The following is a 68693-nucleotide window of genomic DNA, read 5'->3' as shown; positions in this document are numbered from 1 at the left end:
AAGGAAACAAACACAAGTTCAGCTCATTAGTTCCCATCAGTCTCGGTCAAAGGTCACAGGAGTTCAGGCTCGAGCAGCGAATAACAAGGGGAAATAGAACACTATCGTAAAGCTAATTTTCAGCAGTGATCACGTCTTTTTACTGGTTTTAACTTTTAAATCAAATCCAAACCTTCAATGACACAGTGTGAACTCACTGTTTTCAAAGTGACTGTGGTGGATCCAGAAGTGAAATTCACACACGTCTCTTCACCGTGACCGTTGAGTTCAAGTTTAAAGCTCAATAAAAACTCTTCTTCTCTTTTGTTAAAGTCCGGACGAACAGAGCAGAAGTAGAAATAACTCACTGAACTGGTTTCACACTTGATTCATGCCGGAGCTCCGTGAACAGCCACAAATATTGAGACACACTTCCTGCTTACACTGAAGTGTGCGTTTCACAATAAAAGCATCAAAATCCATTTGAGATTATAACTGAATAATTCCTTGAACACAAGTAATCCTCAGATTGCAGTTTACAAACAAAAGTGACAAGACAGGGAAAAATATGCCCCAGCTTTGTTAACCTTATAATGATAACATATAACTAGGGTTAAGTTGTAGCACTAACCGGACCGATGTTACAACAACTTAATTATCACGCCAAATTGACCACTAAATCCAAAATGGTCGACTTGCTGTTGCCTTTTTCATTTGTAAATCTGGTTTTGGATACACAACTGTCCTCATTTTCGTGAGGATCAGTGAAAGCTAACTGGGGTGATTTTCTATAGGTGGCGCTGTTGAGCCATTTTCCCACGCCCATTTCAAATTAATCCAGAATACAATTACTTTTTGATGCTTTGAATTTCATGCAAACTTTGGTCGAAATTTGAGTATGTCTAGGCCATGAAAAACCACCGTAGGTGCTCGGGCCTTAATTATTAGCATAACAGTCTGGTACTATTTAATGACTCCTTTTACTTTAAATATTTTAGCAACAATTTACTGTTCATACTTTTGCCAGTTTTGATTAATTTAAGACTATGGTGTTTCCATTTTACAGGATATTAATATTTCTTCCACTACTGTTTAATGATTATAACCCTTTATAAATATCCCCTTTATATCAAGATCTCGTTGGACTTATTTTGAAGCCCGACTAACCAAACCGGAAATAAAAAAAATCTCCCTGAAACCGGTTGCGGAAGTAAAGCGGAAATGACGCCATCATCTCGCATCATGAAGCATGCTTGAATGGAGGTGACCTTAGTTATTATCACACAGTAACGTGGAGTATTAGCGGCTTCCGGCGGGTAGATCTCGGTAGTTTGGTGTAGATGCTGCAAGAGCTGAAGTTTCCCGGAAGCAGGACGAGCAAACATGGCGGAAGGGCATCAGGCACGCGTTCAGAATGTGGTGGAGGAGATGGTGCAAAGCCTGGAGAGAGACAACATCCGGAAAATGCAGGTCGGTGTGTGTCTCAAGCATGAAGAAGTGTGTGCGTGCGTTTGTGCGTGCGTGCGTGCGTGCGTGCGTGCGTGAGTGAGTGTGTGTGTGTGTGCGATTGTGTGAGTCCTCCGTGTCCCTCACCTGTCACCTCTCCCCCCCCTGCAGGGTCGCATGTTCCTGTGCAGCGCAGACTGCTGTGACCGACCCACCGACTCCATGTCCCAGGTGCATCAGTGCATCGACAAGTGTCACACGCCGCTGGCCAGAGCTCAGGGTCTGGTCACCTCCGAGCTGGAGAAGTTCCAGGTGAGAAGAACCCCCCCCACACACACACACACACTGCACAGTCAGGTCACAAGTGAGAGAGACCAGAAACAGTCTCTGACTAGTTGTTATAATGAAAACACTAAGAGTGATAACTATGGACGTAAAGATGTTATTAATGATGGCAGCAACAGTTCATATCAGTGTTGTCTGAATCCTGCAGCTCTGGAGTCAGAGATGCCCACAAAGAGAAAACACAAAGGCATAGCTACATTACACACGGGAGATCATGTCTGAGAACAGAGGCTGAAACTGTGCGACGAATAAGAATAAGAGCTCTTCTTTACTGTTCTCTCTAATATGTTGGGTTTTACTCTGAAACCTTTCTTTACTTGCAGATATTTATTATTCCTACATGTTGTAGTCATAGAGAAAAATGAGGGGGTGAGTTTCCGTAGATACCAAGAGAGAAACAGAAAGAAACCAACCCAACAATAACGTTTTTCGAAACTGTACAAATGTACAACTCCCACATAAAAATCCATATCATCACCTTTTTCATTATGCATTTATAAAAATAAATGAATATACAGGCCTCACTTGGAGAAATCATTTTCCATCATGTCATGTCAGGTTATGGAGTGAATAACAATAAGTTTTAGCCTCTTAAACGTGCTCACTAGCAGTTTAAACTCATTCTTTACCATGTTTTATCTCGTCTTCGCCCCCCTCCCCCCCCAGGATCGACTGACCAGGTGCACGATGCACTGTAACGATAAGGCCAAGGATCTGTTCGACTCCGGCGCCAAGGACACGGCGGTTCGAGCTCTGATGGACCGCTGCGTGGGCACATGTGTGGACGACCATCTTAGCCTGATCCCCAGCATGACCCGAAGAATCAAAGAGAATCTGGACTCTTTAGAGCAGTGATGAGGGCGAAGGATGGCGGAGGTCACATCCTGGAGACAGACACACACACACACTCAGCCAGTTCGAGTTGTGTGAGTTTTGGTCATGTGCAGATTTAAAACAGAGGTTTATAATTGTGCTCTGTGGGGTTTAACAACAGAAGCCCCCCCCCCCCCCCCGGAGACTGGGCGCTGAACATTTCTATCATGTTAGAACTTAAAAGAAATAAAACCTGTGATAAATGTGTGTTATATCACAAATGCTTGAAGTGTGTTCTTTTAAGAATTGTTTAACAGCCATATTTAACCTCTGAAGTTACGACCATGAGCCTCCTCATCCTCTGCTCATTTTGTTTTATTGTGACATGTTCTGTGATTGCCTCATCTCCCCTGGTGAGATGTGTTCATATGACTTCAAAGTTCTGTAGATGTCCCTGTTTTATGATTGCATTACTTCCAGATCAGCAACACAAGCTCTAGCAATGAATAACACCAGTTTTACGTTTGTAATGTGTATTTTAACGACAGCAAAATGTTAGCACAGGAAAGGCCACACAAGTCTCAAAGTGACTGCAGGAGGAAGCTGAGAGCATCGTCATCCCACTACCTGTCGAGTTGATAAAAATCCAAACCACTGCCAATGTTCATTTAGAAAAAGTTTATACTTCACATTAATTGATGCAGGGTCGGCTGAATGGAAGAGGACAACAGCAACACACAACATGATACATCAAGCCTGTGAGTGAGTCAGCAGATGATAGAAATGAAATTCTACACTTCAGTAATGAGGGAACGATGGCATAGTTTTATTACCGGTTAAAAAGAACAGGTAACATGTGAATTTGAACATCTCTGATAGAAAATTGATATTATAGGTCCCAGATTAACAAGTGAGAGACTTCAGAGGCTCAAGTCTTAGATAACAGTCCTCTGCAATACCACATGAAAGTTATAAAGTCTTTAGCAGCCAGAAACTGTTTAACATATCATTTAGTGAAGGAAATGACAGGAGCTCTGAATTCTGGAGAGGAGCCAACTGAAAACAGCATTGGTGCCACCTACACACTGATCTTTGAGCCACGCTGACAGGAGGGTGCTGTAAAACAGAGTAATCAGATTCTTTTAACAGCTCTTATCAAAAACTAAAAAAAAGGATAAATAATTTATGTTTGGGCTTCTTGCATAACTGACAGGAAAAAAGATTTGATTGCTAATCATTAAATCGACACTTATAAAAAAATAATCGAAATCAAGGGAATTAACTTTAGTTGCAGATGAGAAAGGTCAAGTTCATCAGCTAAAATAATCATAAATGCAAACTTAACTTTGTAAAAAAACACGTGATAGCACCACAGCCCATGTCAACGGGCAGTTTTTTTGGAAGTTCAATATTGTGTACATTTTTTACTTTGAAAAAATACAAATGAAGTAAAAAATAAATAAATGCCAAATAAAAACAGTTTAACCTGATGACAGTTGAAGCTATACAGGTGAGTTACATGACAGTGTATTGGCTGTACATAATTTACACATCTGAAAAATCCCCACATGTATTTGTTCTCAAAGCAACATGAGGTAAAAGATTTCCAAAATCGCCAACAGTGAAGTTAATCATTTTTCAACAACTTAACTGCAGAGATTCTTAGTGTGGTGAGGGCAGCAGCAGAAGTAGACTGCTCACACGTTCCTGTACACGACGATACAGAGTTTCTCCCATGAAATGAAGAGCCAGTGCCCTGCAGAGGTTGATACTGCAGAAAGTCTGAAGTGAATATCTAAGCAGCAGGACATCAGGGAGCTGGTGTTCTAACTGTAAACTGTGACAACGATACGTGAAGACTCCTGAAGCCTCTTGTCTCATGATGAAAGATTATTGAAATCTCGACTTTGAGAAGCTTAACTGTAAAGTCAGGTCCTTCAGGGGTCAGCGATGCCACTTCCTCCACTTGACTGAGGAGGTAGTGAACTTTCTGACCTGAAAGAGCTTGAACAGAAGCTGTTGTTGTTGGTGAAGAATGATAACATTAGCAGACAAACCCACATTAAGACTAGGAGCGTGCTCACATCGGGTAAATCCGTCCTGAGAGATCCAATCATAAGTTGGACAGCGTTGGGTTCGTCTGTCCACATCTGACATTAAAATGTGACCTGGATGTGTCTCCATCCTGTTACCACTTGTGATTGGATCACTCTGGAGGGATAATACCAGACCTTAACCAATGAAAACAGTGGAGTTAACAAGTGGAAACAGGCTGATTCTGTGCTTCTTCCACATAAAGCAGTAGGATATCTGTTTTTTGTCATCAGCTGCTGGTGTGAAACGTTTAATCTAACAGCAAAGGTGCTAAAATGAAGAGTCTGCAATATGTGACGCTGCAGGTCTGACTGAAAAAATTCAGGTCAATACAAGAATCAAATAAGGAAAATAATTGAAATACGTGTCGACCCATTTCAAAACAGTGCTGGTGGAGTTTCTAACACACCCATAAGTGGACCACACCTCAGTGCTCACCCCGAGTTAAATTTACATAAGATCAGAGGAACAATAGCCTGACATCTTCCCATATAAGTGAGTGCAGCAACTGCTCTTCTAAATCGATTATACATTTTTAAAGCTCATATTGATCTTACTGATACAGTTATCAGGTTTTCTGAGGTATTGACCTCTGAGCGATGGACAATTTATGACAATCTGTTGTGTTTTCTTTCACCCGTGAGTCACATGTGTGTTTACATTAGGAGATTTTCTTTTTCCCATTAGTGGACCTGTATTCCAGTTGACCTGATGCACGTCTCTAAGTCTGAGGTTTGCTCTGCAGCGTGATGAGGCTTTTATAAATGCTCAGCTTCAGCCTCTGTTGATGTTCATACGTCCGAGACTGATAATTTTCCCACAATTATCGATTAAAAACCAATTCCACGCTGGTTTCAATAATACTGTGAGGTGAGACTCTTCCAGGGTTGTCACAAACACCAGATCTAAACAACCTGAAGTCCAAAGCATCTCATGATAAATGGAGGTTTTCCATTCTGATGAAAGGCCCGACCTCTCCATTCAGACAGTTCGTGACAAACATTCGAGGAGAAGTGAAGCTGCCCTGAAGGCGGAGTGTGGCCTGATCCCTCCTGGCCACTGTGATGTGTCTCTGTCACACAGTAAACTCAGAATGTGCCAAAACACTAAATACATAGACACAGAACATTTTCCAATCACACCTCACTGAGGTACAGAGCATGCAGACGATATGTCCCATGTAGACAATGGTGTTGAAGATGGTGGTGGATTGTACATACAAGCTTGTGTCAGTGTCTCGGCTTCACCGTGAAGAGTGGCAGTGGGAGGACTGGCATCAAGACAGACAGCGTGTAGTGCTGTCTGGCTCTGAGGAATCTAGACGGTTGTCCAAGTGTGGCGACGTATACAGGAAGTTGCAGCACACGTAGAGGGGGAATGATAACAAGCGGCTGTCCAGGTTCATCACCACGTACTCCTAAAGGGATCGAAGGGAACAGGAGAATATTAAGAACGCCTCCAACATAAGGCTGTGACAGCTGAGCCATTTACATCTGCAGCCGTGTATTCACTGACCTGGTCTTTCTCCAGGGTGAGGAGCTGGTAACCCGTCGAGCGACTGCAGACCAGCTTCCCTCGGCTGTCAAAGGAGGCGAGACGCAACCTGCACACATAGAAATGATATAGTAGGAATCGTTGGACATTTTAGTTTGATGTCAGTTTTTAAAGGCTTTGGAATCAGAGAATGTTTGAAGTTAAACTGCACAGCTGACCTGTATGCCAAATGCCTCCGAAGTTGCAGGCTCACAGCGCCCCCACAGGGCTGACTCAGGGTATTTCTTTTGAAGACTATGAAGCGGTTTGTGTAGGTCACCAACAAGTCAAAGCCAAAGTTAAAACCTGTCCACCGCCAGCAGTACTGAGGAAAAGGAAAAAACATCTCAGTAAACCTGTGACTGTAAAGGAGCCTCGGCTAGTGTAACAGTGAGAAGACTCACATCTCCATCTTTGGTCAGCTTCCTTCCACACCTCATACTGTTCAGCTCAAACTCCTCTCTATTGGCTTCCTGGGGACTAGAGACAGATGGATTCCGATGTCATCACAACTTTAACACAATATTTTATATATTTACAGTAACTGTGGTCATATTGTGATAACACTCAGTCTTAGGCACTTACCCATTGTCGTTGTCGAATTCTGTCCGGAGCATTGCAAACCACTGATTTTTGTAAACCGATGTTAGCCAATCTACAATATAAAATATGACAAGAAAAATGTCAGTGCATCAAACACATGGAGGCTCTTCCTAAAAATATAGATTAAAGTGTTTACTGCTGTTGCTTTATATCTAGTAGTTACATTTAAGTCTGTGTAGTTCTTAATGCTGCTGTTTGAGACAACTTAACCAACTACATCAAACATGGAAACAGAATATTGGCAAAATAACAGGCATATTTTCTCCATGAGTAACATGAGAGTCCATAAAAACTAAATGTAACCATTTAAAAACTTCAATAAAATATTTCTTTGTATTCAAAATTGCTTCACTGCTTTGAAACCAGGTAATGAAATTAAAGATCTAAAGAAAGCAATGTCAGAAAGAACCAAATCTTACCAGGGGGCAAAATATTATCTCTCTCCAGGATGCGTGCAGATGCCAAATCGTTGATGATGTACTGGAGACGAACGTATTTGAACACCGAACAAAAAGGTGCACCGTCGTCTGTGTTCAAGAAGGGCTCTCTCTCACACAGGTCTGTAGAGCAAGGTTAAATGAAAACAGAGTCAAACATCTGGTTGTGGTTCAATAACAGCAAAAAGGAGAATTAACATGGAGTGATATTTCATAAGGTGCAGGTTTTAAAGTACCAGTCCTGCGCTTGCACAACCAGGCATCAGCATCAGCCAGAAGCTGCTTGATGGGACCGTCCCACGATGGATTGAGTTGCAGAAACATCCACTTCAGAGAGAGAAAATGATTAAAAAACGAGTCTAATAAAATCAAAATGAAAATATGTTGATCGAAAAGTATATAATATTTCCTCCTACCTTTTTCAGAGCAGTGTAAACATCCATCTCCACCTGCATTACAAACAGATCTGAGGACTGAATGAGCTGCTCCATCACCTCAGCTCTGAAATCACAGGGCAGACACAAATGTTATAATAGTCATAGACAATGATTTTTGCACTGTGGTTTGAAATATTATTACTCAACTCTTGACATTTTATTGCGATATAAATTAGATTTCATGATCCTCAGAGGAGAAACCAAATCAGCTCAGTCATAATTATATAATTTAAGAAAGGTTCGAGACTAAACAAGGATGTAAAAGTTAAATTATTGTGAGCTGAGGACACAAACCCAAGTTCTTTCATCAGCTCCACATTTTGGTGGGTCATCAGGTTGTTCAGAAGCCACTCAAGACACCTACAGCACGAGATATAAAAACAAAAATATCAGAAATAACAAACACACCTTTTAATTAATAATCTAACTATAATTAGATGAAATCAAATCTGACTTTTTCATGACGGAATCCAAGCCGTAGATACTGGCACAAGCGTAGTAGCCACACACAGTCTTTGCACTGATGTTTTCCTTCATGGTTTCTCCACACTGCTGGATCAGACCATCCTGTGGACAACAAACCACAAGATTTGATTAAGATTGATTTCATATGACTCCATTTCTGGAAAAGCAAAACTGTGACTTTACATTTGCGAAAATAAATGATTTATTTCAATTCACTGACCAGTTGTAGCATGCAAGCAGCGGCAAGAATACTGACGACTCTGCTGGGCTTGATCAGGACATCGTCCCGGTACAGGGATCCAAACACCACCTGAAGAGCTACACGCATGCAACAGTACAGCTATCAGTATATAATAGAAATGTTCGACTGTTTGCTTTCTGTAGCTTAAGTGCTCTTACCTTCAGTGTCGATGTTCTGGTCCGGGATCTCCAAGCCAATTTCCATCATGTTTGACTCCTTCCAAGAGCCGCTGAACATACTGGAAAAATATCCCGACTGCAAAAAGCAAGAAAGACAAAGAGCTAGTACAAAAAGAAAAGGATGACCCACATGAATGGCAATATCACTGACTCTCTATGAGGTGTTTTGTGTCATCATATTTTACCTGGCACAGGTAGACTTTGTGCAAGTTCCACTCCTGCCCCAGAGCACAGATGCGAATGTCGCTGTTTTCCCCGTTCAGGAACAGGGTTTGATAAATGTACCTCGATGTGCATTTCAGTTTCTTCCTGCTCAAGTTTGGAAAAAAAACAACAAACAACAGAGGAGAGACAGAAGAGACGGTGAGACAAAACACTGATGACTGAAAGACATTTCACATCGAGCTGATCATTGGACTTGCCTGCGAGGTGTATCCAGTATGGCATCATCCTCCTCTTGTTCACTGTCACAGTCACATGGGGCATTTCTTTTCCTCTTCTTGCACTCACAGCTGCGCTTGCGGCTGCTGCTTGTGCCCTCGACAGCTTCCTCCGGCCCCCGAGAGGGCGACTGGAACCTGCTGCCCAGACTTCCCATCTCTACACGAAACAAACAATACAACAACTCAGCTGCACTGTATCGTCACATGGCAACAGGTCTGTGTTAATCAATATGGAATCAATATCAAGAGAGCATACGCTGTCAGGGACTTTGGCTTTTGGAGGATTGTAATAGCTTGTGTTGGAAGTTTCTTTTGCTCCCACTGACAATGGATTTTATTCCTGATTCTTGTTGATTTGTTTATTGATTTATTGATAAAACAACAGTAAAACATATCAATAATTGTTACAGTATAATTAGAATAAAGAGTAAATTAAAAATCGATTGTTTGTCCTTCTGTGCTCATAAAGAAGAGTTTAAACCCACAACCTTAACTTAGAAGATGAAAAATATCCATCTTTAAAAAAGAAACTTTTGGTATTTCGTGAAATACTAACTAACTATTATCAGAAAGGTTATTGAAGTAATTTATGAATGGACTAATTGATTCATCATTTCAGCTTATTGTTCTCTCTTAACACTGCATTAAGAATGTGGAGATCTACTTATATTTCCTTCTTTCACTGTATTGTGAAATTTAGAGACTTACAAGGCAGCATATTGTTCTTTAGTTGTTTGCTCAAAACGTCAATATTTAATTGAGTTATTAAAGGCTTTTCCACCACTACCGAACTCTTCCTCAAAAATAACACTGTGTAGTGGAATACTGAAGGAAAGAAGACGAAGGATCAGAACTTGTTGTTGTTGTATCATCTGCCTTCTTGACTGAAAGAGAAGTCACATGTGCTCACAGGAGACTCGACATTCGTTTTTACCTGACTGTGCGAGTTTGGGGAACGAAAAACAAAACAAAATGGACTTTGATTAGCTTCCCTTGACAATAACAAGAGTCTGATGGAAGAGCCCCCTCCTCCAGGCTCTTCTAAACACATGGACAGAGTGTCACACCGTCACGACACCCACCTGGCGATCAGCTCCGGGCAGACGGAGGCAGAGGAACCAGGTAAATTCAACGGTAAACACCGGCTGATGATCCCCGGGTCGCACCGCCTGTCAGACACCGACGAGCCAGCAGAGGAGGAGCTAGCCTCAGTTAGCCCCGGAGCTAGCCTCAGTTAGCCTCAGAGCTAGCCTCAGAGCTAAGCGCAGAGCTAGCTTAGCTTCCCCACAGAAAGACGTGAGTAAGTGTTTCTCCTGACGATCAGCTCCACCTCGGTTCAGTCACATGTTTCTGAATCGGAGGAGATGTAAACACAGAGAGAACAGATGACGTGTGGATGCCTGTCTGTGCTTCTGTTGTTGTTCTTCTTCTCGAGAGAGAGTTGTGAGTATCGTGTCTACGTCAAAGGCTGCTCTGCTCACTAACGCCCCCTGCTGCGTCACTACCGCTTAGTTCTTCTTCTTCTTCCTCTTATTTCCGGCAGACTAGGTACTATTTAGCGCATTGCTGCCTCCCACCGGTAGGGAATTATTAATGCAGTGTATGCCATCAGTTTAAATCTTGCGAGAGCATTTTGAATCTTGAATATTTTGGACAATAAAATGAATAATAGCGAAATTAATTTAAAGATATAAGACTATCAAGCACTTAGACCCTTTGTTTTGAAACTCAGAATTTAGCTCAGAAAAAAAATATTATATCAAAATGAGCATTTTGGTCGGTATCGATTAGTATCACAATAAATGTCAATTTTTGGGACTTTAATGTACAAATATGAAATTTGAAGACATAACTGTAAGATTTATATCTGCATTTACATTTTTTCCCCCCTCCATGATTCTTAAATGAAAGAAGTTTGGAACAACCAGGGCAAACTAGTCAACCAGAAGAGAAGGGCCATAGTAACAGAGGTGACCAGGAACCTAATGGTAACTCTGGCTGAGCACCAGATGTCCTGTGTGAAGACGAGAGAAACTTCCGGAGGATAATGAAAAGTAAGGAAAAGCTTGAGTGTGCACACCTGGTTGTCTCCAGGTCAACCAGTTCACAATAAATATCTATTTAAAATAAGATTAATAAAACTTAAAAGGAATCTCACTGTCATGCTTATAAGTAAATGAAACCAAAATGATCAAAGAACACCTCAATGCTAAAGTGATGCTGAAAAAAAAAAGGTGCTTGACTAATCCACAATAAAACCTTCACAATTACAATGTTCTTTTCATTGGTGGCTTAATTTGGGGACAATGGCAAAAAATAAAATCAATGGTTCCATATTATTTCAAATTGAATATCTGTGTCTTTTGGATGCCACCTTCTTAGGTTCTGCTACAAATTCTTAAATCCCTGAACGAACAGCAAAAGCAATATTTATGAAAGAATGCTTTTACTTTTAGTTCTATGTTCATCTGCTCACACACCTGCACTCCTCCTGTGTTAACAGCAGGGTGCAGTCATGCACTCGATAAAAGACAGAGGGCATCTTGATGAGGCTTTGTATGAAATTATGTATGAAACCATGTGAGCAGCTTGCTAACTGTGCTCATAGGAGACACAAGCAGATAAAGAACATATTGTAGGAAGATTGTTGGAGGCTAGATTGTGATCATATTGTGAAGCTCTGGTGATGAAGGTTGTAGGTCAATGTTATAAATATTGTCTTTGAAAGTTAAAATTGATGGATGTATGTTGACGTTTTTAAAAGGCACTGATGATAATTATTATAAAACCTCTTCACAGTTAAATCATATGCTGGTAATACTTGAGCCTTGAGCCTGGGAGTGAAATGCTCCTTCCTAATACCCACATGAAAGTGAGATTCAGAGCTGGATGGCTGCTTTGATGTTTCCTCAGACGGTGGCTCTCTGTGTGATGAATTATAGTTATTATTTGGTTCAGTATTTATAAACAGCTGGAGGCGGAAGTGACGTATGAGGTGCTCCCTGTGTTGGGTGGGACTTAAGCAGGAACCAGCCAATAAACCGCGAGCACTTCTTTCACAACATTCCAATCCCTCCCACTCCACCTTCCTCCTCCTCTTCCTCCTCTTCCTCCTCCTCCTCTGCAGTGACCAGTCTGTTTATGCGTGTACGTGCGTGTGCGTGACAGTGACACGTACCTGGGTCTCTCAGTTACGAGACCTGGCAGCAGGAGACCTCCACCTCGGGCAGGCTGAGCAGAGAGATCGCCCCTCTGCGTCCTGAGATCCGGAGCTTTGGGCAGCATGGAGACGAGGGAAGCAGCCGCAGGTGAGGCTGTAGTCTGTGGACAGAGTCTGTGTGAGTCTGTGTTGTGGTTCCGTCAATACAACAACCAGTTAGACCTGCATTTAACCCGGGATAAACTGCTGAGTAAATGGTAGCAGTGTGTGGTGTACAAACATGGCTGAATGCTGCAGTTTTCAGACCTTCTGCATAAATCACATTGGATTTAGAAAACATTTGACTCTTTGACCTTTTACTGTCTCATTCAAACTCTAGGTGCTCTTGTGAGCAGCGATGGGGAGGAACAGGCTGCACAGAATGAGGCAGCTCCTCAAAAAGACCCCGAGCCACCCACCAAAAGCAAGATGGAGCAGATCTTTGGGTTCAAGAAGGAGGACCTGAGCTCCTGGCCAAGCCTGGTGACCCTGCTGAGCCGACCCACTGACCCAGCATCCCTCGGCATCTTCCGCTGCTTGTTTGGTGAGTTCAAATCGTATTATGGCCCATATTCCCCAAATTTCGATGGCAGATTTACATAATATTCAAAAAATATACAGAGAATAGTGTGAGGTATTTCTAAAACATAATTATATGTGCATATATATATATAAAAAAAGGCCTTATTATTTCAGTCTGCAAATAAACAATAACACTGTTGAGTGATTGCATGATGGTCACATGTCTTTCATGCAGGTTTGCTGATGCTCATCGACATCACTCAGGAACGAGGCCTCAGTCACCTGGACTATAAATACCTGGACGGGGCCCCTGTGTGCCGCTTCCCCCTCTTCAACTTCCTACACCCCCTCCCACTGGACTTGATGTACCTGGTGTACGTGGTGATGTTCCTCGGTGGGTCACACACACACTCCTCCATCTTGTCTCAAATCACACGTCCAACAGATCAGACTCTGGTAGGTTGTTTACGGAGTTGTGGTGAAGGAAGCTGTCCCCCTTCTCTTGGGAGTTTTTTGCTGATGCAGTCGTTTCACAGGAGACAGTCTCTGTGGGGAGGCTGTCTATGGTGAAGATTAAAGTGCAGACTCCAGACGGGAAACTTTCCACTTTTATTTTTCCCCCAAGGCGACAACAAGATTGGGACAACAAATTGAGTAGTTTATGCAAGAAGGAAAAACTGGAACACAATGACAATCAAAGTAAATCAATGCTGATGAATCACCAGGGACAAAAATCAAATACTTTAAGAGGTGGACACACACATTTCGGAGCCAACATCCTTTGTAGAAAAACATTTATGTGGTAGCATTTAGCTTGATTTCCCCACAGGGAAGAAATCCATAAACTTTTAGAGGATTTCTCACATTCCAGACATACTACAACCTCCAATAAAACCTTGTGACTGGTACTTTAACATAGAGCTCCAATCAAATATTATTTATTAGATAATCTGTTCAGTGTTTATCCATAAAATCATTAATACACATTTTGTGGCTAACTAATTGAACATAAAAAAATGAGTTTTAAAGAACTTTGTGCAACCTTCTTGATTCTTGTTGACATTTAAAGGGCCATTTCCCACAAATCTTCCTTAAAGTTGAGAAAAGACAGTCAAATTAAAACCAGGCCTGTCAGATATCAAACTCCAAGATTTCCCATAATACAACTCAGCAGCTTTCATCAGACACTCCCTATCATCCTCTCTGAACCTCCTGATCTTCAGATTTCCATCAGAGACAAGGGGAACATTATATTTCAGTTTTCACCAACTCACAGGGACTCTTCATGGACTGGTTAACAGGCATTACTATGTAAAAAACGGTTTAATCAATATTAATATCTGTTGCTATTAGTATCGTAACTTTAGTTGTGTGTCTATGTTTCTAACAAAGGCGCCCTGGGCATCATGCTCGGCTGTCTCTACCGTCTCTCCTGCCTGATGTTCATCTCAACCTACTGGTACGTCTTCTTCCTGGACAAAACCACCTGGAACAATCACTCGTACCTTTACGGCCTCATCGGGTTTCAGCTCACGCTCATGGACGCCAACAGATACTGGTGAGATGATGTTGTGTTGTGTTGTGTTTCTGTCCCTGTTTGCGTGTGATCCTAACAGAGGGAGATGTTTAAAAAAAAGGTGTGTATTTGTAGGTCGGTCGATGGATTGCTGAGACCTTCTATAAGAAACAGGCACGTGCCTCTGTGGAATTACACTTTGTTGAGGACACAGGTTTGTACATCAGTGCATTTTTGAAATGTTTAACTTCAATAATTCATGAAAACAGTACAGGCATTAAAATGTTTTTTCTTTTTTTGAAGATATTCTTTGTTTACTTCATCGCTGGAATCAAGAAGTTGGATGCTGATTGGGTGGAGGGATACTCCATGTCCTACCTGGCTCATCACTGGCTTTTTGATCCATTCAAGTAGGTTTCATGAAGCAGCTCAGTCTGCAGTTACTTCAGCTTTTAATTGACTTGCGTTGGAACCTCAGTGCCCCGACTCAGAACTCGCTGTACCAAACATTATTTCTCCAGGGTGATTCTTCCTGTGGAGTTAGTGAGTCTGCTGGTGGTGCACGGAGGCGGCCTCTTTCTGGATCTGACCGCTGGCTACCTGCTGTTTTTTGACGCCACAAGATCTTACGCCATTTGCTTCGTCTCCTACTTCCACTGCATGAACTCTCAGCTCTTCAGCATCGGTAAGTCTGTCGCCTCACCTCAACCTAAACATGTTGAATATTTAAAATTCTGCCGGTTTTGGACGTATTGTTTTGTATCATCGTCCTCAGGGATGTTTCCCTTCACCATGCTGGCCACCAGTCCTCTCTTCTGCTATGCCGACTGGCCCAGAAGATTCTTCTCCCACTTCCCGGCGTTCCTCAGGGGGGTGTTGCCGCTCACCTCGCCGGATCCTCAGCCCAGCCCCTCCTGCGTTTACCATGAGATCCAGAGCACCAGTGCTGACCGCCAGGAGACCCCACCTGTTGCCAAATCTTCCAAACTGAGATTCAAGCACAAGCTGGGAGCCATTTTTACAATTATCTACATCCTTGAACAGTTATTCCTGCCTTACTCCCACTTCATCACAAAGGTATATTAGCCTCTTATGTTTTCTTTAGCCTAAGGGAGCCTGTTACTGTTTCATGAATTGCATTACAGTACATTTAGCTATTGCCTAATTTACCTTCTGCCTAAAAGGACCGAACTTTCTTATCAGCTAAAGCCTCCTGATCACTGTGAGTCACCAGACTGAGAGTTGCTCAATCAGAGTAAACAGTCTTTGGTCTACAGCAACCAGCAGTTCAGCTGATGTGCTCAGTAGAAAAGTGAAAGCACTAAAAAAGCACTTATTGGTCATTTTTATCTTTGTTTTTAGTTTTTTAAATCGTCAGAATTAATTAAGAAACAGGTGAAACTTTTCAAAATCGTTCTTATTAATATGGAATTATCCCAAATCATTCATTCTTCCAGGGTTACAACAACTGGACCAATGGCTTGTACGGCTACTCGTGGGACATGATGGTTCACTCCCGCAGTCACCAGCACGTTAAGATCACATACAGAGATGCTTCGACTGGAGACGTCGGATATCTGAACCCAGGGGTGAGTTTCAGAGGAAAACACCTGCAGAGAAGATGTTATAGAGGATTCCATTAACTCATTCATCCTTATAAATGACTTGACAAAATATACAAGTCATTAACATCTAAAAACCTTATCAGTTTAAAATGATTTAGCAGCAGACCACTCAAAGTGCTTTACAGTACAAGTCACTTTCACCCATTCACACATGTTCTCACAGCACTTCTATATGCTTTTACTATTACACCATACACTCTCGGCACAGGGGCAATTTGGAGTACAGAATCTTGCACAAGGACATCTCAGAATATAGGCTGGAGGAGCCGGGGATAGAACCACCCTCCTTCTCGGTAGTGGCCCCAGTAACAGTAACATTGTCTGTGTTCTCCAGGTTTTCACACAGAGCCGGCGGTGGAAAGACCATGGAGACATGCTGAAGCAGTACGCCACCTGCCTCAAGCACAATCTGCCTCGCTACAACATCTCTGATCCAGAAATCTACTTTGACATCTGGGTGTCCATCAACGAACGCTTCCAGCAAAGGTAGAGGAGCTGTTCTGCTGGAGAGAAAAATATGAGTATTGAGAAATTAACTACTTGTGTGTGTGATACCAACGAGCTCTGGACTCTTCTCTCAGGATCTTTGATCCCCGTGTGGACATTGTGAAGGCTGATTGGTCTCCTTTCCAGCCAAACCCGTGGCTGATGCCTCTGCTGGTGGATCTGTCTCCCTGGAGGACCAAGTTCCAGGAGATCGAGGGCAGTCTGGACAATCAGACTGAGATCGTCTTCATAGCCGATTTCCCAGGTAAGGAATTTGCCTCCTTGTTCTTTCTATTCATAAAGATGGAAAAGTGGAATTTGGCTTTTAGCTTGGTTTGAGTAGATGTACTTATTCTTGTTTGTGCTCACTGACATTACAATATCGTGCAGGTCTCCACTTGGAAAACTTTGTGAGTGAAGATCTGGGAAACACCAGCATCCACGTGTTGCAGGGCACGGTGAACGTTGAGATGGTGGAGGAGAAAAGGAACGTCACTCTGCAGCCTGGCGAGCAGACAAAGGTACATCCACACAAACGCCATCATCACCATTAACATTACACCGTGTGACGTAAGCACTTAAAAGGTTTTACAGTCATGTGAATGTGTGTAGGTTCCTGCTGGAGCGTATCACAAGGTGCACACAGTGTCTGAAGACCCTTCCTGCTTCATGTACGTCTACGTCAACACTACAGAGGCGGCGCTGCAGGAAAACTTCACCAAGCTGTTTGAGCTGCAGGAGCGTATTCGCAACGGGACAGGTGAAAACATCCGCAGGCAGTCAAAACCATGGGGGGATGGTCTAATAAAAGATTAGGATCCATTGAAAATTTGGAAATGTTTCTATTTTTCTAGTTAACCTACATAATATAACTCTAAAAGATTTTGTTCAGGTCTGTCAACTTGCTCAGATACTCACTGGATCTTCATTCCACAGAAACCGAGCCTATTCCTCCCGAGCTGCAGCCTCTTATCGCTGCCGACGACCACGATACGTCGGAGGTCAACGTCACCGACCCGATCGTGCGGCTGTTCCTGAAAAGGCAGCGTCGCATGAAGGAGGTGAAGAAGCGCAGGGAAGCCGGCATGCTGGAGCGGCTGGAACGTTTTTGTGTGAAAAAGTACTACACCATACGAAGGGGGTGAGTGAGACGACGTCCGACCGCTAAATGAATCCCTGAATGAACTGCATCTCATTCACTGGGTCCTCTTCTCTCTAAGATTCTTGATGACGGCCATCGCTATGAGGAACCTGGCGGTGGGCCTGCCTCCTCTGGAACAGCTGACGAGAGAAGTTGACTACGCCAACATGAAAGAACCTCAGGCCGACTCCAACCAGGACGAACGACTCAAGGACGAAGTTGGTCACGGAGAACTTTAAAGCTGCCGCTGGCACCACGGCTCCTCTGATGGATTGCGTGCAGGTGATCACACATTCCAAAGAAATGTGTGTGTTATTACTACTGGACTGTTACTATTTTGAGACTCTGCTGCCCAGGACTCAAAAGATTTTCCAATTTGATAGGCTTCTGGAATATTTGGAATTCCAGTTAGTTTCCATTATTTTGTAAAAAAGCATTTGTCTACGAAACTTTAGTTTTGCTAAGGACCCATTTCTTTAAAAGCTGTCATAAAACCAGTACACTGTACATGGTAACAGATATGCACCGCTTTGCCTTGCAGGATTACATTTAGTTTTCTTGGTTTTGTTTTATATGAATGCATAATGGCTGAATGAGATGACCAAAAAGAGATTTGACAGTTTGTTGAGAATTATTTAAAATCAGAACTCTATGTCAACTACAGTCTTGCGTTGCATGATCTGCAGGGAGATCATATTTTTACTACATTTATGCTGCTTTGCTTGGAATGAAGATGAAGAGCAGAGGAGGGAACCTGAAGGATGAATGGCTGTACACTTCAAAATGGACGAATTTTAAAGGACACGGAAATGAACAGGAATCCGGTTGTTCAACTCCTTGGTACGAATTTACATTTCAGCTCTAATTAAAAGAAAATTCAGGCCAAATTATTTACACACTACATGTAAAGGTTCCACTTCTCGGCACGTTTAACCCTAGAATGTGATTAAAAACAGAATCCAATTGTAAGCTTGTCAGTTGGTTGCCTTTTTATTCCCTTTTGTAATGAAAATCTTATCCTTATGTTATTTTCAATAAAAAAAATCTGTTGACAAATGGTGTTTTGTGGAAATAATGAATTTTATTGATGTCAGTCTTTTTAACATGTCGCCCATTTTAAAGTGCTACAGTTCAGTGTTCACTGTACGTCGTCACTATGGCACATTAATAATACTTTTCACAGAATCAGAGCAAACTTTACACAATATAAATACATATATAAGTCCACAACATGGATGTCTAGGAAACTGTTAAATTTGCTTAAACATAAAATCATGATGGGTTTAGTTGAGGTTAATAGTTCAAGATTCATTTCAGTTAAATATGCAGCTATCATTGTGCTGTAGTGGAGGTCCAGTCACATAAGAAAACACTGAAGGCTGGTTGGACAAGTGCTCAGTCTGTGAAGTGACAACATGCGACATGCTTCACCACACGCGTGTTCACAACAGGAGATGATCTGTAGGTTCATCATTTACAGGGAACAACATCAACTCTCAAGTGTATTGTTAGTTCATATTGCACAGTTTCTACTGGTTTCATTTTAAATCATCACACAAATCCCTTTACACAACGGGTGACTAATCACCACACTGAAAAACTGACCTTATATATATATTATGTATAAATTCCACATTCAATGCAAAATGACTGGTATTAGTGTTTGACACTGGCCTTTAGGAACTGTTTTCAGGAGACTTTTCCCTAATTGAAGCTGGTTTTCATGAAAATGTTCACATCTGCCAAATGTTTCATCGCCATTTTTGATCTTTCTGCCACTCTACTAAACCTACTGACTCAATTTCCATTGAACCCGGTTCCCCCCCCCCCCCCCACTGTCTTTAACATGGCGAGCTAGGTATGCACTCTCACGAGCGCCCGTCCAGTTCTTCATAGTCCAAGTAGTAGAGAGGTTGTGTGTGGTGTACAGCAGCAGTTCAAACCCTGTGATTAGTTCTTAAAGGCTGTTCTTAAAGGCTCATATCTCACTGCTTCTCTTCCTCGTGTTTCATATACGTGGGCAGAGCCACAGCGGCAGAAAGATAAGCAAGCGAAGGAAGCACGGAGGCGTAACAAAGACATGGACTCCACCCTAATCCTCTCATGAGTGTTTTGTCAACATCCACTTTCTGCAACTCCAAAGACGCCCGTCTGGAGCTCAACGTGTCTTTCCTCACTCGCAGGTTGTGCCACATACTTCTAATACATTTTACAGAGACTGGCTCTGAGGCCTGAACCTGAAGATGGTCACCAGATCAAAGTGAGCAACATCGTCCAGCAGCTCCACAGAGTTCACCAGCAACAGCTCTGTCAACACAGGCAATCTGAAGGTACATTAAGGACGCCCGTTTATCTGCCACAGCCTCCAACTAAAGCTTGAATCCTTCCCACACTGCTGTCTCCCTGCACGACCTCAGCTGGCCCCGTTTGGCAGCTAAAAACAGATTGAAAGGTGACATCACTGGCAGAGATGAGGAGGAACCTCCCTGTGTGCGGGCCGTGATCCAGCTCCACTCTACGGCCCTGTGCTTTAAACTGACCAGACAAAAACGCTCCTGTGTCTGTGGTAAATCTTCAGTTCGTCTGGTTCCACAGAGACGGAGCTTAGTAACTTAACTCTCTCTAAAAAAAAAAACAATTCTCCCTTACTTCAATCAACCTTTAAGTTATATTTCCATTTGTATCCTACATTTTCTTTCAGGAAAAAGATAATCAATATTAATGTATTAGTCTTAATCATTTCCTCTACTAATCTTCTTGATTATACCATATGCAAGCTTTTCCTAGTTATTTTGATTGTTAAGTCTCAAAAGATACAAATTAATCTGCCTTACTGACTTACACTTCTTTTTATAGCTGAAATAAATTGTTAACTTAAACAATTTTTCTAGGAAGAATCAGTCAAATTCATTGAAATACGGGTCAGTACTAGGATAACATAATTTTTCTGTGTTGAAATGTGGTGCCAGTGATTTATTGACAGGTTAGGCCCCTTTTTAACATCTGGATTTTTTTGTGACATGCTTTGGGAAATACAGATGAGGCTCAGTGCACCTTCCCATGTTTCATCGTCGATGATACACACCGAAAATGGTGTGATAATGTGGAGCACCCTTTTGGGGGGATGCGTCGTCAGACTCGGTTCTGCAACTCTACCTCGGCTGGAGATCTGGGTAGAAAACTCCATGGATCACACCTTCAATCACAACATTCGCAAACGCATCTGAGAGGGAGGAAGAAAAGAACGGTTTAGATTTGTAGTTAATTTAGGATAAGATATTAGAATTTTGAAAGAACCCAATTTTATTACAGTGCACAGACTAGGCTTGAGCTCACCGTGTGCAGATGGTAGCAGGTAGGGGTCTCTCAGAAACAACATGACCGGCTGATGGGACAGTTTACTGAAAAGAGTAAATGGGATGTGACCCAGTTGGTGAGCAGTTTCATGCAGCGTATAAATAAACAGTATGAAAGCACAGGGGCTGTCACTGTCATGCAGGCTGAAGGCCACAGGCAGAGCAAATAATGACTGAGGTTTGCACCTGGTCAAAGTGCAAAACGAGAACCTCTCATACAATAGTTCAGTTGATTAAAGAGTAAAACAAAGTGACTCACCTTGATTCGTCTGATTCCGTATCGAATGACCTTAAAGAAGGATAATAAAGGTTTAGACGTTCCGCCTTTCAGCAGCCTGGGAACAAATCAGTCCTTTACTTTATAGAAAAGCTACAGTTTCAACTCACCCGCAGCTCTCTGTTTTTGGCACTGAGGGATAGTGGCGGATATTCAGGAAATCCAGGAATATCTTTGGAATAACCTCATTTTCCATGATTATAGTCTGAAAAACAGAGAAAACTAAAGCAAATTGCAACGTTTGGTGCACAACTGCACGTCTGTTTCTTTGTTGGTTTGAACTCTTCGACAATATGTTTATACAGTTACTCTGGTTTAGACATAACTTGTATTTGGAAAGACTGCATGCATGACTATTTTCTTCTTCCTGTGGGGAAACAGTCCCAGCAGGCGGAGTGAAGGTATCACTGTACCTGCAGGTAGAGCTCCAGACCATGTCTCCTCTGCTCCACCACTTTGGGAACCCAGTTTCTAACATGTTTCGAAGGAATCTCAGGGGGTTTGATGCTCTTCTTCAGCTGGAGGAATAACAAGGCATCATTAAAACATGTAAATGTCACAGCAGATAGTAAGTTAGCAGCTCCACAAAGCATCACGGAGTTACTGAAGTTAGTTGGTGAGAAACTTTGGAGTCAAATTGTCTTTGGCTTCGCTAGAAAGCTTTAAAACAGTTAATGACAACTGAAAATACAAGACGCTGATGAAAACAGCAAGTTTCAAACAAACAACATGGTTTGAAATGAATAAATACAATAAAACTGACTAAATTAATTAAAAAAAAGGCACATAGGTGCTTTGAGTAATATAAGTGAATAGTCAAACATACACATATAAAACTAATAACAATTAAAGAAAAAAGAAAAAATTAACTGGAAAAAAAGGACGTATTATTTTTTATTTTTTTTCACAATAGGCTTAGCAAATAGTAGAAATAATAGATAAAAGTCAAACTGATGATGCTAGAACCAAAACAGCTAAATGAAATTCCACTGTGATTCATCTTAGTATTCACCATTGTGCCCTTTTTCTACGGTGATATGTCAAACTCTGAAAACAAAACGTGGGTGACTGAGCGGTTAGAGGAAGAGGAACTCCTCTCTGAAGCTGCAGAACTACCGACTTATTTAAATTGTTCACATGGTTAACCACCGCCACCACATCTGCTATTTATTGGTTGATGAGATTTATTGTGCAATCATTTATATAACTAGTGCTTGGTTAATTCCTGTTTTAACTACTAATTAATGTATGTGTTAGTTTTTTTTACCACTAAATCAATTGTTTAGTCTCTGAAATATCCAACATTGAGGAGGAAACTCAAAGAGCCAAAGGTTTCATCTTCAAACTGAACAACAGCCAAAAGTCCAAACAGGTTGTTTTAAAATAATATGAGAAAAAGCATCATATTGAAGATGATGGAATCTGCAAGTGTTCATTTTCATTTGATAAACCATTTTATATTATAATTGACCTTTAATATTTCTAGTGGTTTGACCAGTTAGTATTTCCCCCTATTTAAAGGCTATAGACTTGAACTACTGAACAAAAGGAGCGATGCCCCACCACACGATTGCTGAACCGAATCTCACCAGTTTATGCAAAGCGTGGAATTCGCTGTAGCGTTTCTCCACAGAGTGTTGTCTGCCGTTCATCAGCACGTCAATTCTAAAGACCTGAAAGACAGAAGCAAATGAGTGAGTGCTACGTGTTCAGCGTCAGTTGGATTTATCTCCAGAGTTCCCCCGGCCAGAAACGTCCCTCCCTGTCCACACAGCCAGTGTGTGAGTGAGTGATCAGCTGACTGTGGAGCCGTCAGTTACTGTTGGTGTCAGCTAGTTACCGAGAGGAAGCATCTGGCTGCTACAGTGGAAAAAAAAGAAAGATCTGTGAGAGTTCCTGCTGACATCCCGAAACAGATCGTCTTCTACTTCCCTCACTTTACCGGACTGTTCCGTGAACACGTTGTTTCTTACTTCACTCACGTTTGCCTGCGTTGTGTAAAGAGGGAAACCGACTCTTGAATGACGGCAGTGATGTTCATGTAACTCTGTGCTGGTTGTGTAAACACAGAGGACTGCGCCTTCCGAGACAGACAACAAGTCATAGTTATTAACAAATCCTGAAACGACTCAAGAGCTGGAAATGAGATGACAGCACGTCATGAACATGACGACGATTGGGATGTGACTAATGTCCAAAAGAGAACAAACAATCAAAATATTTCATTTGATCAAGATGTTTGCTTCTTATCATGTATGTATTTTATGAGCTTTTATATAATTTTATAGAAGTTCTTCCCCAAAACTAAGCCACAGTAATACACTGGTTTCTAATCCACGGGTCCCATTATAATTCTGAGGGTCACACGATAAATAAAATGCTAAAAATAAGTCTGTTCAATTATTCGACCTTTTCTTTCTTGTCGGGCCTAAATCTGATACACAGACAAACCTTCCTTATACTTAAAAACTCCATATTTTCAGTCACAGCAGGCGGTAGAATCAGTTCTTAGGAAGACAATGAAGTACAGGAAATGTATTTATGATCATAGATGTTACTGTCATGTCTGTATGGAAAATATGAAGCTAAGACTAGCAGCTGGTTAGCTTATGAAGGGGAAAACAGCTGGCTTGAATTCAAATAACAAAATTAGGCCACTGGGATGGAGTCAGTGCTCAGTATCAGCAGGTTTAATGAGTGGAAGAATAAAAAACTTGGACTGGTTGATGACAGAATGAAGCTTTAACAGCAATGCGTGTTCAAAGCATCAAAACAAATGAAACTGACCTGATTTCTACTTTTGATATGTCTTTAACGGTTTTATAGAAGCTCATACTAAATCGATTGGTTTAAACCTATAAGGTGACATTTAAAGGTTCACTAACAGCTAAAGGAGAAGTTTCGAAGTTTCACAGTTTCGGTCATTCAATATAAACACAGACACACTGAAAACCTTCCTCCATGTCAGATACTAGTTTATTTCCCCCATGTAAAGTAATAGAGGATAACTTCTCTTATTTTGTGAAAATAAATGTAATGCAGTTTACATGTTATGAGGTAACAAGAGGTTTCAAAATAAGTCAGTCAAATAAAGTGGATTTCCACCATTGGAAAAGTCTCTTCAGTATAAAACTCCCTCTGTGTGTTTCCATGCAGAGCTGCAGTGATGGAGGTAAAAACAGAGAAATGTTCTCTTATAAAACTGCTGCAGCTTCAGATTCACTTTCTACTTTATCTGCTGCACTGCTGCCACCAACACGTACTATAAAAAACCATAGGGAACCTTTAGGTGACGGAGGAAATGATCACAGCAAGAAAAGCCTGTTTCAATGATCATAAACAGAGAGGACATGCGACCACCTTTCTTTAGATGGGCTTTTTAAAAAGTGTGAACCTCTGCTTTAATACGAGCTGACTCTTTCAAAGTTCTTCAAGCATGTTGTGTTCATGTCAGAGGAATCCTCTCATCTGGATCCATAGAAAACAATGTAAACACAACTTTACAGTCAAGAATCTCTGGTATAGAATGTTTGACCAGTAGATCTGAGCAGATTCATATTTAAGAGGATGAATTCAGATGATCTGAAGCTTTAAATCCCAAGACACATGTTGTTGTTATATCACACACACACCCACACACACACACAGACAACACACAAACCGACCGACACACACTCAGACACACACACAGACAGACACAGACACACGCTGAGCTTATTGTGATGATCGCAGCTCACCGTGTATCCTTTCTCGATCGAGTTGTTTTCCGATCGAAACGAGGGGATCGATACGTTCACCGGATGCATCTCGACTTGAAAACGCGTTTAATCTACTGAATAATGTTTAATCCTGTGTCACACACTCTCTCTCTCTCTCTCTCTCTCTCTCTCTCACACACACACGGATACAGACACACACCAACACACACACTCGCTGCTGCTGCTGGTGGGCTTCTCCAGTTTCTCTGACAGCCCGATCAAAATCACTGGATTTAAATAGGAGGAGAAAGTGTCAGTGCTGCCCCCTGGTGCAGAGGAGGACACAGTTACAGACAGGGTGGTGACACTGCGGCTTATTTTAATCTTGTAGAGAAAAAAAAAGTCTCCAAATTTCTGTTTGGAGTTAAAATGTTTAATGTTCAGTTGTTATTTAGTTGAAATAAAGGAAAACTCACACAGATCAATAATTTTCTCATTAATATTCATATTTTTTCTTTATAATTTAACTGCCATTAGAGCTAAAATGACACATATCTCCTATGATGAACATTGATGAACACATTATATAATCAATTATTAATCTGTTAATCTTAATGTGGTAACACTTAAAACCCACCCATTTTTATTCATAAACCATATGTAGACATTATATATTTATTATAAAATATTTATAAGCTAAGAGTGTATATTGATGTAAAGTAGTTGGCAATAATTATAAAAAATTATGACGATTTATATATGTATTATTACATATGACTACAACTGTAATTTACTATATTCTCAGCCATTTAATTACATGTATACACCTGCTTCCACTACAGGAGAGCAATAAAGTTGCTGATAAAAACATTATTTAACAGTTAAATCTACTTACAACTACATTATAATGTGTTTAATACCATTTATTAATGGCTAAACATGATAAATATGCTACTTTAAATGTAAAGTGTGTCCAACTATTTGAAGTTCCTGTCTTAAGTTATTTAACAAAAGGGCATCTCGTCCATATTTAGATATGAGGATCATTTCCTGATGGCACTGAGTTTGCCTGTGAAAACACTAACACGAGTATTATTAATCAAAAGTCAGGAAATCCAGCCACACCAGTCTCACAAGTTGTACATCTTCATCACAGTAAACTGCTCAGTTACAGGAGAACTTCTTCAGCCAAAAAGGAAGAAAGGAGAAAAACATCTGGCTCCTGCTTTTCTACTCTGACGACTGCTTTTTAGCTTTTTCTCTGTTTTAAATCATTATCAGATGAATATTTTGGGTTTTGGTAAAGAAACCAACATAAATATTTTACTTTGGGATTCGGGGCCTTAATGAAAATAATCACCACTTCATCGTCACCAATCCCAATCAGTCACTCTACAGTCTCCAATTATAATAATCTAATTGTGACTCTTAATGTCAATCAAACTGAAAAGGTTAAGAACCAAATGAGAGAGAGGTCACTGCAAACTGATCAGTCCATCAAAAATGATACAATATCACAAAGTTTTATTCAAGTTTCATCAAAAGCTTTGGATTAAAGAGAAAGAGTTTCTTCCATTGCATATAAATACAACACATACATTTAGCTTTAAACAAGTGGTTCATTCAAAAATTGTGATATAAACTGGCTTATGTGTGTGTTTGTCTATTTCGGCCTCTAAATTTCATGGATTTTATTCTAGAGGGGATACGAGAAGCAAGCATAAAGTAAAACGCAATACAGGTAAGAAAAATTAAAAAAGAATAAAGGTGAGAAATCATTATATTTTTCAGTAGCAGGAAAAAAAAAACTACACAAGCAGAGAGGGATTTAACATTATCTGCCACTATGACATCAGATGACTTATTTTTTTCTAAATTGAGATTATTAAATTATAAAATTAAATGAATTTTTTGTTTTTATATGCAGTCCTCTTCATTTTCATTTCTGTCTCAGCTGAGGTGCTGTGAATGACTGGCGATTTTTAATACCTGGAAGAAAAAAAAAACAACAATAAGAATAAAAACACAATAAGGACATATATAAAAATATTTGAGACGTGATACTTACCCTGACATCTGACAACCTGACACGTAGGCGTAGTTGCCAGTGTAGCGGACATCACAGCGCACAATGTTGTTGCTGTAATCTGATTCTGGGACGTGATAGGAGGGATTTACACTGACCTGTGGAGAAGAACAACAAAATACATAATATTTAATAATCAGTAGCACAATGGAGACTTAAATCAAATGAGCATGACTGCAACCTGGCACCAGAAAAAGTTTAACGGCAGAGTTTTAAGGTGTCCATGGAGGACGCTAAACGTCATCTGGTATTTCTAACAAACCTTGAGGATGTAGTTCCCAGGTTTCGCATCTGTGATGTCGATCCACTGACAGTCGATGTCTGCGTTGTAGGTGTCATAACATCCTGGGCTCAGGCCCTGCACATTAGATAGCATCAATATAAACATTATACAAACTGGTTCATATAGAAAAGTTCAATGTAATTGTTGTAAGGTGGAAAAATTCAAATAAAAAGACAAATAATGATTGTGTTTTGGATGTAAATAAAAAAATAAGGAGGTAAGGGAACATTTTTGCCGACCAAAACAATGAAAAAAAAAGAGCGGGATGGAAAAAGAGAACATGTGCAACACATTTGATCTCAGACGTTCAGGAAGTGCACTAAAAGACAGCTGCCTCAGGAAAAGAACACGTTCTTTTTTTTGGGCTGAAATTTATGAACCACAAATCCTGTGACAAAGCCATTAAGTGAAAAACAAGTCAAGTGAAACTAAATTTACAGCTCTCTTTATGGTCTCAAGTGAACTGGACTTTGTTTTGCAACAGTTATGATTCACACTGGAATTTTGTTATTATTAAAAAAATATATTATTATGTCACAGTAGGAAAAGCACAGATGTGAAGATAAAAATGAATAATGGCTGAATTCTGTTCAGCCGCTTAAATTGTCAAGCTGCACAATATTGGATATTTGAACATATATGAGCAGGTAAGCCTTTTGTGCCTTTGTGGTCATCTTCAAAACAGAAGGCTGTTCTTTTTGAAAATAAACATGCAGGCCTAAAATGCAGGAATGAAATTTGTGCTGCGGGAGTTATCTTGGACACCTGGGTATGTGCGGTGCAGGCATATCGCCTGTAGTATCCGTAGTCGCAGGACGTGTCCTCCAAGCAGAAGCTGGCCTTGTGGCCCTCAGCCACCGAGTGATGAGTGCTGGCGTCCAGCAGTTCATAGTGGCTGAACTCATCCATGCTGTGGTAGTGCCTGTGGATCAGCAGCACAGTGTTTAACTCTTCTATTCATTGTCACCGTTGCACCTTTTTAAAACAGCCAGACACTGTTTGTCACCTCGAGACACCCGACAGGGATTGTTGGCTTTGAGTTATCACGACTAGAACAAAGACTGTGGATAAAGATGGACAGCACTTCTTTCCGCTGTCAGGAAATTAAGCCAAAATGTCTGGGATTCGGACGCTGCCATCTGGTGCATTTGGAGTCAAGGTCTGCAGATCAGAGGAATGAGCCGTGGTACTTTTTTGTTGGGTCCATGCCCCATACACTAACATGGAGGAAGCAGGATTTATGACCTTTAGCCACCAGGGGGCGATTGAGATTCTTTGGGTTCCCTTTTGGGGAGCTGTCATGTCGTCCAGCTGTATATACAGTCAATGGACTAGAGACATCACAGGCGTTTCTTTTATTTATCATTTACATGACTGCATATGGACCTAAATCTGGTTTCACAACATTATCTAAAAGAAAGCGTTTTTTTAAATGAGCCTTAACAGTCTGGTTTTTAACTTCAGTTGACTTTGAAAACACTGAGAGAATATCTATACTGCCTACATCAACAGTTTACGGGACTGCTGCCAAACACGATCCATCTCAGGGATTAGAACAGTCGGCCGCTTGTTTCACAACATAACTATGGACTGAGGTCGTCTCTGTGGAACCAAAGAAAAACTGGAGGCTTTTCCAGAAGCAACGAAAATATCTCCGGTTTCTATTTTCGACCTGTTCTCCTCGTCACCCGATTTTGTTTCACAACGTCTGGTTTTGCAGTTGTTATAGAGCTGAATCCAAAGGTCGTGTGAAGGTCAGTGGAAACCCAAAGAAGGTTTTACTGCGTTTGTGAAGGTTGAAAAGGACATCTTTCAAAGTTTATCGACACAAATAAAACTTGTTGTTAAAATGTCTGTTCTGATATCAAAGATCTCCACAGCACAATAAAAACAGCCAAAGGTAACACAGCTGTGGCTCAACAGGGGGTGCCATTCCACAACTATACTGGAAGAGACCAATAGTGATGATGATGATCACATAACTGTTCAGGGATTTATATTTGTAATGAAATTAACTGATGAATGAAACAATTACAAATGCTTCAATCACCAGTCCATACTCTTATTAAAGATGTTAATTTAAATACACATATATAGAGCCATCGGATTGAGGACTGGTTTATATATTCATTCAACTTTTTTAACATATCATGTAGTGGCGAGCTGAGGAAACACAATCTATAACCTATTATCTCATTTATGTCTAAAAGACAAATTAAAGAACATTTTTTGAATCACAAGTTATCAAAATGTTCTGTGGTTTGCAGACATACACAGATCTTATGTGAGAATGACCCAAAAATAAATTAACTTTGCATGTAAATAGTCTGAATCGTAGTTTTATTTTATATTTTTTCACTTAAACAATAAAACAATATGTTTTATAACCTCATACCTGTTTTTTGATATTATTGTGAGTGATTATCACTAAAGGCACCATTCTATAGGCACCATGTGTCATTCTCTTGTGTTCGCTTTCCTGGCGGCATCGGTCAAACTGAAATCAGAGTTATTTCTGAGTTTGTGCTGAAAAAGGAAACATGTTCATTGACAGTTAAAGGTGTTAAAAAAACAATATAATACAGATAGGTGAGTGATGGGACTTCACACTCACTGGTGACAGCTGTGCCACTCCCAGGAGTAGCGAGGCCTGCTGGGGAGGAAGTCGGCCGTGCCCTGGTTCTTGACTCTCTGAGGGAACCTCAGCAGCATGCGGGTGTCGTAGTCTCTGACATCGCCTCTGTAGGCCGAGCTGTAGGAACACACCAGGGAAAGATCACATTTGGACACAATGACATCACCAAGATTGTTTTTTTTTTCATGGTGCATCTCCTCCCCTGCAGTGAAGCAGGCTCCTGTCTGTGTGTAAATAAATGATGGGTGGAAAAAAAAAGAAAAGTTTGGGTGCAGATGGTTGTTTGGGTTTAGATTTCAATGTGTTTACTCTTCAGGCTTTCTCTTCCCCCGGCAGACTATCATTAAGCTTTTACACAAATCCACCACTCCACCCCTCTGCACCATCAGTGGCAGGACTCGGTTAATTCCACCTCCTCTCCTGCTTCCACATGGGCAGCCCTCACCCACAGACACTTGAGGTGGTTGTTATGGCTCAAAGCTTTCTGAATCACACTCACACTTGGCTGCACACCCAACTTTTTTTTTTCTTTGTTCCTCCCCACGGATTAAACCTGACAGCACGACGAGTCTGTACCTTGACAAACAGTTCTCCTCAGCTGCACATCTCAGGTTATACATGGGGACTCTCTGGACATAGGCAGAGGCTTGGATATAGTACGGGTCAGGTACGAGATCAGGGAGACCTACAGAAACACAACAGGGATATGAGCATATAAGAGAATTAATCATCAATCAGCCAATGACCTAACAAGCAGAAAACAGAGGGTAAATAGTTTATACACATGCAGAAGTTTCAAGGAGACAGACCATGAGCAACTGATTAGTTATTGAGTAACTAATTCATTGATTGATCAATCGATTAAAGTCACTTTGGCATCATAACCATCACTTGAATGCAGATTGCTCCTCTCTTACCGTACTGATTGTACCTTGTGCCATATCCAGGTCTCGATCTGGGCCTCGGTCTCTCGTACACGTCATAATGATTATAATATGGATTATCACTGTCAGTGGACTTGTATGGGTCGTAGGGATCGTCAGCGGCCATCATGTCTTCTCTCCTGGGCAGAGGTGGACTCACAGTGACCTTCTCCTGGGTCTCGTTGGCCCTGGTGCTCCCCTGCGTCCCCGTGCGCTCACCGGTCCGGTCCTGGTGATGCTGGCGGTGCTCTCGTCCTCTCACCAGCGCAGTCACAAGGCTCTGCTGGTTCGATGCTGGCTGGGGGGGGAGGTGCTGCTCCCGCTGCTGCTGCTGAGCCGCCGGCTGGCTCTGGGTGTCCGGGTGTCTCACGTCCCCATCCCGGGTGATGGTGACAGTTCTCTCCTGCACTTGCTCCTGAGTTGCGCCCCTCCGCCTCGGGGGCTGATACTCCGATCCCTGGCTCAAAATGCTGAAAACCTGCCCGTTGTGGGACCACTGGAGCGTGTTCCGCCGAGCCGGTCTTTGGTTATTTCCTACTCTCGTCCCTGGATTTCTCTGAGACTGTGTAGCTTGCAGGATGAACACAAATAAATAGACGCACACATATGCGTAAAACGGCGCGCCAAGTATGCGTAATCCCATTCTGAACGCAGTTCAAGGAGGCTGGAGGTGACAAAGCGGATATTTATAATGAGCAGGGGGTTTCCACTAGTCTTGCACTTAAATATCCCTCATGTCTGTTTGAAGGATTTCCAGTGAGCAGAGAGGAGAAGCTAAGTTTCAGTGTATCCGATCCGAAAGATGATGATGGTGGTGAGGAGGAGGAGGAGGAGGAGTTCAGCATTTGGAGTTTCTGAAACTGCTATATAAGTCTGGTGCTGCTGCTCATGTAACCACTGGATCCGTGATGTCTGGTTGAGCTCAGCCATATGTGTGTTTGATAACTGCTCTCTCTGACCCTAAAGAGTCTTTACTGTGCAACTCCTCTTCTTCATCCATTGCACATTTCACTCACAGTTTTATGAAGAACAGTCAGATACAGGCAAACCACTTCGAGAAATCTTTCCTACTTAGTTATGAAAGCACATAAATATTAGGAGCCACTTCACAGAAACTGTTTTTTTCTTTTTCTGCCAGGTCAGCAACGTGAAATGATAAATAGCCTTTTCCTCTGACCGTTGGATGATCTCCCAACCGAATTGCAGCACAGTCTGCCAGAGTTCTCTGCGCTCTCCCACTTTCTCACAGGAGGATCTCCGAGAAACCTAAACATGACTCTTTGATGGCCTTGCAAAATTTCCTCTCTTCTCTTTTCTTCTGGGAAACCAGCTCCCACATCACCCCCCTTTAACCCAGCCGCGCCTCAGTCCTGTCTGCATGGAGCCACACTGCAAACGTGAATGACTCGTCACATGCATCTCACAGTCTGAGGTCACAATTACTCTGTTCTGAGTTAGGAACAAAAAGAGGCAGGGGCGATACTTGATATCTGTATTTCTGCGTCTGCTGGCACACCGGTGACCCCAAGCTCCTCTCCTGATTAATCTAAATCATTTTCTGCAGTCCAGTCAAATCACTGCCCTGCTGTTAACACCAGGGGGATAATGCATAGCTTGGGAAACTTCACCCCAAGCCACTCATTTTGCTCTTTCTTTACACCAAACCAGTCCTTTCTAGCATGCACACAATTCACCGCAGGCCAGCTGCTGCCAAACCACAGCAAACAGTCACAAGGACTTTTTACAGTTTCCCAAATCACAGTTTTATGAGAGTGTTGACGTAAAAGAAGCACAGTGTGGATTATATGAGATGGATTTCCTCCAACGCGTATTATTTAAGAGATGTTGTGAGGCACATTCATAAAAGCCCATGGATTCGAAAGCAAATCGTGATTAAGAAATAGAAAATTATTCAGCAGCAGAGGCTTCCCTCAACAAAAGACCATAACTCCACATCATACTTTACTGTTCCATCTCCTTACACTAGGGGGCAGATATCTGTAAATGTATAGTCTGTTGCAAGTTGCAAGCATTTTCTTATCAGCACCTGAGGAGGTTGGCAAGGAAGTGATGGATTATTGAGTTTCTCACACAAACTCTTAGTTATTTCGTCAGATGTGTAAAAATACTGGAGAAGCGCAAGTGTTGAAGCCAGAAATGGTTGCAGGAAGCTCCCACAGAAACACTGATCTCCTGAACTCGCAGAGTAAGAGTCTGAGGACAAATGCTTTCTTTTCTAAGAGTGTTTTGTTCAACGTCACACGACAGGGACTGAGTAATGGTCTAAATGGTAAATTGTCTATATTTACATTGTGCTTTTCTAGTGTTGAGGACCACTCACCATTCACACATTCACACATTCGTACAGTGCATCCATGTGCAGCACTTTCTCTGTCATACATCACTCGTACAATGTGGGCACAGCCATTAAAGGCAATTTGAGGTTCAGTATCTTACCCAAAAACACTTCGGCTTGCGGAATGGGGGAGATGGGGATCAAACCGGCGACCTTCTGGCTAGTGGACGACCCACTCTACTTCCTTGACAGTTATTTCCTCTTTTACTTTGACTTCTAAACTTGATCCATTCAGTCCAACATTTGATTTGTCCATTCACAAGCCTGCTAACCTTCAGAGGAACATTGACATTTTGAGGGAAATCGCATGCCCACGACAACGTCTGATCCACAGCACTGACTATTTTGTGAGAACCCCTTGAAGTCTTTCGCTGTATGTACAGGAGACTGCATCGACACCATGGAAAACCCCCTCAACTAGGCCTCATGCCCAGTTAAAAACTTCATATTTTTAGAGGTTTGGTAACAAGTATAGTGTGTTTCATTGGGGGTTGGTTTGGTTCGATGTAGCACCCCCCCAGGTCCAGTGGCGGCTGGTGACATTTTTTTTGGGGGGGGCGCACTTGGGCGGCGCGGTTTAAATAGCCCACCGCAATGAGAAAAAAAAAACTCCGGGGTGCTCCGGGGACCTCCGGTCCGGGTCCCCGGACCGAGACCGGGACGTCCCCGGACACGTCCCGGTCTCCGGAGCACCAGAGGGAGGTGCACCCGGGGAGGTGCACGGTGCTCCGGTCGCGTCCCGGTCGTCCCGGACGTCCCGGTCCCCGGGGAGGTGCTCCGGTGCTCCGGGAGGTGACCGAGACGAGGAGCACGTCCCCATGCACGTTAACATGTGGGTAAAAATTTCAGCTGATTATTACTGATCAATAAAACTACACACACGACACAGTAAACAACAATGATTCTATCTGTCCACTGTCTGTCCTCTACCTGTCTCACTCAGTGCTCCGGGACCGGAACTGCACCTCCGTGCAGATTAAAAGTATCTGCTAACTATGCAGCTCCTGTAGATCAGTGATAAGGTCTCTGATTGGACAGTCCTGTCAGCATGATGTATAAGAAACCCTTTCATTGGCTGTAGGCGCAAGTGAAGTGCGCCCATGGCTCGAACTGTCATCCGCCATTGAGAAGCTGTCCTTGCTCAAATGTTCCTGCCCCTTTTGTTGGCTTCCATAGACTTCCACTTGCCCGGCGCCCACAGGGAGGAGTGGCTTCTCTCTCAGTGATAACGAATGGCAAATATATTACCAAATATAATATATTAAGTGGTTTTTGACAGGGGCTTACGGTCTCCGGCACACATTTAACGCTTTAAAACAGTACATTTCTTATTAAATTATTTGATATATAATGTTTTTTGACATGTCATTTTTTTTTTTTTTTTTTTTTTTTCATCTCAAAATTGTAGGGTGGGCGGCGCCCCAGCGCCCTGTATGACGAACCGCCACTGCCCAGGTCCCTTTTTGCATGGGGACCCCAAAATACTCCTGCAGTCTGTGATTCATACTAACCATGCACCATGATTGGCCATGTGGGGGTGAGAGAGAAGGCACGATCGGAACATCTCTCTCTCTCTCTCTCTCAAGCCCTTTTATTTTCTTTCGTCATAATACTACTCCTGTGACTTTTTGCACATGTCAAAACCCAGATGTTTTAAACATCCATACAAAGTTGCCAGCACTCATTGCCAGCACCTGTCAATTATTGGAGTGAAAGTGTTGCTGAGCCACATGCTTAGGTGCTGCAGATAGTGCTGCCAGTAGTCAAAATCCCACAGGGCATTGCTAACTTTTATTGTTGCGTATGTTGCTATAATAAAATAAAGAAATACGACAGCTTTAAAAACACAGTGTGAGGGTGTTTAGTGAACTAACCTGATGTTTACTTCCAGGCAAAATCTGAGGAAAACATAAAAATACTTTGCCTGAGAAAGGGTTTCTATTCTCAACTGTTCAAATCCTGCTGTGAATCCCAGCTAGGTTAGTTGTGTTGTTCTTTGGCAATGGGAGAGAGGGAAATCTCGTGCCACATGAAGTTTCTGTTTCAGCTTGAGTAAACTGTCGGGGGCAAATCAGCACCAAGCACAGATTCATGAGCTCATGAAAATGTGTCCGTTATAGGAGTTATAACAGTTGTTTTCAGGAGCTAATGAAACAATTTTTAATTCCAGAGACCAGTGGTTCAGTGTTACAGACGAACTTCAAGATGTGCTTGTGATATAAAGACGGATTTTCTAAAAATCATTTCCTGAGGATAAAAAGATGAAAAGAAATGGATAGGAATGTTTTTTTGAATCCTGAAACTGAATTAACTCAACTTCTCTTTTGAAATGTTTCCTGTTTTGTCCTCAGATTTGCAGTACTTTCTTTGTTTCCACTAACAGTTCTAGACCCACGTTTTTGGCCAATAAGTGATTTCATTTTTTGCTAAGAGGATGGTTAAAGTACACTTGTGTGATTCTGCATACCAACATTTCCCAAGGGAGTGAAAACTATGTGTCTGTTCCTGGCTTCGCTCCTCTCTCTTCCCTGGAACAGCAGACAGTCAGAACCAGCTGGACTCGGTCACCGATGTTTTTCACTCATAACTCGTTGATCTCGATCCACGCAGAGCCCTCTCTCTCCTCGGCGAGGGCAGCACAGTGTTCCCTCCAAGCGGCTCGGAGACACATATGCAACGAATTAGCCAAATTCTTTTGTCCACGTTGCTGGAACTCAGCCTCGTCGCTGATTTTTTTTGGGGCATTTCGAATGAGCTGAAAGAATTTGAATACATCCACGTCTGGGTTGCAGAGTAGGGAGGGAAAGTAGTGACACGGCCTCCTGCATTAGTCATGTCATAAAGAGGAGAAAAAAAGTGCTCCATCCTTTCATGATGCTAAATTTACCAAAAAGCCAACACCAATTCTTTTGCGCCATCACTGAGACAACATCTGGCAGACACGTTGAGATTTGAAGCCTATATTTAGGCAGCCATTAAGGTTAATATAGATATTTAATTAAAACTACTTTATTAGCATTAAAGCACTTATTGATTTGATATAAAAGCTTTTATGCAACATTGGTTGCTCTGTTTGCCTTAAATGAGTTTTAGATGTATGAGTTTGAAATAGTTTTTCTTTTTATCTGTAATTGTATTGTTTTGCATGTTGGCTCAACCACTGTTGTTTGTAAATTGCTAAACAAATAAATCTGACTTGACCTAACTTATTTTCTCCAGTTCTTCTTTTGTGGCCATTTGTATTTCATTATTCCATTATATGAGCTCATCACAGTGAAACCGGATCACAAACATCTCTAAAAAAAACACCCTTCTCTCATCTGTTCCCAGCACTCCCACATAAAATCCATATTCTTAAATACCACAAGCTTTAATGATAATATCTTCGCTTCTGCTAATCTCTTTTTCAGGTTTGAACACTCTTGGATTAACATTCTTACATTTCCCCTCAGCCTCCTTAAATAAGTTCAGCTCAGCTCACAACTCAATGACAGAAACAGACAATTCAAATATTTTCTCCTCTTTCATAAATACTGGGTTTCCATTACTCTTGGATCACCAAGTTGGGGCTTGCACCACACACACACACACGCACACTTTCACTCCTCATACAAACACACACACACATAGTCTGGTGGACTACGTGGCACTCTGCACATGCACTGTAGCCTCGGCAACCAGCAGCAGGAGGAGGAGGAGCGCTTTATCTGGACACAATCCACTCCACTTTACGTTGTGCTGTGTATTTTTTTATTTTTCTATTCTCCACAATTCCAGTGATAAAGACATTTCTAAATTATGTTACTGTGGTTTTGTATGTTATAGTGGTGATACACACAGTCTAAATATCCCTGTGTTTACCAAGACGACAATAGAATAAGCTGTGTCTGCGTTGACTAAACACATAAATCAAACTGTATGTCAGGGTTGTTTGGTTAGAGCCTTGAAACTCGACCTGACTGCTTCAATGTTTGAATTGAAATGAGAGGTGGACACGGCGCCTGTGTAAAATACTCAAGTCACAGTGTATAATTATGGGATTTTGAATCTGCAATATCTTTTGAGTCACTTGGAGGCAGTAGAAACAAGCTGTAAACACCCAAACACATCATCACTGTGTAAATTATAAACTTGTTATCATGTTTCTTGGCATCCTGGAAAATGTAGGTTCACTATGGGCTTTGCTTTTTTGATCTCCACCACCTCCTTAGGGAAATATCTGGTCTGTCAGCTGCTTACTTCAAAAAAAAAAAAAGCTAAACAGCTCCCTGTTTGAGAATCTGAGGAGAAACTTCAGTGCTGGCTGATAATTCAATGCTAGTGGTATCTTCCATAGACACATCGTCATGTGATCCACTTTTGATAAACCTTGACACTGTGCATGTTGTCTAATACAAAATCTTTGAATGTACTTGTATCACTAAAGTTTTAGTATATGACAAATAAGAAATTGTACCCTTATCAGGTCCCAACAAAAAGTGCCATGAATTTTAAAAAACTCTGCTGTCAGCGCTCTGCATGATTTTGAATCTCACTCTTTTCCTGTTGGCACGTTTCATCCCACGTTCACCTCTGCTTCCTGTGGACACTCTGCCTCTGCAGGGTGAACACATGCAGCCCAGGTGGGCCACACAACAGACACTCAGTCGACCACAGGTGTAAATGTTAGCGTGTTCGTTTCTCTGTCCTTCCCACCCACATCCAGTTCATGGAGTGTAGCCTCCCAACAACTTTAACTGTTAACACTGACGATGAAATTCGTATTCATCAACAATTTCATCATGAATAATCATGACATTTTAAAGAAGCACTGTAGTTAAGAATACAAGAGAGAAAACAAACAGATTTGTTTTTTGTTGACGTAGTTTGAAATGTTCATTTAGCATGAAGCTGGGGGACCGAGACAGAACATCAGTGCAACAAACTGAGTTAGAATCAGTGTGTGATTCTGATGACAAATGCATCAAATGCACCAAAGAATACTGGTTGGAATGAACCTGTTATGTCACTTCTTCATCCGTCTCCAAAAAAGAAGAGTGGCTCCATCTACAGGTGACATTCAGTACATCCTGTTTTTATTGTTTTCTTAAGAGGACTGACAGCAGACTCCAAATCACAGCAAACCAAGTGTGTCTTTTTAGACTAATATACATTTCATACAAAAATTTAGTCTTGTATTTGTTGCACTAATGGAGCTCAGGCCATTATACTGTGTATGTTTGTCCTGTACTTTTCATACTGTCCTATATACAATTTTAAGGTTGTGTTCTTCTCTCTGTGAAGTTCATGAAGTCACTCATGATCCTGTCTTGTAAATAACATGTCAACACACCGGTTGCTGAAGCTTCACTTCAAGGTTTTGTTTATTGAATGCTAAATACAACAGAGAAGAAAGTGACAGTGAAACAAACCTTGCAGACAAAGGCCCACCTCGATTGCATCTGAGCATCAAATATTCATAATAATACTGGAAATTCCCAACTTCAAAACTGTCTACAGATGAATATCTTGTTCCAAAAGACTGCATGCAACAAAGTATAACATGTTAAGTTCTTAACAAATAATAACAAAAGTTCAGTGCATAGAGGCAGAGTAATTAAAACAGATCCCACAGCAGACAGACCACAGGTGTGGTGAAGGCGTTTCAGTCAGGAGAAGAGGTGTTTGTGTCACATGGTGAAGAGCAGGTGTCCTGAGAAGAAGCTTTTGTTGCTCAGGCCGATGGTCCTGTTTCCAGTCTCTAGCCACACTGTGTCTCCATTCACCAGCTTGAGTCTGATTCCCCGGAAGACAAGTATTGACCTCCGTGAAAGAACTTGAAACTGTGCAGCACCAGCTTACTGTTGCGCATCAGGTCCACACCTCCAGCGCCGTAGGCCGTGCAGAGAAAGCTGAACTGATAGACACCAGGAATCACACATGTAAACAGGCCTGTCTGTGTGCTATAGTGGTGCTGGTCATTGTAGATGACCTGACGGAAATGAATTATTTTCCCAACGGATGGTTTGTACACCCCCAGGATGACAGAGAATGCAGATTGTGGGAGTGTGGCATTTTGGAAGAGTGCTGGTGGACCAGGGGGGCCTGGAGGTCCTATCGGGCCTATCTGGCCTCTCCGGCCCCTCGGGCCTCTAGGTCCTACTCCACCTGAAGACAAACACAATTTTATAAAACTTAAAACTTCTGCCAAAACATACAGTTTATCATAGATTTTTCATTTTCATCTTCACATCGTTTTTGGCAAAATACATTTCTGATTTTCTGAATTGCCGTTCTGTCTTTTTAAGCACTTTGAATTGCCCTGTTGTTGCAAGCTTACACAAATACCCCCCCATTAATTGCTTTGATTTACTTCATCCTGTTTGAATAACACATTTTAATAATTCTAATTTTCTGCCAGTTTTGCACAGATCCAGAATCATGCAGCAACATTTTTTGATAAAACCATATCATTTTTGAAATTATGCATTACAGTTCATGATCTGAGCCAAGATATGAAAAAAAAACCACGTCTAAGTAGAATAGCATAGATTAGGCCTTTGTTGTACACTCCTGATCAAATCTTAAGACCAGTTAAAAAATTGCATGAATTTGCATTTTGCACTCTTGAATCTTAGGAAGGTTCTAAGTAGAGTTTCAAAATGAAGAAATGGGAACAAGAGCCCAAAAGTTGTGAGCAGGCAATTTATTGAAAACAACAATTTAACTAAAGTAGGCTCTTCATCAGCTGATCAAAAGACCACAGCTCAAAAAAACCCAAAAACCTCCTAAAACAGAAATTAAAGTGTCAAAAACGGACTCAGTAATGAGTAGCTCCACCATTATTGTTGATCACTTCAAAAATCCGTTTTGGCATGCTTGATGCAAGTGTTTCCAAAAGGCTAGTGCGAATGTTGCGCCAAGTGGTGAAGATGGCTTCATGAAGGGCATCCACTGTCTGGAACTGAAGTCCATTTTTGTAAACTTCCCTTGCCATCCGTCCCCAAATGTTCTCAATTGGATTAAGATCAGGGGAACACGCAGGATGGTCCAAAAGAGTGATGTTATTCTCCTGGAAAAAAGTCTTGGTCAGACGGGCATTGTGAATTGGAGCGTTGTCCTGCTGAAGAACCCAGTCGTTACCACACAGACGAGGGCCCTCAGTCATGAGGGATGCCCGCTGCAACATCTCCACATAGCCAGCTGCTGTTTGACACCCCTGCACAACCTGGAGCTCCATTGTTCCATTGAAGGAAAAAGCCCCCCAGTTCATGATGGCGCCCCCTCCACTGTGCCGCGTAGAAAACATCTCAGGTGGCATCTCCTTGTCATGCCAGTAACGTTGGAAGCCATCAGGACCATCAAGGTTACATTTTTTCTCGTCAGAGAATAAAACTTTCTTCCACCTTTGAATGTCCCATGTTTGGTGCTCCCTTGCAAAGTCTAAACGGGCAATTTTGTGGCGTTGAAGGAGACGTGGCCTTTGAAGACGTTTCTTGTTTTTGAAGCCCTTCCTTCGCAGATGCCGTCTGATGGTTATTGGGCTGCAGTCAGCACCAGTAATGGCCTTAATTTGGGACGAGGATCGTCCCGTGTCTTGACGGACAGCCATTCGTATCCTCCGGCTCAGCGCCGGTGAGATTTTTTTGGGTCTACCACTTGATTTTTTTGTTCCATAACCCTGAGGATCTTTTAAGAAATGCAAAATGACTGTCTTACTGCGTCCAACCTCAGCAGCGATGGCACGTTGTGAGAGGCCTTGTTTATGCAGTTCAACAATCCTACCACGTTCAAAGACGGTGAGCTTTTTTGCCTTTGCCATCAAGAGATCTTCACAGTGTGATTACTTGACAGGAAATGACATGGAATCCAAATTTTTGGACAGATTTTGGCTTTTAAAGGCTGTGGTCTTAAACTTTTGATCAGCTGATGAACAGCCTATTTGAGTTAAATTGATGTTTTCAATAAATTGCCTGCTCACAACTTTTGTTCTCTTGTTCCCATTTCTTCTTTTTGCATATTGAAGCTCTACTTAGAACCTTCCTAAGATCCAACAGTGCAAAATGCAAATTCATGCAATTTTTTAACTGGTCTTAAGATTTGATCAGGAGTGTATGTACATTTTTAAAGTAGGCATCCTGTAAACAGCACATTCAGAATAAATTATCAGAATGTATCATATTTTTTGCAAAACTGCTTTACAGACAGGTTCTTTCCATGTGTTTTCATCTCATAAATAAAAATATATAAATCTAAAAAGAGATTACCTCGTTCTCCAGGAGGCCCTATTGGTCCAGGGGCCCCTTTTGGTCCAGGCAGCCCTTTGTGTCAAGGGCCCCTGTTGTTCCAGGGGCCCCTGTTGGTCCAGGTGATTCGACGGGGTCACAGCCTGTGGATCAAGAAGATGTAGAAGTTAAAACACGTTCAGTCTCATAATTGAAGTAATGATTTCTTTTTAATAAGCTCGTGAGTACAACATGAATGGTTAGGTTTGGAGTGAGGACCACCTTGACCAAGAAGCCAAAAAGTTAAGTTAAGTTAAATGTTTGATTGGAATATGCAGTGGTAGTACTTGTTAGTGTTTAAACCGACCTCTTTTTCACTGACTGGATTACAGCTAACACCCGAGCCTGTAACATCAAACACCACACATGAAGAAGGATTTTCATTCAGGTTTTTAGAGAAGAAACAAATACACCAGGTTTAAGTCAGAACAAGCATCTTCCCCAGGTTAAAAAAGTTGGCAACTATGTTGTTTCACCTAAGCCATTGGTGCAGGGTCTGTCCCTCCACGCCGTCAGGTCCACGCCTCTGATGTGGTTGCAGCTGACGAGCCGGTTCCTGTTTGAGATGACCTTGAAGGCGTTTGCCGGGACGGATGTGATGCCGGTGTTGTCGCAGATGATCTTGGACAAGGTGGCGGAGAACAGGGCGACTCTCTGTCTCCCGGTGAAGACGCCCGAGTTCTCGTGCCACAGCCTGACAATTTCAAAAGAGACAAGAAACGAGAAAGTTGAGTTACCAGGTTAACCGGGTACCAGGCTACATCTGTTGAAATGATGAGCAGCGATTACATGCATTCGATTATTTCTCCACAAACCTGTCACCCTGGCGGATAGCCCTGAACTGTCTTGCAATGAGACAGGTGAACAGGGGCCCCACACGGCCACCCGGCACGAACGGCTCTGCCACACCTCCCATCCAGACGTCGATGTTGTTGGGCGAGCCGTAGAGCTCCAGCAGCCTCCGGGCCAGATTGTTGTTGTTCAGAACCCGCCCGAGCTCCGCCTGGTTCCTGGGCTGAGACAGGCCACAGAGCCTGCGATAGGCGTTGTAGCCTGGAGGAGTAAACAACAGAGCAAACAAATAAGTGGAATTAAGACATGGATGAAGGGTTAGAGAGGGAATGGGCGGAGGAGAATCAGTGTGAGTGATGTACCAGGCAAGCCGTGGTCACGTCCTCTCTGCATGTTGAGAGCACCCAGGTCCAAAGCCAGATGCTGGACAAACTGGAACAGCCGCTCCCTCAGAGCATCCACCAACATGTGATCCTGAGTGTTCAGCTTGGCCGGAAGGCCGATCAAACCACGCAGCAGAGGGTCAACACCACCTGGGCAGATCAAATAAATGTTAGGTTTGTTATTTAAGACAGAATCCTAGAAGGTGTTGCTTCAGTTTCCCTCTGTGCAGCTCACCCTCATAGACGATTCTCCAGGGGGTGAAGAAGGCCCTGTGCAAGGACACACTGGGGAACTGACTATTCTCCCTGTAGTTTCCATCCAGACGGGCTACCATTGGCTGGATGGCCAAGTGGGCAAAACGATAAGCTGCTGTTGCAAAGACGTTGGATATGCTGGGGTCCACATTGGGATTGTAACCGGGATAACTGCCGATCTGTGTTTGAACTGCATTGTCGCCCAAAATGTGTGTCAGGTAGTCCCTGAACACAAATATCTGAGAGAGACAGAGAGAGGGGATTTCAGACACAGATAATGGAGGCTCTTATATACAAGTTTAAATAATAATAATAATAAAAATAATAATAAACTCAATATAAAGCCTTTTTCAAAACACAGCTACAAAGTGCTTCACAATAAGAAAGACACAAATCAAATAAAAGGACGGAAATGGAATAAAATCAAATGTACAGGGCCTTGCATAAGTATTCACCCCCCTTGTACTTTTCTACATTTTGCCATGGCATAACCACAGATTATAATTTATTTCATTGTGATTTTATGTAATGGACCAACACAAAATAGTCCATCATTTGGAAGTGGGGGGAAATATAACATGGATTTCAAAATTATTTACAAATAAAAATCTGAAAAGTGTTGAGTACATATGTATTCACCCCTTTTACCTGAAACCCCTAACAAAGATATGGTGCGACCAATTGCCTTCACGAATCACATTTGCAAGTCACAAAATTAGTAAATAGGGTCCACATGTCTGCAATTTAATCTCAGTATAAATACACCTGTTCTGTGAAGGACTCAGAGTTTGTTGGAGATCATTACTGAACAAACAGCATTATGAAGACCAATGAGCTCACCAAACAGGTCAGGGATAAAGTTGTTGAGAAGTATGAAGCAGGGTAAGATTTTTAAAAAATATCCCAAGCTTTGAACATCTCACCGAGCACCATAAAATCCATCATCAGAAAATGGAAAGAATGGGGCAAAACCCCAAACCTTCCAAGACAAGGCCGTCCACCCAAACTGACGAGCCGGACAAGGAGAAAATTAATCAGAGAAGCCACCAAGAGGCCCATGGTAACTCTGGAGGAGCTGCAAACATCCACAGCTGATGTGTGAGAATCTGTCCACAGGACAACTATTAGTTGTGTACTCTACAAATCTGGCCTTTATGGAAGAGTGGCAAGAAGAAAGCCGTTGTTGAAAGGGAACCATGAGAAATCCCATTTGGATTTTGCCACAAGCCATGTGGGAGACACAGCAAACATGTGGAAGAAGGTTTTCTGGTCAGATGAGACCAAAATTAAACTTTTTGGGCTCAATGCAAAACGCTATGTGTGGCGGAAACCCAACACTGCCCATCGCCCTGAGCACACCATCCCAACAGTGAAACATGGTGGTGGTAGCATCATGCTGTGGGGATGCTTCTCTTCAGCAGGTACAGGGTAACTAGTCAGAATTGAGGAAAAGATGCATGGAGCTAAATACAGGGCATCCTTTAAGAAAATCTGATGCATTCTGCAAAAGACTTGAGACTGGGGTGGAGGTTCATCTTCCAGCAGGACAATGAACATAAACATACAGCCAGAGCAACAATAGAATGGTTAACATCAAAGCATGTTCATGTCTTAAAATGGCCCAGTCAAAGCCCAGACCTAAATCCAATTGAGAATACATGTCAAGACTTGAAAAGTCACAGACGGTGTCCATCCAATCTGACTGAGCTTCAGCTTTTTTGCCAAGAAGTATGGACAAACATTTCCATCTCTAGATGTGCAAAGCTGATAGAGACCTACCCCAAAAGACTTGCAGCTGTAATTGCAGCGAAAGGGGGCTCTACCAAGTATTGACTCAGGGGGGTGAATACTTATGCACCCAACAGATGTCAACTGTTTTGTTCTCATTATTCTTTGTGTCACAATTAAAGGTATTTTGCACCTTCAAAGAACTATGCATATTGTGTTGATCAAATGGTAAAAAGTCTGTTTAAGTCTATTTGAATTCCAGTTTATAACACTACAAAATGGGGAAAAGTCCAAGGGGGTGAATACTTATGGCAAGGCACTGTAACTAGCAACAAAAAGTATTTCTAGAAGAAGTCTGTTCTGAGGTACTTTTACCAATAAATAAATAAAATTAAAATTTGGTAGAAGTCCATTTTAGGAAACGAAAATGCCGGTCCACCAACCTGTGTGTAAGCACCCATGATCTTGCGCGCCTCCTGGTAGAGCGTCTCACTGTCCCAGTGGGGGTTCAGTCTCCTTAGCGCGCGGGCCAGTCGGTTGTGCTCACGCATAAACAGCGTGTGAAGCGATGTCAGCGCGATGTTCTCGTCCACACGCACGTCACCTTCACAGCAGCAAACAGGAGGTGTCAGATTCAAACGTTCTCACGGGGTGTAAATGAGTTACAGTACATGTTCCCTTCATATTAAGGTTTGATAGATCAGAAATAACACATTATTAAGAATTGTGATTAAAGCAATGAAGACACATTTTACATTTTACATCCAAAAAAGTTTTTCACCCTAACCCTAAAAACAGATAAATTAAACATGAACTAACTATTTTTCCTACAAACTTACTTAGTAACAAACTTGCAGCTTGACTAACCTGCAATAAAACAGGGCACCTCCTCCGCGTTTGTGTCGTTTGTGTTTCTTTTGCGCGTGGCACACATGTTCGCCTCCATGTGATCGAAGGGCAGCAGCTCACGTCTGTTGTCTGAGAACTCCGTGTTCACGCGCAATAGGCCGCCATTGTTAGTGAGGTCCCGTAGAGAAAGGGCGCACTTGTCATCAGAGCCGTACACCTGGCTGAGGTCCAGGAAGGCCGTCAGCGCGTTGATCTGCTCCCTCTTGTTGGGCTCTCCGCCGAAATTGTAGGCCGAGAATCCTGTTCCACAAGCAGGAGCGGACCTGAACGTCGGGATGCAGGTGTCGGGGCGGGAAGGAATCCGAGGGTCACCACGAGGAATCTGTTTGATTGCAAAGGGAGGTCATAGGTCATGAAGCGAATCTTTTAGAGAGAACAGCATCTGGAACGTTTCAGGTTGGAAACCCACTGGGATGGGGATGCATGGCTCGCTCTTCTCACAGCTCTCCTCACAGTCCACCCCGTTGCTGAAGGAGCGGATGCTGGGGGAGAAGGGCGTGAAGGTGAGATCGTGGTCGATCCACTGGCCAAACGTGGTCACCATGTGCGTGAACTCTCTGTCGCTGACCACGGCTGCATCTGTTGTGTTCAGGATGTTGTTGGACACCTGTCGTACCTGCGAGCGGAGGAGGAGTTCATTCATTTAAGAAGTGTTTCCATTTCAAATCAACGTTTTAAGAGGAGCAATCGAGTTGAGCGACTGACGGTCGTACCAGTGGGAGCAGGAAGTTGTCGAACCTGCGGTTGTTCCAGCCTTTGGGTTGGGAGATGCCGTCGTCGTATTCCGCAGGAAGCAAGCGGGCGAAGGCGGTGTTGGAGGCTCCGAGGCGAGGGTTTTTTCTAAAGGCAAACAAGAATCAGAATCAGCTTTATTGGCCATGTGTGCGGACACATACAAGGAATTCGACTGCGTTTTTTTATTTATTTTATTTCTATTTTATTTTTTTTATTTATTTTTTAAAAGACCGCCGACCTGTCACTGGTTAGTGAAAGGTCTCTCAGTGGCGAAATGCAAGGGGCTGGAATTACACAAACAAATCAAATACGGTTTCATTCCTGATCCACCAATCAAAAGAGCAGTGTTATCATTTGAACGCGAGTTGAACGTAGGCTTCCGAGTATAAAAGTCACCGCAGGCATGGTCAGCGCTCACCCTCACTGAGACGATGCCCTGCAGAGTTTGTGCGATTGCTCTTGTTTCCTCTATCATTCAGATATTCATTGCTTTATAAACAGTCTTTTTAAAGACTCACTCCTTCCTTACTTATAGCTTCCTGCACTTGCAGTAGGCCTATTCGTAGCCTAATCTAAGGAGTAATTTGCTCAATAGTCTTTTTAGAAAGCTCGTAGCCCCAAGAGCTAGCCTTCTAGCTAGCTAACTACCCCTAACCAGCTTTGGGGGGTCCAGTTTGCAAAAGTTTGAGAACCCCTGTTCTAACCTGTCACAATAATCATCTGATTCCTGCCAAGTTCCTATTCAACCAACACAAACTGCCTTTTGGAAAGAAGCTGTTGTTTTTTTTCATTTTATTTAGAAAACTGTTGAACCAGTTAAAACCAAAGATGTTGCTGCAGAAACTTTTTGTAAAAATCCTTTTCAAATGTGTGTTAATAGTCAATTAAGAAAATCTGCAGGTAAGAGTTTAACATGTCACGAAAAAGTGGAAGGAAACCTAATTTCTCTAAGTGACTCACAGGTTGTTGCAGACGCTGGTGATTGTGCGATACTTGTTGATGGTTAATGTGCTGCGGCATTCTGGGAGGCGGATCCGAGACGCACATCCAGTTATTCTGTCGAGATCTTTCAGGTCGTCCTCACTGAGCAAGTCTGGAAAAATGTGACAGAGACATTTCATGAATCCCCGCGTTGATGCACACGTGTCTGCCAACATCACATATCTGGTTTTCAGTTACATCTTTGAAGTGCTGGACTGTGACCACGTTATGAAAGTAGAGCCTCTCAGAAAACCAGGAAGGTTTTTAGAAAAACACTGCTGTGTCGTCTTTGTGTCTTTGTGTAGCTGCTGCCTGTGTCTGTGTGTAGCTGCTGCCTGTCAGACCTGTTGCGTTGAGCGAGCGCTTGTGCACACGATGCACCCTGTCATGCAGCAGGCGAAGGGTTTGGGCCATGTAGTCTGCAGACCTCACAGCCGAGCGGGTTTCACCTCGAGGCTGCTTCAGGAGACGCAGGGTGTCGTGAGGTCTCACCACATCCTTGCGGACTCGCCTCAGACTCCTGGAGGTGGGAAAGGTCACAGGGTTAAACCATCAAGTCAAACCTGTGGTCTGCATTAGAGGTCTGTCGCGTGTTCTTTTATCCCAAATATGAGAAGAGCCGGTCTCGGTTTGGTTCAATCAAGCATTTATTAAGAAGCAATGAAAAGGTATGAAAAAGTTACAGCAAAGCAATAGGCACCCAAAGCACAACCCCCGGTCCTCTAGATGCACCGGACAGTCACGAGTCGCATCGAACAGAAGGCGGTTGTAATATTTTGTAACAGTAGGTATATTTTGATTGGTCAGTAATGAAGGGGAGTCGTGACTTTGTTCTTCCTCGATGGTGTGCAGGCGTAGTTCCAACCTCTTGGCACTGGAATCAGGAAGTGATGAGCAGCTCCGCTTCGCTCCTCCTCTGATAGTTGATGGGCAAAATCTTCACGTCATGACAGTCTTAGTTTTGTCATAAACAAGCCTTGACTCGGCTGACGCTTTGTGGGTCGATGTTGTTGTTCATTGGAGTGAAGAATATTGTGTTCCTGCTCTATCTATCTGTGTAAACATTCGGCTCCTCACAACCAAAACAACGCCATTCTATCTGCCCTCCAGAACCTGGGGCAGCTGGTTGAACTCTGTGTGATGTTGAATAAATCTAAGGGAGTTATGCTATAATATAACAAGTTAGAAATGAGAACAAGTTTAAGTACAGTAAAGGTCACAGATTCCCAGTCTCACAACAGGCAGTGGCTCTTATCAAGGCAGGTGTGAGACCGACCAGCGATGTGACGCACACACATTTCAACCAACTTCAAGATTAACACTAAGCAGCAGTGCTTCTGACATTCAGTAATAGCAGTTGGAACACAACGAAGAAGAAGGTTTTTATTTCCGCCTGAATATTTCTTTGTCAACAGATGCCTGCAGATGACTCTAGCTGGGACTTATGAGCTGGAAAACACAATGGGACCACAGCATGAAGCCTAACCTAGCCCAAATTCAAATTGGGGTGAGACGGAGAAGGTGGAGAAACAGGAGTGAGATGGAGAAAGTGGAGAAACAGGAGTGAGACGGAGAAAGTGGAGAAACACTTGAAGTGGGGGAGTGGGATATAAGAGGGGAAGCAAGTGATTCTAAAACTGTTCAATTGTTAAGATGTGTTGAGATTTATTTTCTGTAAAATTGGGTGAGACTTTTGAGTCAAAATTTAAGTTAAAGCTTTTGCTCCTTTTATTTTATTCTTCTGAAGTTAAGTCCTTTATTTGAACATGCACAATTTTCACATTTTATTTATTTTCTCTTATTTTGAAATGCAGCCCTTATTTTATTTAGTTAATGAGAGAACATTATACATATCTGCAATCATTCATATATGTTCAGTTCTACGTTAAATGACTATAAATATTGTCAAAAAGTTTTTGAATCGTACTGAATTAATTTTATTTGACAGTCAGGTAGTGAGTACATGCAGATGTTGTTGATACAACTACTAGGCTACTTAAATATATATCACACTAAAAAGTTAGACATTATGATCTTCCGGACCTTTGCTTCAAGACATTTTCTCTAACTGGATCTCTTTAAAATTTAGTTGAATACCCCTGGTCTAGACGGTTTCCATTTGGAGACTAAGTGAGTGATATCCATTTTGTTTGTCTGACTGAGACGTTGATTGTACCGGCTGTGGTGATCGGATCTTGAAATGGTTTGCATCGGTCGAATCACAAGAATCGTAGCTTTCCAAAAATATGTCGCATCAGTACCTAGCTGTACGAAGCAGTTTGTAAATAACCAGACGAAAGAGAATCCAGTATTTTAAAATGAACTCACTCTTGTCTGGAGTACAAATACGCATCATCCACAAGTTTCTTCGCCTCCTCAAAACAGTGCTGGAGGATAGGACTGCCAAGATGTTCTCCTGCGAAACACCAACACATTTCACAAAAGAATTAGACATTTAAGAAAAAATATTTATGGGGGGCGAAACAGAGTGACGGAAACAGCGTGTACCTGTGGATTTGGGCTGACCAGGCACCAGGCAGAGGCCCAGCACAACAAGGACAGGGAGGAACATCTCTGAAGCAAAAGAATAAAAACTAAATTGACCTAATTTGTCCCAATAAACGTCCGTTTATTTTCTTAACCAGAGTGTAAATTCAGATTTTATTATGTTTGCAAAAATATATTTAAAAAAAATAGAATCTCGTTACCTGTTTCTGTAAAGGTTCCTGTGAAGCTCTTTGATTTGTTGTGTCTGGTGTTGACATGCTCAGTCCCTACAGAGTGGCCTTGCCCCTGGGCCCTCCGGGTGAAGCTACTGACAGTAAAGAGCAGTTCCTTCTTCCTCCTCTCTCCACCGGGGGGGAATCTCGACCCACGTTGGTCGCGTCTCTGGCTGACTGATATTTTATAACAGTCAACAATAGCAGTTGTTAAAGGGACTTTGCCGGATTGTGGTAGTTTATTTTTTTTAATCTTCTATTTGACTTGTTTTTCTTTGTCATGAAACTAATAAGTTAAATGTATTATTCATTATTAAATTAATTCAGATGTGTGTTTAAGCAGATTTCAGACTTTAATTTACATTTTAATGTTGCATTCTTCTTGAAGCCTCATCTTTGTCTATTTTCATGACTAAAAGACATGACATGACTATATAGCTACTAGATATTATAGTATAAATATAATACTTATTGTATTTAATTTTCTTTCTAAATATTTTGGAAAACATTTGATCCCATTAGATATCCAACAATAGAGAGATGGAAGTCAAATGAGTGCAATCAATTTTTAAAAACTCTGCTGTCAGCGGTCTGCATGATTTTGAATCCTGTTGGCACGTTTCATCCCACGTTCACCTCTGCTTCCTGTGGACACTCTGCCTCTCTAGGGTGAACACATGCAGCCCAGGTGGGACACACAACAGACACTCAGTCGACCACAGGTGTAAATGTTAGCGTGTTCGTTTCTCTGTCCTTCCCGCCCACATCCAGTTCATGAAGTGTAGCCTTCCAATAACTTTAACTGTTAACACTGATGAAGGCAAAGAATGAAGGAATTCGTATTCATCAGCAATTTCATTATGAATTAAATTTGACATTTTAAAGATGCACTGTAGTTAAGAATACAAGAGAGAAAACAAACAGATTTGTTTTTTTTGGTGACATAGTTTGAAATGTTCATTTAGCATGAAGCTGTGGGACCGAGACAGAACATAAGTGCAACAAACTGAGTTAGAATCAGTGTGTGATTCTGATGACAAATGCATCAAATGCACCAAAGAATATTGGTTAGAATGAACCAGTTATGTCACTTCTTCATCCGTCTCCAAAAAGAAGAGTGGCTCCATCTACAGGTGACATTCAGTACATCCTGTTTTTATTGTTTTCTTACAGTTTTTTTCAATTGCTTAAACACTAAAATCAAAAGTATCCTTGAGTGTAAGGTTTTGATAATTGTGTAATACTTTTGATTTTAGTTTTTAAGCAATTGAAAAAAACTGTAAAGCAATGGATATATTTTAAGATCGTGTTCTTCTCTCTGTGAAGTTCATGAAGTCACTCCTGATCCTGTCTTGTAAATAAGAACATGTCAACACACTGGTTGCTGAAGCTTCACTTCAAGGTTTTGTTTATTGAATGCTAAATACAAAAGAGAAGAAAGTGACAGTGAAACAAACCTTGCAGACAAAGGCTCACCTTGATTGCATCTGAGTATAAAGTATTCATAATAATACTGGAAATTCCAACTTCAAAATTGTCTACAGATGAATATCTTGTTCCAAAAGACTGCATACAACAAAGTAAACATGTTTAGTTCTTTAAGCTACTTGTTCATACGTAATATTTCAGTTACGTGTATAAAGTTGTATGGTGTGCCCAAGACTAGAGGATGAAATATTATAAGAGTGCAAAAAATAACAAAAGTTCAGTGCATAGAGGCAGAGTAATTAAAACAGATCCCACAGCAGACAGACCACAGGTGTGGTGAAGGCGTTTCAGTCAGGAGAAGAGGTGTTTGTGTCACATGGTGAAGAGCAGGTGTCCTGAGAAGAAGCTTTTGTTGCTCAGGCCGATGGTCTTGTTTCCAGTCTCTAGCCACACTGTGTCTCCATTCACCAGCTTCAGCACCGTTTCCCCGGAAGACAGGTATTGACCTCCGTGAAAGAACTTGAAACTGTGCAGCACCAGCTTACTGTTGCGCATCAGGTCCACACCTCCAGCGCCGTAGGCCGTGCAGAGAAAGCTGAACTGATAGACACCGGGAATCACACATGTGAACAGGCCTGTCTGTGTGCTGTAGTGGTGCTGGTCATTGTAGATGACCTGATGGAAATGAATTATTTTCTCAACGTATGGTTTGTACACCCCCAGGATGACAGAGAAGGCAGATTGTGGGAGTGTGGCATTTTGGAAGAGTGCTGGTGGACCAGGGGGGCCTGGAGGTCCTATCGGGCCTCTCCGGCCCCTCGGGCCTCTAGGTCCTACTCCACCTGAAGACAAACACAATTTTATAGGACTTAAAACTTCTGCCAAAACATACAGTTTATCATTATCATTTTCATCTTGACATCGTTTTTGGCAAAATACATTTCAGATTTTCTGTATTTTTTAAGCACTTTGAATTGCCCTGTTGTTTCAAGCCTACACAAATGCCCTCGCATTAATTGCTTTGATTTACTTCATCCTGTTTAAATAACACATTTGAATAATTCAAATTTTCTTCCAGTTTTGCACAGATCCAGAATCATGCAGCCACATTTTTCGATAAAACCACACGTGGTACATTTAACTCATACTGTAGTTCAAATGGGAGCCAAGTATTTTCGTGATTATCATTTTTGAAATGATGCATTACAGCTCACGATCTGAGCCAAGATATAAAGCATCTACACTTAGAAAAGCATAGATTAGGCCTTTGTTGCATGTCACTTTTTAAAGTAGGCATCCTGTGGCGTTTCAGCTGTGAACAACACATTCAGAGTTAAATATTATCAGAATGTATCACATTCTTTGCAAAACTGCTTTACAGACAGGTTGTTTCAGTGTGTTTACATCTCATAAATAAAAATATATAAATATAAAAAGAGATTACCTCGTTGTCCAAGAGGCCCTGTTGGTCCAGACTGCCCTGTGTGACCGGGGGTCCCTGTGTGTCCAGGGGTCCCTGTGTATCCGGGGGTCCCTGTGTGTCCAGGGGTCCCTGTGTATCCGGGGGTCCCTGTGTGTCCAGGGGCCCCTGTGTGTCCAGGGGCCCCTGTTGGTCCAGGTGATTCGACGGGGTCACAGCCTGTGGATCAAGAAGATGTTAAAACACGTTCTGTCTCATAATTAAAGTAATGATTTCATTTTTAATAAACTTGGTGAGTACAACATGAATGGTTAGGTTTGGAGTGAGGACCACCTTGACCAAGAAGCCAAAAAGTTAAATGCATGATTGGAATATGCAGTGGTAGTACTTGTTAGTGTTTAAACCGACCTCTTTTTCACTGACTGGATTAATGCTAACACCCGAGCCTGTAACATCAAACACCACACATGAAGAAGGATTTTCATTCAGGTTTTTAGAGAAGAAACAAATACACCAGGTTAAAGTCAGAACAAGAATCTTCCCCAGGTTAAAAAAGTTGGCAACCATGTTGTTTCACCTGAGCCGTTGGTGCAGGATCTGTCCCTCCACGCCGTCAGGTCCACGCCTCGGATGTTGTTGCAGCGGACGAGCCGGTTCCTGTTTGAGATGACGTTGAAGGCGTTTGCCGGGACCGATGTGATGCCGGTGTTGTCGCAGATGATCTTGGACAAGGTGGCGGAGGACAGGGCAGCTCTCTGTCTCGCGGTGAAGACGCCCGGGTTCTCGTGCCACAGCCTGACAATTTCAAAAGAGACAAGAAGCGAGAAGGTTTAGTTACCAGGTTAACCGGGTACCAGGCTACATCTGTTGAAATGATGAGCATCGATTACATGCATTCGATTATTTCTCCACAAACCTGTCACCCTGGCGGATAGCCTTGAACTGTCTTGCAATGAGACAGGCGAACAGGGGCCCCACACGGCCACCCGGCACGAACGGCTCTGCCACACCTCCCATCCAGACGTCGATGTTGTTGGGCGAGCCGTAGAGCTCCAGCAGCCTCCGGGCCAGATTGTTGTTGTTCAGAACCCGCCCGAGCTCCGCCTGGTTCCTGGGCTGAGACAGGCCACAGAGCCTGCGATAGGCGTTGTAGCCTGGAGGAGTAAACAACAGAGCAAACAAATGAGTGGAATTAAGACATGGATGAAGGGTTAGAGTGGGAATGGGCGGAGGAGAATCAGTGTGAGTGATGTACCAGGCAAGCCGTGGTCACGTCCTCTCTGCATGTTGAGAGCGCCCAGGTCCAAAGCCAGATGCTCCACAAACTGGAACAGCCGCTCCCTCAGAGCATCCACCAACATGTGATCCTGAGTGTTCAGCTTGGCGGGACGGCCGATCAAACCACGCAGCAGAGGGTCAACACCACCTGGGCAGATCAAATAAATGTTAGGTTTGTTATTTAAGACAGAATCCTAGAAGGTGTTGCTTCAGTTTCCCTCTGTGCAGCTCACCCTCATAGACGATTCTCCAGGGGGTGAAGAAGGCCATGTGCAAGGACACACTGGGGAACTGATTATTCTCCCTGTAGTTTCCATCCAGACGGGCTACCATTGGCTGGATGGCCAAGTGGCCAAAGCGATAAGCTGCTGTTGCAAAGACGTTGGATATGCTGGGGTCCACATTGGCATTGTAGCCGCAGTAAGGGCCGATCTGTGTTCGAACTGCATTGTCGCCCAAAATGTGTGTCAGGTAGTCCCTGAACACAAATATCTGAGAGAGACAGAGAGAGGGGATTTCAGACACAGACAATGGGGATACTAATATACAAGTTAAAATAATCATAATAATAATGATAACAAAAGTAATAATCATAATAATAATCATAAACTCAATATAAAACACTTATCAAAACACAGCTACAAAGTGTTTCACAATAAGAAAGACACAAATCAAATAAAAAGACGGAAATAAAATAAACTGTGAATAGCAACAACTAAAAAGGTCTTTCTGGTAGAAATTTGTTCTGAAATAAATAGAATTAAAATCAAAATTTAGTAGAAGTCCATTTTTAGGGAGGGACTTGCCGGTCCACCAACCTGTGTGTAAGCACCCATGATCTTGCGCGCCTCCTGGTAGAGCGTCTCACTGTCCCAGTGGGGGTTCAGTCTCTTCAGCGCGCGGGCCAGTCGGTTGTGCTCACGCAGAAACAGCGTGTGAAGCGATATCAGCGCGATGTTCTCGTCCACACGCACGTCACCTTCACAGCAGCAAACAGGAGGTGTCAGATTCCATTGTTTCACAGGGTGTAAATGAGTTACAGTACATGTTCCCTTTTTATTAATGTTTGATAGATCAGAAATAACACATTATTAAGAACATTTGAATTGCTATTTATTGAATGAGGCATAACATGCTTCCTATTTTTAACCAGTTTGATCACTTTACTTTGAACTTCCTGACTGTTTTAAGCAAAATAGGATGGGAATTTTTCATTTTTTCATAGGTTCATCAATATTTCTGAATAATTATAATTAGTGCAATGAAGACATATTTTACATTATTCCCAAAAAGTTACAAAATAAACAGTTTTTCACCCTAACCCTAAAAACAGATCAATTAAACATGAACTCATTTTCCTACAAACTAACTTGCAGCTTGACTAACCTGCAATGAAACAGGGCACCTCCTTGGCGTTTGTGTCGTTTGTGACTCTTTTGCGCGTGGCACACATGTTCGCCTCCATGTGATCGAAGGGCAGCAGCTCACGTCTGTTGTCTCTGAACTCCTTGTTCACGCGCAATAGGCCGCCATTGTTAGTGAGGTCCCGAAGAGAGAGGGCGCGCTTGTCATCAGAGCCGTACACCTGGCTGAGGTCCAGGAAGGCCGTCAGCGCGTTGATCTGCTCCCTCTTGTTGGGCTCTCCGCCGAAATTGTAGGCCGAGAACCCTGTTCCACAAGCAGGAGCGGACCTGAAGGCCGGGATGCAGGTGTCGGGGCGGGAAGGAATCCGAGGGTCACCACAGGGAATCTGTTTGATTACAAAGGGAAGTCAAAGGTCATGAAGCGAATCAACGAGTCAAGCGAGAACAACATCTGGAACGTTTCAGGTTGGAAACCCACTGGGATGGGGATGCACGGCTCGCTCTTCTCACAGCTCTCCTCACAGTTCACCCCGTTGCTGAAGGAGCGGATGCTGGGGGAGAAGGGCGTGAAGGTGAGATCGTGGTCGTTCCACTGGCCAAACATGGTCACCATGAGAGTGAACTCTCTGTCACTGGCCACGGCTGCATCTGTTGTGTTCAGGATGTTGTTGGACACCTGTCGTACCTGCAAGCAGAGGGGGAGGAGTTCATTTAGGAAGTATTTCCATTTCAAATCAACGTTTTAAGAGGAGCAATCGAGGTGAGCGACTGACGGTCGTACCAGTGGGAGCAGGAAGTTGTTGAAGCTGCGGTTGTTCCAGCCTTTGGGTTGGGAGATGCTGTCGTCGTATTCAGCAGGCAGCAAGCGGGCGAAGGGGGTGTTGGAGGCTCCGAGGCGAGGGTTTTTTCTAAAGGCAAACAAGAATCAGAATCAGCTTTATTGGCCATGTGTGCGGACACATACAAGGAATTCGACTGCGTTTTTAAAAAAAAAAAATTTAAAAGACCGCCGACCTGTCACTGGTTAGTGAAAGGTCCCGCAGCGGCGAAATGCAAGGGGCTGGAATAACACAAACAAATCAAATACTGTTTCATTCCTGATCCACCAATCAAAAGAGCAGTGTTATCATTTGAACGCGAGTTGAACGTAGGCTTCCGAGTATAAAAGTCACCGCAGGCATGGTCAGCGCTCACCCTCACTGAGACGACACCCTGCAGAGTTTGTGCGATTGCTCTTGTTTCCTCTATCATTCAGATATTCATTGCTGTATGAAAAGTATTTTTAAAGACTCACTCCTTCCTTACTTATAGCTTCCTGCACTTGCAGTAGGCCTATTCGTAGCCTAATCTAAGGAGTAATTTGCTCCATAGTCTTTTTAGAAAGCTCGAGAAAGCCCCAAGAGCTAGCCTTCTAGCTAGCTAACTACCCCTAACCAGCTTTGGGGGGTCCAGTTTGCAAACGTTTGAGAACCCCTGTTCTAACCTGTCACAATAATCATCTGATTCCTGCCAAGGTCCTATTCAACCAACACAAACTGCCTTTTGGAAAGAAGCTGTTTTGTTTTTTTTTTCATTTTATTTAGAAAACTGTTGAACCGGTTAAAACCAAAGATGATGCTGCAGAAACTTTTTGTAAAAATCCTTTTCAAATGTGTGTTAATAGTCAATTAAGAAAATCTGCAGGTAAGAGTTTAACATGTCACGAAAAAGAGGAAGGAAACCTAATTTCTCTAAGTGACTCACAGGTTGTTGCAGACGCTGGTGATTGTGCGATACTTGTTGATGGTTAATGTGCTGCAGCATTCTGGGAGGCGGATCCGAGACGCACATCCAGTTATTCTGTCGAGATCTTTCAGGTCGTCCTCACTGAGCAAGTCTGGAAAAATGTGACAGAGACGTTTCATGAGTCCCCGCGTTGATGCACACGTGTCTGCCAACATCACATATCTGGTTTTCAGTTACATCTTTGAAGTGCTGGACTGTGACCACGTTATGAAAGTAGAGCCTCTTAGAAAACCAGGAAAAGGTTTTAAGAAAAACACTGCTGTGTCGTCTTTGTGTCTTTGTGTAGCTGCTGCCTGTGTCTGTGTGTAGTTGCTGCCTGTCAGACCTGTTGTGTTGAGCGAGCGCTTGTGCACACGATGCACCCTGTCATGCAGCAGGCGAAGGGTTTGGGCCTTGTAGTCTGCAGACCTCACAGCCGAGCGGGTTTCACCTCGAGGCTGCTTCAGGAGACGCAGGGTGTCGTGAGGTCTCACCTCGTCCTTGCGGACTCGCCTCAGACTCCTGGAGGAGGGAAAGGTCACAGGGTTAAACCATCAAGTCAAACCTGTGGTCTGCATTAGAGGTCTGTCGCGTGTTCTTTTATCCCAAATATGAGAGGAGCCGGTCTCGGTTTGGTTCAATCAAGTATTTATTAAGAAGCAATGAAAGGGTATGAAAAAGTTACAGCAAAGCAATAGGCACCCAAAGCACAACCCCCGGTCCTCTAGCGGCACCAGACAGTCACGAGTCGCATCGAACAGAAGGCGGTTGTAATATTTTGTAACAGTCGGTATGTATTATTATTGGTCAGTAATGAAGGGGAGTCGAGACTTGGTTCTTCCTCGATGGTGCACAGGCGTAGTTCCACCATCTTGGCACTGGAATAAGAAAGTGATGAGCAGCTCCGCTTTGCTCCTCCTCTGATAGTTGATGGGCAAAATCTTCACGTCATGACAGTCTTAGTTTTGTTTTTCATAAACAAGCCTTGACTCGGCTGACGCTTTGTGGGTCGATGTTGTTGTTCATTGGAGTAAAGAATATTGTGTTCCTGCTCTATCTATCTGTGTAAACATTCGGCTCCTCACAACCAAAACAACGCCATTCTATCTGCCCTCCAGAACCTGGGGCAGCTGGTTGAACTCTGTGTGATGTTGAAGAAATCTAAGGGAGTTATGCTATAATATAACAAGCTAGAAATGAGAACAAGTTTAAGGACAGTAAAGGTCACAGATTCCCAGTCTCAAAACAGGCAGTGGCTCTTATCAAGGCAGGTGTGAGACCGACCAGCAATGGGACGCACACACATTTCAACCAACTTCAAGATTAACACTAAGCAGCAGTGCTTCTGACATTCAGTAATAGCAGTTGGAACACACCGAAGAAGAAGGTTTTTATTTCCGCCTGAATATTTCCTTGTCAACAGATTCCTGCAGATGACTCTAGCTGGGACTTATGAGCTGGAAAACACAATGGGACCACAGCATGAAGCCTTACCTAGCCCAAATTCAAATTGGGGTGAGACGGAGAAAGTAGAGAAACAGGAGTGAGACGGAGGAAAGAAGAGAAACAGACGAAGTGGGGGAGTGGGATATAAGAGGGAAAGAAAGTGATTCTAAAACTGTTCAATTGTTAAGATGTGTTGAGATTTATTATCTGTAAAATTGGGTGAGACTTTTGAGTCAAGATGTGAAACAGAAAAATTTAAATTATAGCTTTTGCTCCCTTTATTTTAGTTTTCTGAAGATAAGCCCTTTATTTGAACATGCACAATTTTCACATTTTATTTATTTTCTCTTATTTTGAAATGCAGCCCTTCTTTTATTTAGTTAATGAGAGAACGTTGTACATATCTGCAATCATACATATATGTTCAGTTCTACGTTACGTAAGTTTTTGAATCGTACTGAATTAATTTGATTTGACAGTCAGGTAGTGAGTACATGCAGATGTTGATACAACTACTAGGTTACTTAAATATATATCACACTAAATAGTTAGACATTATGATCTTCCGGACCTTTGCTTCAAGACATTTTCTCTAACTGGACCCCTTTAAAATTTAGTTGAATACCCCTGGTCTAGACGGTTTCCATTTGGAGACTAAGTGAGTGATATCCATTTTGTTGGTCTGAATGAGACGTTGATTGTACCGGCTGTGGTGATCGGATCTTGAAATGGTTTGCATCGGTCGAATCACAAGAATCGTAGCTTTCCAAAAATATGTCGCATCAGTACCTAGCTGTACGAAGCAGTTTGTAAATAACCAGACGAAAGAGAATCCAGTATTTTAAAATGAACTCACTCTTGTCTGGAGTACAAATACGCATCATCCACAAGTTTCTTCGCCTCCTCAAAACAGTGCTGGAGGAAAAGACTGCCCAGATGTTCTCCTTCGAAACACCAACACATTTCACAAAAGAATTAGACATTTAAGAAAAAATATTTATGGGGGGCGAAACAGAGTGACGGAAACAGCGTGTACCTGTGGGTTTGGGCTGACCAGGCACCAGGCAGAGGCCCAGCACAACAAGGACAGGGAGGAACATCTCTGAAGCAAAAGAATAAAAACTAAATTGACCTAATTTATTTTGTCCCAATAAACGTCCGTTTATTTTCTTAACCAGAGTGTAAATTCAGTTTTTATTATGTTTGCAAAAATATATTTAAAAAAAATGTAATCTCGTTACCTGTTTCTGTAAAGGTTCCTGTGAAGCTCTTTGATTTGTTGTGTCTGGTGTTGACATGCTCAGTCCTTACAGAGCGGACTTGCCCCTGGGCCCTCCGGGTGAGGCTGCCGTCAGTAAAGAGCAGTTCCTTCTTCCTCCTCTCTCCACCGGGGGGAAATCTCGACCCACGTTGGTCGCGTCTCTGGCTGACTGATATTTTATAACAGTCAACAATAGCAGTTGTTAAAGGGAGTTTATTTTTTTTAATCTTCTATTTGACTTGTTTTTCTTTGTTATAAAATTATTAGTTAAATGTATTATTCACTATTAAATTAATTCAGATATCAGTGTGTTTAAGCAGATTTCAGACTTTAATTTACATTTTAATGTTGCATTCTTCTTGAAGCCTCATCTTTGTCTCTTTTCATGACTAAAATACATGACATGACTGTATACCTACTAGATATTATAGTATAAATATACTGCTTATTGTATTTAATTTTCTTTCTAAATATTTTGGAAAACATTTGACCCCTTTAGATATCCAACAATGAAGAGATGGAAGTCAAATGAGTGCAATGAATTTTTTTAAAACTCTTCTGTCAGCTCTATGCATGATTTTGAATCCTGTTGGCACGTTTCATCCCACGTTCACCTCTGCTTCCTTTGGACACTCTGCCTCTGCAGGGTGAACACATGCAGCCCAGGTGGGACACACAACAGACACTCAGTCACCCACAGGTGTAAATGTTAGCGTGTTCGTTTCTCTGTCCTTCCCGCCCACATCCAGTTCATGAAGTGTAGCCTTCCAATAACTTTAACTGTTAACACTGATGAAGGCAAAGAATGAAGGAATTCGTATTCATCAGCAATTTCCTTATGAATAAAATTTGACGTTTTAAAGATGCACTGTAGTTAAGAATACAAGAGAGAGAAAACAAACAGATTTGTTTTTTGGTGACGTAGTTTGAAATGTTCATGTAGCATGAAGCTGGGGGACCGAGACAGAACATCAGTGCAACAAACTGAGTTAGAATCAGTGTGTGATTCTGATGACAAATGCATCAAATGCACCAAAGAATATTGGTTAGAATGAACCAGTTATGTCACTTCTTCATCCGTCTCCAAAAAAGAAGAGTGGCTCCATCTACAGGTGACATTCAGTACATCCTGTTTTTATTGTTTTCTTAAGAGGACTGACAGCAGGCTCCAAATCACAGCAAACCAAGTGTGTCTTTTTAGACTAATATACATTTGATACAAAAATATAGTTTTGTATTTGTTGCACTAATGGAGCTCAGGCCATTATACTGTGTATGTTTGTCCTGTACTTTTCATACTGTCCTATATACAATTTTACAGTTTTTCTCGATTGCTTAAGCACGATTTTCCAAACAGGGCCCAGTGTTTCAAAACACTACACACAATCAGCACAACCACACACCCAATCAGCAGAACACCTCAGATCCTTTGCAAAATGAAACACTCTTTCAAAAACTATACACTAATTTATCAAAACCCTATTTTGTTACCATATGAAACACACACGTTTCATATGACTTAATTCTGTTTGAACCAGTTACACACTGCTGCTGCTAACCTAAAACACTTTTAGCAATTCCAGTTCTCAGTGATTAGAGTCCTGTAAGTGAAGTACACAGAGAAAGTGCAAATAGACAATAAATTCACAAAACTCTACACAACACCAATGCTGCAGACTCATGAAAATATAATTTATTTCTCTCCATATACCCAAATCAGTCAACATTGAGAATCAAAACAAAACATGTCCCAGTTTTCATGCTACTACAGGAGTGTGTATTATACTGTAAGCTCAGTAAATATCAGACAAGCAGAAAATTCAGTACCCCTCATTGAAACCAGTACAGGTTTCAATGAGGACTACCTGAGACTGGGTCCGGAGATCGTAAACCCTCCACCCCCATGCAGAGAAAAACTCTTTGATTGGGTTTAGAAACGGAGAGTATGGTGGAAGGTGTAGTTCTGTAAACTGTGGATGGTTTTGAAACCAGTTCTGGACCAGAGCAGAGCGGTGGAATGACACATTGTCCCAGATGCCAGTGTATTGCATCTGGAGCATTAGGTTTACTGCTGTGACGATGTTGTGCAATCGGTCCAAACCTGTGAGAATGTGAGGTGTGTTGTAAGGGCCCCTACTGGCGTAACGGAGGAGGACCCCATTCTGTGTAATGGCAGCGCAAAGGGGGATGTTACCCCCACGTTGCCCTGGGACATTGATTATAGCCCTGTGGCCAATGATATTTCTGCCTCTCCTATTGCTTATGTCAGGTTGAACCCTGCCTCATGTGTACATGAATTCATGCAGGATTTCCTCAGCATCCATCTGTAAAACTCTCCGAAATACAGTGAAAGACAAGATTGTGTAGCTCAGCATAGGTCTGGTATACAGTACATTTACATTATAAAGGTTACGTGTGCAGTATGCAACATCACAGTGCTAAAGTCAACAATACATACCTCAACATACTCATGCTGCAGCCTTCTCCTCCTCTGTGGATTCCCCCTTTCACTCTCACTCTTCTTCTTTTTTGAGCACAAGCTCCATTTTGGTTGAAGTCAGGTAAACTCAGCTGCTGCTTTTGTATAGTGCTTCAACCTGATTGGTGTGTCTACAATTAAGCAGTCATGTGTTTGCACACCCGATGGCTGTGTTTAACCAATTGGCTCATAGGGTGGTCATTTGAAAGTCAGTGCTTAGGAATTGCAAGGAAGTGAAATCTTCATATACTTCTGTGTCTAATGTATACAAGTGTGTTTAGTGTTTTGCAAATCACTGTGTGTATTGTTTTGCAAAAAGTGTGAAGCTGACATTGTGCTTATAGTGGTGCAGATCTGGGCTCATGTTATGCTCCTTGAGTGTAAGGTTTTGATAATTGTGTCATACTTTTGATTTTAGTGTTTAAGCAATTGAAAAAAACTGTAAAGCAATGGATATATTTTAAGATCGTGTTCTTCTCTCTGTGAAGTTCATGAAGTCACTCCTGATCCTGTCTTGTAAATAAGAACATGTCAACACACTGGTTGCTGAAGCTTCACTTCAAGGTTTTGTTTATTGAATGCTAAATACAAAAGAGGAGAAAGTGACAGTGAAACAAACCTTGCAGACAAAGGCTCACCTTGATTGCATCTGAGTATAAAGTATTCATAATAATACTGGAAATTCCAACTTCAAAATTGTCTACAGATGAATATCTTGTTCCAAAAGACTGCATACAACAAAGTAAACATGTTTAGTTCTTTAAGCTACTTGTTCATACGTAATATTTCAGTTACGTGTATAAAGTTGTATGGTGTGCCCAAGACTAGAGGATGAAATATTATAAGAGTACAAAAAATAACAAAAGTTCAGTGCATAGAGGCAGAGTAATTAAAACAGATCCCACAGCAGACAGACCACAGGTGTGGTGAAGGCGTTTCAGTCAGGAGAAGAGATGTTTGTGTCACATGGTGAAGAGCAGGTGTCCTGAGAAGAAGCTTTTGTTGCTCAGGCCGATGGTCTTGTTTCCAGTCTCTAGCCACACTGTGTCTCCATTCACCAGCTTCAGCACCGTTTCCCCGGAAGACAGGTATTGACCACCGTGAAAGAACTTGAAACTGTGCAGCACCAGCTTACTGTTGCGCATCAGGTCCACACCTCCAGCGCCGTAGGCCGTGCAGAGAAAGCTGAACTGATAGACACCGGGAATCACACATGTGAACAGGCCTGTCTGTGTGCTGTAGTGGTGCTGGTCATTGTAGATGACCTGACGGAAATGAATTATTTTCTCAACGTATGGTTTGTACACCCCCAGGATGACAGAGAAGGCAGATTGTGGGAGTGTGGCATTTTGGAAGAGTGCTGGTGGACCAGGGGGGCCTGGAGGTCCTATCGGGCCTCTCCGGCCTCTCCGGCCCCTCGGGCCTCTAGGTCCTACTCCACCTGAAGACAAACACAATTTTATAGGACTTAAAACTTCTGCCAAAACATACAGTTTATCATAGATTTTTCATTTTCATCTTGACATCGTTTGTGGCAAAATACATTTCAGATTTTCTGTATTTTTTAAGCACTTTGAATTGCCCTGTTGTTGCAAGCCTACACAAATGCCCTCGCAATTATTGCTTTGATTTACTTCATCCTGTTTAAATAACACATTTGAATAATTCAAATTTTCTTCCAGTTTTGCACAGATCCAGAATCATGCAGCCACATTTTTCGATAAAACCACACGTGGTACATTTAACTCATACTGTAGTTCAAATGGGAGCCAAGTAATTTTGTGATTATAATTTTTGAAATACTGCATTACAGCTCATGATCTGAGCCAAGATATAAAGCATCTACACGTAGAAAAGCATAGATTAGGCCTTTTTTTCTGTGTCACTTTTTAAAGTAGGCATCCTGTGGCGATTCAGCTGTGAACAACACATTCAGAGTTAAATATTATCAGAATGTATCATATTCTTTGCAAAACTGCTCTACAGACAGGTTGTTTCAGTGTGTTTACATCTCATAAATAAAAAATATATAAATATAAAAAGAGATTACCTCGTTGTCCAGGAGGCCCTGTTGGTCCAGACTGCCCTCTGTGACCGGGGGTCCCTGTGTGTCCAGGGGTCCCTGTGTATCCAGGGGTCCCTGTTGGTCCAGGTGATTCGACGGGGTCACAGCCTGTGGATCAAGAAGATGTTAAAATACGTTCCGTCTCATAATTGAAGTAATGATTTCTTTTTTAATAAACTTGGTGAGTACAACATGAATGGTTAGGTTTGGAGTGAGGACCACCTTGACCAAGAAGTCAAAAAGTTAAGTTAAGTTAAATGCATGATTGGAATATGCAGTGGTAGTACTTGTTAGTGTTTAAACCGACCTCTTTTTCACTGACTGGATTACAGCTAACACCCGAGCCTGTAACATCAAACACCACACATGTAGAAGGATTTTCATTCAGGTTTTTAGAGAAGAAACAAATACACCAGGTTAAAGTCAGAACAAGAATCTTCCCCAGGTTAAAAAAGTTGGCAACCATGTTGTTTCACCTGAGCCGTTGGTGCAGGATCTGTCCCTCCACGCCGTCAGGTCCACGCCTCGGATGTTGTTGCAGCGGACGAGCCGGTTCCTGTTTGAGATGACGTTGAAGGCGTTTGCCGGGACCGATGTGATGCCGGTGTTGTCGCAGATGATCTTGGACAAGGTGGCAGAGGACAGGGCAGCTCTCTGTCTCGCGGTGAAGACGCCCGGGTTCTCGTGCCACAGCCTGACAATTTCAAAAGAGACAAGAAGCGAGAAGGTTTAGTTACCAGGTTAACCGGGTACCAGGCTACATCTGTTGAAATGAGGAGCATAGATTACATGCATTCGATTATTTCTCCACAAACCTGTCACCCTGGCGGATAGCCTTGAACTGTCTTGCAATGAGACAGGCGAACAGGGGCCCCACACGGCCACCCGGCACGAACGGCTCTGCCACACCTCCCATCCAGACGTCGATGTTGTTGGGCGAGCCGTAGAGCTCCAGCAGCCTCCGTGCCAGATTGTTGTTGTTCAGAACCCGCCCGAGCTCCGCCTGGTTCCTGGGCTGAGACAGGCCACAGAGCCTGCGATAGGCGTTGTAGCCTGGAGGAGTAAACAACAGAGCAAACAAATGAGTGGAATTAAGACATGGATGAAGGGTTAGAGTGGGAATGGGCGGAGGAGAATCAGTATGAGTGATGTACCAGGCAAGCCATGGTCACGTCCTCTCTGCATGTTGAGAGCGCCCAGGTCCAAAGCCAGATGCTCCACAAACTGGAACAGCCGCTCCCTCAGAGCATCCACCAACATGTGATCCTGAGTGTTCAGCTTGGCGGGACGGCCGATCAAACCACGCAGCAGAGGGTCAACACCACCTGGGCAGATCAAATAAATGTTAGGTTTGTTATTTAAGACAGAATCCTAGAAGGTGTTGCTTCAGTTTCCCTCTGTGTGTCATGGAAATGATTGAATCTAACTGTTCTCTTTGTAATGTAACATAATCATTCTGTTCTTACATAACTATGCTCAAAGTACAGGTGGAATGACCTAAAGAACATCTCTATAAATTCTACGTAATGTTTGCATCTGCCTGATACCAGTTAATGTCTGTTAGTTTTGCCATCGATGACCCTGTGACTATTTGATGTTCTAATGTCTATTCCCTCAGGAGAGGAGGATGCTGTTGCCTCTTTTCCGATAGGTTCCAACCACTGAACTGGTCATGCTCGCGTGGTATCTGAAGATGACGTAGTGACCGTCAGACTAGGCATTTAAGCCGGCATCTGTCTCTGTCCCAAATTGTCAGATCCTTGATACCTGCAGTGGTATTGAAGGCTCTGTCCCACTTGGCCAAGTGTTCACTCAGAAACTCTGTTTTTGTTCAACTCTATTCTCTGTAAATAGTTTTCTTGACCATTAATTAAATACTTTGATATCATTGAATTGATCACTCAGTCTGATGGTTTATTTCCTCACCAGGGAATTAAAACAAAATTCCCAGCACACTGTGCAGCTCACCCTCATAGACGATTCTCCAGGGGGTGAAGAAGGCCCTGTACAAGGACACACTGGGGAACTGACTATTCTCCCTGTAGTTTCCATCCAGACGGGCTACCATTGGCTGGATGGCCAAGTGGCCAAAGCGATAAGCTGCTGTTGCAAAGACGTTGGATATGCTGGGGTCCACATTGGCATTGTAGCCGCGGTAAGGGCCGATCTGTGTTCGAACTGCATTGTCGCCCAAAATGTGTGTCAGGTAGTCCCTGAACACAAATATCTGAGAGAGACAGAGAGAGGGGATTTCAGACACAGACAATGGGGATGCTAATATACAGGTTAAAATAATAATAATAATAATAATTATAATTATAATAATAAAAGTAATAATCATAAGCTCAATATAAAACACTTATCAAAACACAGCTACAAAGTGTTTCACAATAAGAAAGACACAAATCAAATAAAAAGACGGAAATAAAATAAACTGTGAATAGCAACAACTAAAAAGGTCTTTCTGGTGGAAGTCTGTTCTGAAATAAAAAGAATTAAAATTAAAATTTGGTAGAAGTCCATTTTTTGGAAGGGACTTAAAAGGAAATGCCGGTCCACCAACCTGTGTGTAAGCACCCATGATCTTGCGCGCCTCCTGGTAGAGCGTCTCACTGTCCCAGTGGGGGTTCAGTCTCTTCAGCGCGCGGGCCAGTCGGTTGTGCTCACGCAGAAACAGCGTGTGAAGCGATGTCAGCGCGATGTTCTCGTCCACACGCAAGTCACCTTCACAGCAGCAAACAGGAGGTGTCAGATTCAAACGTTTTCACAGGTTGTAAATGAGTTACAGTACATGTTCCCTTCATATTAATGTTTGATAGATCAGAAATAACACATTATTAAGAACATTTGAATTGCTATTAATTGAATGTAGCATAACATGCTTCCTCTTTTTAACCAGTTTGATCACTTTACTTTGAACTTCCTGACTGTTTTAAGCAAAATAGGATGGGAATTTTCCATTTTTTCATAGGTTCATCAATATTTCTGAATAATTATAATTAGTGCAATAAAGACATATTTTACATTATTCCCAAAAAGTTACAAAATAAACAGTTTTTATTTTACCCTAACCCTAAAAACAGATCAATTAAACATGAACTAACTATTTTTCCTACAAACTAACTTAGAAACAAACTTGCAGCTTGACTAACCTGCAAAGAAACAGGGCACCTCCTTGGCTTCGGTGTCGTTGGTGACTCTTTTGCGCGTGGCACATATGTTCGCCTCCATGTGCTCGAAGGGCAGCAGCTCACGTCTGTTGTCTCTGAACTCCTTGTTCACGCGCAATAGGCCGCCATTGTTAGTGAGGTCCCGAAGAGAGAGGGCGCGCTTGTCATCAGAGCCATACACCTGGCTGAGGTCCAGGAAGGCCGTCAGCGCGTTGATCTGCTCCCTCTTGTTGGGCTCTCCGCCGAAATTGTAGGCCGAGAATCCTGTTCCACAAGCAGGAGCGGACCTAAACGCCGGGATGCAGGTGTCGGGGCGGGAAGGAATCCGAGGGTCACCACGAGGAATCTGTTTGATTGCAAAGGGAAGTCAAAGGTCATAAAGCGAATCAACGAGTCAAGCGAGAACAACATCTGGAATGTTTCAGGTTGGAAACCCACTGGGATGGGGATGCACGGCTCGCTCTTCTCACAGTCCTCCTCACAGTCCAGCCCGTTGCTGAAAGAGCGGATGCTGGGGGAGAAGGGCGTGAAGGTGAGATCGTGGTCGTTCCACTGGCCAAACATGGTCACCATGAGAGTGAACTCTCTGTCACTGGCCACGGCTGCATCTGTTGTGTTCAGGATGTTGTTGGACACCTGTCGTACCTGTGAGCAGAGGAGGAGTTCATTCATTTAAGAAGTGTTTCCATTTCAAATCAACGTTTTAAGAGGAGCAATCGAGAAGAGCGACTGACGGTCGTACCAGTGGGAGCAGGAAGTTGTTGAACCTGCGGTTGTTCCAGCCTTTGGGTAGGGAGATGCCGTCGTCGTATTCAGCAGGCAGCAAGCGGGCGAAGGGGGTGTTGGAGGCTCCGAGGCGAGGGTTTTTTCTAAAGGCAAACAAGAATCAGAATCAGCTTTATTGGCCATGTGTGCGGACACATACAAGGAATTCGGCTCCGTTTTTTCCTTTCCGAAACGTCCATGATTGGAAACGCCGCTTGAGACATCCCACGGAAGTGTACACATCCTCTGTGGTGAGTGGCCCAAGATGTTTAGGTGCATTTCACAAGCATGTAAGCAGCAGTGTATCTTCTAACCTTTCACAATAATCATCTGATTCCTGCCAAGTTCCTATTCAACCAACACAAACT

At 42.4% G+C, this 68693-nt stretch overlaps 8 protein-coding genes and 1 pseudogene across 8 annotated transcripts in view; 2 read left to right on the top strand and 7 right to left on the bottom strand.

The window, feature by feature from the left end:
• Window positions 1-377, bottom strand: part of pcyox1 (prenylcysteine oxidase 1) — a 4577-nt gene extending 4200 nt beyond the window's left edge. Inside the window, exon 1 of the mRNA XM_061073931.1 lies at window positions 198-377. The gene's annotated coding sequence lies outside the window, so the exon portion shown is untranslated. The remainder of the gene's footprint in view (window positions 1-197) is intronic.
• Window positions 378-1215: 838 nt separating this feature from the next.
• Window positions 1216-2770, top strand: fam136a (family with sequence similarity 136 member A). Its single transcript, XM_061076647.1, has 3 exons — window positions 1216-1449; window positions 1597-1737; window positions 2437-2770. Exons 1-3 carry the CDS (start codon window positions 1363-1365, stop codon window positions 2623-2625), a joined length of 417 nt encoding a protein of 138 aa, XP_060932630.1. The 5' UTR covers window positions 1216-1362; the 3' UTR covers window positions 2626-2770.
• A 618-nt stretch (window positions 2771-3388) lies between these two features.
• gmcl1 (germ cell-less, spermatogenesis associated) lies at window positions 3389-10440 on the bottom strand. Its single transcript, XM_061070716.1, has 15 exons — window positions 10098-10440; window positions 8991-9172; window positions 8758-8877; window positions 8552-8648; window positions 8373-8470; window positions 8142-8254; window positions 7982-8047; window positions 7667-7751; window positions 7487-7577; window positions 7233-7373; window positions 6796-6865; window positions 6615-6690; window positions 6390-6535; window positions 6193-6280; window positions 3389-6094 (listed from the first exon to the last, which is right to left on the bottom strand). The coding sequence occupies exons 2-15, from the start codon at window positions 9168-9170 to the stop codon at window positions 5954-5956; spliced, it is 1512 nt and encodes a 503-aa protein (XP_060926699.1). The 5' UTR covers window positions 9171-9172; window positions 10098-10440; the 3' UTR covers window positions 3389-5953.
• A 1701-nt stretch (window positions 10441-12141) lies between these two features.
• ggcx (gamma-glutamyl carboxylase) lies at window positions 12142-18560 on the top strand. Its single transcript, XM_061074689.1, has 15 exons — window positions 12142-12323; window positions 12555-12758; window positions 12972-13130; window positions 14129-14294; window positions 14388-14466; window positions 14556-14662; window positions 14774-14937; window positions 15028-15329; window positions 15710-15841; window positions 16212-16363; window positions 16459-16628; window positions 16754-16884; window positions 16976-17123; window positions 17300-17504; window positions 17584-18560. Exons 1-15 carry the CDS (start codon window positions 12299-12301, stop codon window positions 17741-17743), a joined length of 2304 nt encoding a protein of 767 aa, XP_060930672.1. The 5' UTR covers window positions 12142-12298; the 3' UTR covers window positions 17744-18560.
• A 5-nt stretch (window positions 18561-18565) lies between these two features.
• Window positions 18566-25088, bottom strand: snx24 (sorting nexin 24). Its single transcript, XM_061074700.1, has 7 exons — window positions 24875-25088; window positions 22727-22810; window positions 21551-21655; window positions 21248-21342; window positions 21120-21149; window positions 20841-20905; window positions 18566-20727 (listed from the first exon to the last, which is right to left on the bottom strand). Exons 1-7 carry the CDS (start codon window positions 24941-24943, stop codon window positions 20657-20659), a joined length of 519 nt encoding a protein of 172 aa, XP_060930683.1. The 5' UTR covers window positions 24944-25088; the 3' UTR covers window positions 18566-20656.
• A 1678-nt stretch (window positions 25089-26766) lies between these two features.
• loxa (lysyl oxidase a) lies at window positions 26767-31405 on the bottom strand. The gene is made up of 7 exons (XM_061077053.1): window positions 30757-31405; window positions 30416-30524; window positions 29819-29956; window positions 27970-28126; window positions 27184-27279; window positions 26904-27019; window positions 26767-26824 (listed from the first exon to the last, which is right to left on the bottom strand). The coding sequence occupies exons 1-7, from the start codon at window positions 31403-31405 to the stop codon at window positions 26818-26820; spliced, it is 1272 nt and encodes a 423-aa protein (XP_060933036.1). The 3' UTR covers window positions 26767-26817.
• Window positions 31406-38787: 7382 nt separating this feature from the next.
• Window positions 38788-49737, bottom strand: LOC133007100 (eosinophil peroxidase-like; annotated as a pseudogene).
• Window positions 49738-51586: 1849 nt separating this feature from the next.
• On the bottom strand, window positions 51587-59685 carry LOC133001824 (eosinophil peroxidase-like). The gene is made up of 15 exons (XM_061071527.1): window positions 59622-59685; window positions 59442-59529; window positions 57486-57661; window positions 57119-57251; window positions 56157-56283; window positions 55854-56060; window positions 55398-55761; window positions 54830-54990; window positions 54245-54503; window positions 53989-54159; window positions 53650-53887; window positions 53311-53528; window positions 52914-52952; window positions 52758-52796; window positions 51587-52146 (listed from the first exon to the last, which is right to left on the bottom strand). The coding sequence occupies exons 1-15, from the start codon at window positions 59683-59685 to the stop codon at window positions 51686-51688; spliced, it is 2745 nt and encodes a 914-aa protein (XP_060927510.1). The 3' UTR covers window positions 51587-51685.
• Window positions 59686-63696: 4011 nt separating this feature from the next.
• Window positions 63697-68693, bottom strand: part of LOC133001444 (eosinophil peroxidase-like) — a 7078-nt gene continuing 2081 nt past the window's right edge. The window contains exons 6-16 of the mRNA XM_061071021.1: window positions 68303-68429; window positions 67999-68205; window positions 67543-67906; window positions 66954-67114; window positions 66359-66617; window positions 65545-65715; window positions 65206-65443; window positions 64867-65084; window positions 64698-64735; window positions 64376-64498; window positions 63697-63766 (exon numbers count right to left, since the gene is read on the bottom strand). Coding sequence (XP_060927004.1) covers window positions 63758-63766; window positions 64376-64498; window positions 64698-64735; window positions 64867-65084; window positions 65206-65443; window positions 65545-65715; window positions 66359-66617; window positions 66954-67114; window positions 67543-67906; window positions 67999-68205; window positions 68303-68429 — 1915 coding nt within the window. The 3' untranslated portion in view covers window positions 63697-63757. The remainder of the gene's footprint in view (window positions 63767-64375; window positions 64499-64697; window positions 64736-64866; window positions 65085-65205; window positions 65444-65544; window positions 65716-66358; window positions 66618-66953; window positions 67115-67542; window positions 67907-67998; window positions 68206-68302; window positions 68430-68693) is intronic.

Source organism: Limanda limanda, chromosome 1 (assembly GCF_963576545.1).
Source record: "Limanda limanda chromosome 1, fLimLim1.1, whole genome shotgun sequence".
In the NCBI taxonomy this organism is placed as follows: domain Eukaryota; kingdom Metazoa; phylum Chordata; class Actinopteri; order Pleuronectiformes; family Pleuronectidae; genus Limanda; species Limanda limanda.
This window is presented reverse-complemented; position numbering and strand designations above follow the sequence as displayed.

Excerpts from the sequence above, each read along its gene's own strand:
- fam136a (XM_061076647.1), top strand. The coding sequence starts at position 1,363 with ATGGCGGAAGGGCATCAGGCACGCGTTCAGAATGTGGTGGAGGAGATG. Across the intron at positions 1,450-1,596 it reads ACAACATCCGGAAAATGCAG|GGTCGCATGTTCCTGTGCAG; the intron begins GTCGGTGTGTGT and ends CCCCCCCTGCAG. Across the intron at positions 1,738-2,436 it reads CCGAGCTGGAGAAGTTCCAG|GATCGACTGACCAGGTGCAC; the intron begins GTGAGAAGAACC and ends CTCCCCCCCCAG.
- gmcl1 (XM_061070716.1), bottom strand. The coding sequence starts at position 9,170 with ATGGGAAGTCTGGGCAGCAGGTTCCAGTCGCCCTCTCGGGGGCCGGAG. Across the intron at positions 7,374-7,486 it reads GTTGTGCAAGCGCAGGACTG|ACCTGTGTGAGAGAGAGCCC; the intron begins GTACTTTAAAAC and ends CTTGCTCTACAG. Across the intron at positions 6,536-6,614 it reads AGCTGACCAAAGATGGAGAT|TACTGCTGGCGGTGGACAGG; the intron begins GTGAGTCTTCTC and ends CCTTTTCCTCAG.
- ggcx (XM_061074689.1), top strand. The coding sequence starts at position 12,299 with ATGGAGACGAGGGAAGCAGCCGCAG. Across the intron at positions 15,842-16,211 it reads TCGGATATCTGAACCCAGGG|GTTTTCACACAGAGCCGGCG; the intron begins GTGAGTTTCAGA and ends TGTGTTCTCCAG. Across the intron at positions 16,364-16,458 it reads AACGAACGCTTCCAGCAAAG|GATCTTTGATCCCCGTGTGG; the intron begins GTAGAGGAGCTG and ends CTCTTCTCTCAG.
- snx24 (XM_061074700.1), bottom strand. The coding sequence starts at position 24,943 with ATGCATCCGGTGAACGTATCGATCCCCTCGTTTCGATCGGAAAACAAC. Across the intron at positions 21,150-21,247 it reads CCAAAAACAGAGAGCTGCGG|GTCATTCGATACGGAATCAG; the intron begins GTGAGTTGAAAC and ends TCCTTCTTTAAG. Across the intron at positions 20,728-20,840 it reads CCTGCTACCATCTGCACACG|ATGCGTTTGCGAATGTTGTG; the intron begins GTGAGCTCAAGC and ends CCTCCCTCTCAG.
- loxa (XM_061077053.1), bottom strand. The coding sequence starts at position 31,405 with ATGGGATTACGCATACTTGGCGCGCCGTTTTACGCATATGTGTGCGTC. Across the intron at positions 27,280-27,969 it reads CCTGCACCGCACATACCCAG|GGCCTGAGCCCAGGATGTTA; the intron begins GTGTCCAAGATA and ends TCTAATGTGCAG. Across the intron at positions 27,020-27,183 it reads CTGGGAACTACATCCTCAAG|GTCAGTGTAAATCCCTCCTA; the intron begins GTTTGTTAGAAA and ends TCTTCTCCACAG.
- LOC133001824 (XM_061071527.1), bottom strand. The coding sequence starts at position 59,685 with ATGTTCCTCCCTGTCCTTGTTGTGCTGGGCCTCTGCCTGGTGCCTGGT. Across the intron at positions 55,762-55,853 it reads AGCCGTGCATCCCCATCCCA|ATTCCCTGTGGTGACCCTCG; the intron begins GTGGGTTTCCAA and ends GTAATCAAACAG. Across the intron at positions 52,147-52,757 it reads AGGGCCTCTTGGACAACGAG|GACCTAGAGGCCCGAGGGGC; the intron begins GTAATCTCTTTT and ends CAGGTGGAGTAG.